The sequence below is a fragment of the Odontesthes bonariensis genome, chromosome 15 (assembly GCF_027942865.1).
Source record: "Odontesthes bonariensis isolate fOdoBon6 chromosome 15, fOdoBon6.hap1, whole genome shotgun sequence".
Classification (NCBI taxonomy): Eukaryota; Metazoa; Chordata; class Actinopteri; order Atheriniformes; family Atherinopsidae; genus Odontesthes; species Odontesthes bonariensis.
The window spans coordinates 8394675-8466763 of NC_134520.1; the positions used below are offsets into that span (position 1 = coordinate 8394675).

The 72089-nt window shown below is 41.1% G+C and overlaps 3 protein-coding genes across 5 annotated transcripts; 1 reads left to right on the top strand and 2 right to left on the bottom strand.

Annotated features, from left to right (window-relative positions):
* Positions 1 to 3771: 3771 nt before the first annotated feature.
* On the bottom strand, positions 3772 to 10571 carry lrrc8db (leucine rich repeat containing 8 VRAC subunit Db). The gene is made up of 2 exons (XM_075484917.1): positions 10490 to 10571; positions 3772 to 8580 (listed from the first exon to the last, which is right to left on the bottom strand). Exon 2 carries the CDS (start codon positions 8576 to 8578, stop codon positions 6023 to 6025), a length of 2556 nt encoding a protein of 851 aa, XP_075341032.1. The 5' UTR covers positions 8579 to 8580; positions 10490 to 10571; the 3' UTR covers positions 3772 to 6022.
* A 4667-nt stretch (positions 10572 to 15238) lies between these two features.
* On the bottom strand, positions 15239 to 31710 carry lrrc8c (leucine rich repeat containing 8 VRAC subunit C). The gene is made up of 3 exons (XM_075484918.1): positions 31601 to 31710; positions 22363 to 22505; positions 15239 to 17482 (listed from the first exon to the last, which is right to left on the bottom strand). Exons 2-3 carry the CDS (start codon positions 22498 to 22500, stop codon positions 15239 to 15241), a joined length of 2382 nt encoding a protein of 793 aa, XP_075341033.1. The 5' UTR covers positions 22501 to 22505; positions 31601 to 31710.
* Positions 31711 to 51350: 19640 nt separating this feature from the next.
* LOC142400200 (kynurenine--oxoglutarate transaminase 3-like) lies at positions 51351 to 65185 on the top strand. 3 transcript variants are annotated; one of them, XR_012772916.1, is made up of 15 exons: positions 51351 to 51456; positions 54315 to 54405; positions 54632 to 54693; positions 56698 to 56842; positions 57959 to 58108; positions 59456 to 59542; positions 60008 to 60130; positions 60899 to 61019; positions 61123 to 61199; positions 61274 to 61363; positions 61453 to 61639; positions 63587 to 63660; positions 63746 to 63832; positions 63933 to 64215; positions 64652 to 65185. XR_012772916.1 is itself a non-coding variant. In XM_075484919.1 (14 exons), the coding sequence occupies exons 2-14, from the start codon at positions 54337 to 54339 to the stop codon at positions 63987 to 63989; spliced, it is 1329 nt and encodes a 442-aa protein (XP_075341034.1). In that variant the 5' UTR covers positions 51351 to 51456; positions 54315 to 54336; the 3' UTR covers positions 63990 to 65185. The 3 variants fall into 3 exon arrangements, 2 of the variants coding, with proteins under 2 accessions (XP_075341034.1, XP_075341035.1); XM_075484919.1 differs by having other exon boundaries at positions 63933 to 65185; XM_075484920.1 differs by having other exon boundaries at positions 63937 to 65185.
* The last annotated feature ends 6904 nt before the right edge of the window (positions 65186 to 72089 follow it).

Sequence of the window (72089 nt, forward strand, 5' to 3'; positions counted from 1 at the left end):
TTGTTCTTTCAATGTAAAATCTATCAGAATGGGGATAAATAAAGTCTCATCTAATCTATACTTTACTATATTATATTATATTATATTATATTATATTATATTATATTATATTATTACTTTGTCATGTGGTGTAATCGTTCCCTTGTCTTGTCACATCATGTAGCCGTTTCATCCAAACCTTTCCTGTATTGTCCAATTTATATTTTTCAGTTGAATCCTTATGAGTATAAATTAAAGCAATACATTATTTATTCACATGGCACATTCTATACACAGGACAGGATAAAGCATTAAAAACCATTAAAAAATAAAGAATAAATTAAATAATTAAGTTGTATATTTATTAAAAAGCATTTTTCACTGCATGAGTATGTCCTGCCATCTATTTAAGATAGATTTTATCCCCAACCTTACTTTTTTTCAATAGTTTTTAGAACAAGTCTCAGTATCATTATACAGCTTAATTCAAACTCAGATATTTCAAGAATAACCCGATGCCTAAACCTTTAACAAGGGTTGCAAGCTATCATCAAATTTTAATACACAACTACCATCAAGTGCACAAAGAGCTTCATCATCTTTGTTGATGTTTCAACCGCAATCTTGCCAAAACTGAGCCTTTGGTGCCCTCTATCTTTAAGTCAAGGTAGCAATATGTTTTAAAATCAAATAGAAAGCCAATTTTGATCAAATGTAAACTATTCATGAATTGAATTAATTTGCAATCACTTGCAGTGAACTTAAGTGACTAATTCTACCATACAGTCGCTTATGAGCCTAAATAAGGGATCAGCGTTCAGAGATATGTTTTCATGTTTGTCCTCATGGTGATTTTGAAAGTGACACTTAGTAATTTGATTTGAAAATGTTACAAAAGCAACTCACAGCTACCATTTTTTTATATACCACAGTATCCACAGGTCACTTTCTTAGGAGTAAATCTGTTCCTTTGTTCTGCCTTTTTCTTGCACAGTTGTGGCATGTTGTGTCCACCTGGAGTATTGTTGACCTTCTGCAAGGCAGCTTGCTAGTTAAAGAAGTCCATTTTCAAGGCTGTTCTTGCTCATATCAAAACTCCATTATAGATTTTACCTCCAGGGGAACCTAGGGCTCACAAGGTCCTTGGCAATTTTACCTGAGGAAGAAGCTAAAAGGATTTGAATCTCCTAGGATGGTAAGGAGGGGGAGGGTGTAAGGACGAGAGAGAGAGGGTGGGATGCGCACCCTAGGACCCGAGCCCCGTAATCTCTCCCTGCCAAGCAGGGAGCAAAGCAGAGCAAAAATGGAGATTTGGTTCAGTGGCGGTGAACCCTGAACATCAGGGCCTGCAGTAGTGGTGGAGGAGCCAGGGAAACCTTGAAAAACAGGAGGTGGAAAAGAAGAGCTGAGAGCTTGTTGTCAAGAAATTGCCAGGGGAGCTAGCTTGAGCTCCCAGAAACACAGCTTCCAATACATTTAACATATATGAAAGAAGAACAGCTCTCTCCTCACACCATCCCTAACTATGTGTACTAACAAGACAGATGGAGGCCAAAGATGCAGACAGATCACATCAGGACATCTGTCACTTCATGGCAACAGCCTCCTTAATAAGTGACAAGGCTTCCTCACCCCGTGGGCACAGGATGGGGGGAGGCGGGGGTGGGGGTAGTGTCTCGCAGCATAGGCTGTGCAAAGCAGCCGTCAAAGTCATGCAGCAGCACCCCCTCCCTCCCCCCCTTTTTTTAGCTTTTTTTTTTAAAACAACTTGTCCCAATTACAACCAATCACATACGATCTATGCCCTTGATTATCATCACGGGTAGTAGACATCAAAGCTGCCTTATATGCGTGCTGACACGAGGCTGTGCAGTAATTAGTGGACTTTGGTGGAGAGAGTTTCATCACCAAATGTTTTCAAAATACTGAACGTCTTAATTTGCAAGTAGGGGAGAGGATGAGGAGGGGTGGGGGATTTTTCACGTCGAGAGAAAATAATGCCCCACAGAAATAATTAAAGCATAATCACAGCTCATCAGCTGTGCAAGTGCTCACAAAGTGCTGTCGCTATTCTGCCTCTTTCCCCGGGTCATCAGCGGAGTGGGAGGCCACATACGGATCCAAAAATTCCCAGCACAGCAGCGCTTGGACGAAATAAATGCTCATGTCTTATTAGCAGAAATACCAGGAGGAAACTGAATTGGCCATAACAATTAGAATTCAAATGAACTTCTCTTGCAGTTACACTTGTGCTTACAGCATGAGCGCTTATTGTCCTCAATAAACTCAGGCGGCACTTCCTCAAATCAGAAAGCTCATTTGCACAGCAGGTCGTTAAAGCAATAACTCGTTTCCTGAGCCCATGCATCAAAGCGTATGCTCCATACAAGACTGAGATGCACAGACTGAGGAGCCAGTCAACCTTTTAAATTGACATCATGTTAGCTCTGTCCCCAGGACACAGTGTAGCCTGATGGCTATTCTATGTTCTGGGATGACCACTTCTTACAGATATGGCTGGCGGTGCAGGACTTGTAAGAGGGACGGTGCACACTAAGTGTTTGTGACGAGCGCTGAGGCCATTACTTGATCCCAAGGGAGTAATAAAGGCTGGACTGTAGGCCATGCGTTTTCTTCATCCACCTGATGGCAGACGTATAACAACCCCGGTGTCAGGCCGGCTTAAAGTCATGCATCCTGTCTGTGCTGCTGTGCCCAGAGTTATCAAGAAACATGTTTACCCCTCCGAGTTCAGCGCTGAGGAGCCAAATGGCACGATGGTCGCCATAAAGCCTGCTATGATCACGTCAGCCCTCCTTACGAGGAATTTGTGAAAGTGGTTTTTTTGCACGTCTGCATGCTCGGAAAAATTTACGCATGACAAATACAACTGAGTCCCCTCTAGTGGTGAAATGGAGGCACAAATACAGAAACAGTTCAACACATGCAAAAATACTTTTAAAGTCATTGGCTAATTCCATGTCATCCAATTCATTAAAGAAATGTTGTTGTTTTTTAAATGTGTCATTAAGCTTAATACAAAATTAAACTGTAACATTGTTTTTCAGTGGCTATTATTCTTTCTTTCATTCACTGAAAATAAATCTATGGGACATTCTCTACACATTTGCACACTCTGCATTTTTATAAGTTTGCCTTTTGATTTCATTTAATGACAAGTTTATACATTCAGATATATCAGCAGAGGAGGACCTCAGCCAGTTGTTTCTGGATTGTAACTTAAGAGTAAAAAACTAATTGATCAATCTAGTATTGGGAACTGGGGTTGATTTATTTTTATAGGCTGGGTCAAGTTTCATGAAGCAATGCCAACACATACTTCATCTGAATGTTCCTTAAAAAATCTCCTCACTTTCCTCTACTTGTAGTATATTTTCCATAAAATAATTCACATCTTCTCCTAAGGTGCTTGATTGTCAAATGTATGTACATAGTGACAGAGCAGAACTGAATATTGACAACACACTCTATGAATTTAGACATAATCCAATCTGGGCTATTTATCATCTCTGTAACATATCTAAAGAACATGTGGCTCAAGCTGACTCGAATGCCCAAAATTCTTAAGTGTGTGAATGTCTAACATATGAGCATATATGCAGTCATGGTTGTGTGGCTGTAAGTCAAACATTTATGAAAGCAGTGAATGATGAGTTGTATGACTCCTTTTGAAATGTGCACAAAGTGGATAAAGGTAGACAGACACTTTCACATTTTCTAAAATCAGTTTATATAATGCTTTACACACAAAGTTGATGCAAAGTGCACAAAGAAAAAATATGTGAAAGTAATCATAGAACATTTTTATTATCATAATATCTCAAATGACTCAGATTTGTGACAGTTATATTAGTCTGCAGATATGGGGACTAATGCTCTGTAATATTGAACAATTATATTTATTCATTACCATTAATATAATGTACTGTATGGTATAGGATCCAAAACAGAGGTTTTCTGCCATTAAACAAGTACAATGACAATTAATTTCCACTAGAGGGAAACATAACATAACGCATTTGTTCATCTGACATCTCTCCTGCCACATCTTCAACTCCCTTTCATAATACATGCATGTTACAACATACTTTTTAGGTTTTAGTTGAAGGTTAATTTCTAGTTTAGCAGTCATTTTGATACCATGTCACTGAGAGAGTCTAGTACATTCTCAGATACTTGAAAGGCGGCCTACCGGCAGCATGCTAAACCTGCAGCTGTAATCTTGTTTGGAGTACATATGTGTATATATATATATATATATATATATTTATATATATATACACATAGATATATATATATACATAGACACACACACATGTGTGTTTGTGTGTGTATTATGACATACATACACTGAAAAAGTTCAGCTATTCAGGGGCCTGCTGAATCACATTTAAGGAGTTACTTATGTATTTGGCGTTAAGAAAATACTTGACTTTCTAGCTTAGAAAAAGATCAATTAAATTACATTTTACAATTTAAAACAACCTGTTATTTCAGATATCAAGGTTCAACTGTATAATTATATAGATTAACTAAAAAATTTATGTTTGACGCAAAAATAACTACAATCAAATTTGCTTTATTATTATTGTCTGCATTGACTAATAGAGATAACAAGTAAAGAGTATAATAATACTTTTATTCATATAGCACATTTTAAAAACAGGCTTACAAAGTGCTGTGCAGTCAAAAAACACGTACACAAACACAAAATACATAATAAATATATTGTTTACAAGATTAAAGCATTACTGGACATATAGTCAAAGACAAAGCTAATTAAATGTGTCTGTGTTTTCCTGAACACATTAAATGATTAAAAAATACTGGCATGCCTGAATACTCAATAGAAAAGAAGGGTTTATGGGAAATTATTGGTAAACAACATGAAAAATAAATGAAAAAGGAAGATATGGGTTTATTAAGGATACCTCCGCTGCTTGTGGTCATCCAGTAACACCTTTCTGAAGGGCAAGTTCACTGAAAAAATAAAAAAGGGAAAAAATGCTCACAGCATTTTATTCTATTTATTATATCACAGATTGTATCATTATAGTTTTATTGTAAAATTAGCAATTAAGTGCTTGATAAAATTGTTACAGTGCTGAGGTCTGTCAATTATCAGGGTAACACTGCTCGTGTAAAGATATGTTGCTTTTGAATTTGTAACAAGCAGAAACAGAAAACTACCCAAAGCACATTAAACAAATAAAAACTTCATACTAAACAAGTTTATCTTTATTTGTGATTGAAGTGTACTGACCATTAGGGATAGAATAACAAATAGGAAAGTTAAAACAGGCTATTTGTTTGTTCTGTTGGAAACTGCGATGAGAAGATTGATGCCAAGTTCAAGTATGCTAAATAAGAAGCTACGGTTAGCAGGTTAGCTGAGCTTTGCATACACATTGTAAGCAGGAGAAAAACACTTTGGTATTTTTACATAAACAAGACATAAGTGTTTCTTAAAAAAATATTTAAAAGTTTTGGCAGATTTTTATTTTGTCCATTGACAAAGCCATTCAAGTAATTTCCCCTGTATACAAGCTAATGCTATGCTAAGCTAAATGTTTTCCAATTGTAGCTTTATATTTAATGGTCAAACATATGTTTGTGAGTGAAATTACCAAATTAACAACCTACTCATTTAACTATCAATTCACTAATAAGTTCTATCTTAGTTAACCAGAATAAATCTAAATTAAATGTTAACAATAAAAATGTGCAGTTTCAAGATTATGAATTTCTCGATTCACTAAAGATGTGTGCATACAAACGATAAAGAAATCTCAGTGTGATTAGAGTTCTACAAACTCTCATGAACTAAAAAAAAAATGAGAACAAAATATGATATGACACAAGCGAGAATACTCTCTGTGGTTTACCCCAAGTTTCTCCTTAATAATACCAAGCATGTATATGCTGTGCTAAACTACAAGGTGTACTCAATCTGAACTACAATTTCTATTCATGATATGCTTTAAAAAAAAAAGACCCAAAATGAAATGGACATCATGCTGTGTTACAACCGTCCATCACTGAGACATTTACACCCATTTCCAAAAACACTAGCTTCCTGATTCATGCTTTCTTTGACTTCAATGGGTAGTGAGTCAAAGAGGTGATCCTCCACCACCAGGCAGCTCCTGCGAAGGAGTATGCACTGGCCAAGCTGAGACGGGAGACGATCCAGACAGTTTCCCTTCAACTCCAGGTGTGTGAGCTGTGAGAGGTTGCCAATTTTCTCAGGAATGGAAGAAATGCAGTTGTGTCCAAAACATAATGTCCTTAGCTTGGAGCACTTGAACAGTTGCTTGGGAACTATCTCGACTTTGTTACCTGTAATGGCAAAATGTTGGAGATTCTGCAGAAAGCCTACCTCCGGCGGTATTACCACTATGGAGTTATGGCTAACATCAAGGTATCTCAACTTGAGAAGGGTAAATAACGGTGAGGGCAGAGATTCCAGCTTGTTATGTGAGAGATAGAGCGACTCCAGGTTTTTGACATGACTGATAGACAGTGGAATGGTGATGATCTTATTATACCAAAGTTTGAGACAAGTTAGTCTTTTGAGGTGTTGAAAGCTGATAACTTCTTCAATGGTACGCATGTTGTTGGATTTTAGATCAAGTTCCTGAAGATTATTCAAACTGAAGATGGCATGGGGTATTCGCTCCAGCTCACAGTTATGAAGCTCGAGTTCGGCAAGATTGATCATTTTCTTCAAACTATTGAGCACTAAGAGCTTTGTACCATCATTATGAATAACCAGTCTGATCAAATGTGGAGACAGATCTGTGATGTTTGTCGGAATCTTTGTGAGGTTGCTTTTAAGATGTAAAATCTTTAAGTGCCTGAGATCTCGCAGAGACTCAAGTCCGATTAGTTTGTTGTTTTCAGAGTTCAGGTTACCGACCAAGTACAACTCGCGTAAACTTTTCAACAAGTATACCCAACTAGGAATCTCAGCAACATCTGTGAATTTGACATGAAGGCACCGAAGGTGATCACAGAGAAAAATGAAAGCAGTCTGCTCAACTTTGGCAGGACAGTGGTAGAAGTGCAGCTCCTGGAGATTGATCATTTGGGAGATCTTAGCTGTGATCCTGGCCTCTGGGATTAATTCCAATTTCAGGATTTCCAAGTCAGTGAGATCGAACACAGCATCTGGCACACCAGACAGCATGAAAAGATGAAGTTCCAGCTTATCTTGAGGATTGCGTGTTACGTGCTGCCGCAGCTTCTCAAATGTCCACTCGTGATTTAAACTGATCTCTCGAAGTTTGTTCTCACTCACCTCAGAGAGAAAAACCCCAAAACGCTTTGAATACAGTTGGTCATACTGATCAACCATGTGGAGGAGGAATGCAAAATCATTCTTAACATCAGGAATGTCACTGAAGCTGCTCTCCTCTCTGACTTTTTCAAAGGAATACTCCTTAAGTGGTCGCCGAAACAGCCAGAACAGTGTGTAAATGCAGATAATGCCATAAACGCATATGAGAGAAATATAACTGACAAGGAGTTTCTTTAACATAAAAGCCATGTTATGCGTACAATGGAATTTAGCATATCCAGTCAAATGCTTAATTTCAGGTTCACACACATGGTCAAAATCTATAGATGCCACGAATGTCATTGTATAGCACAGGATCAAAATAAATTTCACAGTTTTGATGACTGTCTGAATGGCATACAGTCTGTAAATCAAATCACTGTCTTCCACATGGGCACGGAATTTCCGAACTTTTTCAAACAGGGCCTTCGCCTGCTCGCCATCTTTCTTGTCCAGTATAGTCATAGACGGAACTTCACTTACAAGCTTTTCAGCAGAAAAGGCCATCCCCGATTTGGTCAACGCTGGAGCGGACTGGTTGGGACTGCCCTCCTCGCTGCTTGTGGACAGATGTTTCAGGAGAGAGGAAGCCCCAGCCAGTCTCTGCTTGTTCTCTTCTGAGTCCTCACATGCAGTCTCAGACAGTGCTTTGGTAGTCCAAGGTGATTCAAAACATTTTCCAAGTATGGAAACAAAATGTTCGATTTTGGAACTTGTCTTTGGGTATTTGAACCAGAAGTTGCTACTGACCATCAACACAATAGTGTGAATTAGAGCAAGATACGGGAAATACTTAGAATACCAAGGAAGAGCAACGTGGTAGCACATCTGGTTGACAAAAACATACTGCTGAAAATCCAGCTTAGTCCTGACGCCTGTAGGCTCGGGCTGCTCAAAAACAGGTGACTCTGTTGAGTGAATTGTAGGGATGATGCTGTCAGGAGGCTTTTTTGCCATCAGGGGAGCAGCTTGTTCCCCAATCGCGCTCTCTTTGTTCCATAAACCATCAGCTGGCTCGGGTGGTTGGGTTCCCAGGAAGCTGCCGGCTCCCTCCGTAGTTTGTTCCAAGATGGGAAGACAAACAACTTGGTCCTTAGTTAACTGCATGGTTCCAGAAAATATGGCCAACATCAGCATGACAATACCAAGATAATCCATGAAGACATCCCACCATGGTTTCAGGATTCTATAAGTTGGTTGGATGTCGTTCAGCGAGGCTACTTCTGTGAGGGTGAACATTCCTGCAGGAGAGAATAGTTCATCAGAATGACTGGAAGTAAAAAATAAGAAAATATTGGATGGATTTAATTTTTAAAATCAAACTTGCCTACTGAATTTTTGATACACCAACATGACGAACCCAGAAAAGGGCAAAATGTTACAACCACCTTGCTTTCTCATATTGGCAATAACGACTGAGATGCCTGCAGTTATTCCTAACTTAAAGGGATAGTTCACCTCTTTTGACATGAAGCTGTATGACATCCCATATTAGCAATATCATTTATTAAATATGACTTACCCCCCGCTGTGTCCTGTGAGCCGAGTTCCAGCATCGTTTTGGCGTTGATGAAGGTAGTCCGGCTAGCTGGCTGGGGCCACAAAAATAAAGCATTTTGCTTCTCAAAACACTATGCGTTCAAAAGAGTAATACATTTGCATCACAAAATCGTTCAACAGAAAAAGTCAAACCTCACAATCGCTTGGCGCTATTTTCTTTCCCTTCATATCAATGCGTGCAGCCACCTGCCGACAGCCGCACCCGTTACGGTGTTTGCTGCTCGGAAGCAGGGGACTGCTCAGTCTGCACTTTGGTCTGCATGGTTTACATAGTGATACGAAGGGAGAGAGAAGATAGCGCCAAGCGATTGTGAGGTCTGACTTTTTCTGTTGAACGATTTTGTGATGCAAATGTATTACTCTTTTGAACAGATATTTTGAGAAGCAAAACGCTTTATTTTTGTGGCCCCAGCCAACTAGCCGGACTACCTTCGTCAACGCCAAAACGAGGCTGGAACTCGGCTCACAGGACGCAGCGGGGGGTAAGTCAAATTTAATAAATGATATTGCTAATATGGGATGTCATACAACTTCATGTCAAAAGAGGCGAACTATCCCTTTAATGAAATGTTGTGGCAGTCCCATTCCATATTTACCAACAGGAACTTGCACTTTGATTGGAAAAAATGTTATAAACACTACAAAGATTTTAACAACACCTCAGTTTACCAAGAACCAAGTGTAAGAAAAGAAAAAACAGTTGCAATGGATTTAAGCACATAGATTACAGTGAAAATCTACACAGCATTTATAAATCAATTTTGAGATCAATGTAAGGAGTATGTGGTGACAAAAAAACAGCAGTTGTTAGTGTCTGGTCCTAATGCATTATAATCCATTGCTGTGGTTTGTTGGGTGGTCCAGTGTGGAGGTGTTGAGAAAATAAGTGTTCTACGCACAGTAATTTAATGTAATGGGGTTTAATATTGGAATTATTATTTTTTTTTAGGTTTTGCAGCCTGTTATCACAGAAACAGGTGTTTTACTTCATATTAGGGTTGTTTTGGATCTCTAAATTGTTTTTATTGTTCAGTTTCATGTATTTGAAATGACTTGGACACCATATTGACATTCTACGTCAGAATATTGCAACAGTACACCACAACAAATTCCTTGCATGTGTGAACCTACTTGGCAATAAAACTGTTTCTGATTCTGAGTAGGCTAAGTCAGAAATGTTTATACAGTATTTATAATATAAAAGAAACATTCGGTTGTAAAATGCCTCAGCCACTAACATTTTAGGGAACGCTGAAGGCATGAAGGTCAATTTTGACAAAGGGGCTGCAGAGCAGGTTGAGACCGGCTCCAGCAACAAGACGCATCCATGGACGCAGAACAAGAGGTGGAGCTAATGTCTGTCAAGCCCCAAACTCAACGCTCGCTTGTTTTCCCACCCGAAAACAAGCGAGCTGCTCACATTAAAACCAGGGCGTTTAATACCAGTACGATTAAACGGTCCACCCACCAGCACAAAATTGGCATCGCCATATAGCTTGCTAACATAACTGGGCCACAGCCTTTTGGCTACATTTTGTAAGCCGCGTAGAACTGAGAAGAGGACCTCCACTGAAACTGCAAGATACGCACCTTCAAAGGGCTTGATCCAGTTCGGTGGATGCCAGTGGTACCGAACAACGCGTCCTCTTACATGCCATGTTTTGCTGATGTCATGAGATCGTCTCTTCTTCGCGCCTCTTCAGTCGCAGGCCTGTCTGCGGGGCTCTAAGCAGCTTAGCTGACAACCCCCTCCTCGCTTCAGATGGTCGGGTCCTCTGCTTCTGAATTGCGACGCCGCCGCCGCGGCAGCACCAGCTGCTGGATGTGCACCCGGCTCGATGTTACTCCGGCACTCTTTTAGGCTGATGATCATCATCATCAGTGCGGACTGTCAGAGCCGTTCATTTGCACACTTGTAGCGTACAGGAGAGATCTGTCCTGATGTTACACATGGGCTGTTACTCTGCTTCAGCTGACAGCTACTGAAAAACCTTGCTCCATTTAAGAGTTATGAGCTGATGGAGTTAGGGACCGTAGTAAAAGTGCAAACAACCCATTTAAAGTGAAATAGTGAAATCACTGTTCAGTGGTTTTCTATTTAAAGCATTAAAAGACAACTGCACATGAAAAAAATAAGTATTAAATACAGCATTTAGAAAGGCAAGAACCCTGTTTGTCATCGGACATGTCAAATTTATCATATTTTCATCATTCAGGGATTTTGAAGAAGGGCGGTGTCGTGTGACATACTTAATGAGTAGTTAGTACCTTACCTGCAGTGGGCAGCGAGTAGATGGTCAGAACACTCTCCATTTGGAGAAGCAGGGAGGAATTGTCATGGGCAGAGGCGCACCTTGTCAACAGGCAAGGTAGGGCAACTGCTTGGAGCCCCGAGCCACTAGGGGGCCCCCGAGAGCTGAGGTGCATTCAATCAAAGATTGTCTAGTTACTTTATAAACTGTCTCAAACAGTGGCAAACGTTCGTGGTGAACATGTTTTCTTTGAGTTACGCTGAGCAAAACGTCTGTGTTGCAGCTGCCTAGCGTACCCTGCCGCTAATCACCTGCGACCACCACAAGTTTTTAATCAAACTTGTTGGATATCTTCCTCCTTGGCATTACTTCTGCAAAGATTTTAAGTGTTTGAGCTTTTCCAAGTTGTTCCAATAAAGTGAAATTTAATAATCATGCATTTTTACCGTCTTGTGGTGAATCAGAGCAGCGGAACTGTGAGTCACAAACAATCAACACGAGTACATTTCCTTGGGGTCAGGTCGAATAGTCTTTTTTTTTTTTTTTTTTTGATAAGGAAGGTTCCTAACTTGGTAAAATGTCTAGTATCTAAGATTCAGGCAGATGTTGGAATTCTCTAAATTCTAATGAAAACGGCTTATGTGCTCTTGAGAATTCCTTTATCTCCTTTAGAGATAAGGGAATTCCATCCCATAATTCCTTTCGGTGTCAACTTTCAAATCAATGCTCGATTACATTAATCTGCATGAATGTCTTCTCCTAAATCCCTAAGAAAATATTTCTTCTACCATCCTTCCTTAATCTCATGAAATTTTCCAACCAGGTCAGGATAAAGTGCTTAGGAAAAGATTATTTTGATAATACTACCATAACCGTGAAGTTTATTAAAGTATTTTTTTTCCAGCTAGAATAGTACATGAATAAAATCATGAATGAATGATTCTTTTACAAATCTGATGAGTAAATTCAGTTTCTATTTGAATACCATGTACAATGTATGTATAAAGCTATAAGAAATACATGCGCTGCGTTCACAAAAGAAAAATAAATCAAATAAATTCAGACATAATAGACATAACATTGCTTCCTCAATCTGTTAAAACAACAGCACTCATTAAATCACTGGTTAAATTAACGCAAATGATCTTCACAACTTCACTCAGACATGCCCTTAAGACTGGTGGAGAGAGCCACATAGCACATTCAATATTTGTCACCTGTAGTGTATTTTGCAGAAAATCAATAAGGTATATACAGAATTCTTTCTAGAGTCAGTTTACTCATAACATCACGTATCCCCATAAGAATTCATATAAGCGTGCCAGTACATGCAGTGCTTTTCAGTCAGTGTTACATGTTTTATGAATGACTGTGATTGATGTCTCACTTGTGGGGTTTTAATTCTTACATTCATTTTTTTGGGATGTCATAAAAGAAAATTAGATCAACCAAGCTTTGTTGTGTTAAACAAAACGGGGGTGTATGGGGGCAGTTATAATAATGTTGTATTTATGTTATATGTTATATTTTCTCAAATGAAAACCGTGATTCCATTGAAAGTCATTAAAAGCTGGGGTGGAACTGACTTGAGTAAATAAAACATGATCCCCAGAGCAAGTGAAAAGGGAAAAAAAAGTGTATACCTATCATTACAATGTGCATGCCAAAGATGAATATTTTCAGTTTTATACTATTAATAAAACAATTCAACAATTGTGATTTTTTTTAACATTTCTGTTATATTATTTGACATAATTGCACAATTGTGTCGTGTGAGTCTTTCAATCTGAATGAAACCATCATGCTGCTGCATCTGATATGCACACACATCTTTTTACAATAAAAGGCCCTGCTAAAAACAGATGCCAAATATAACTATAGTTATATTAAGATGAGATCTGACAGCAAAGAAAAAAAAAAGATGTGATCTGAGTTTGATATGGTGCATGTGTAGTAGAAGCTTATCAAGCTAGTATTGTTTTAGCCTGTTCGCTACTTTATTTACTAACTTCAGAGCACACGGTGCAATCTCTCACAAAAGTTCAACTTAACAAATCATACTAATACTATTGATAAAAAAATAAGTAAAGGCCTGTCCCTAATAAAGCCCTTGTAGTCTAAGCTTGGCTTTTTTTTTTTTTTTTAGGAAATCTGCTTGTGAGACAAAGAGCTGACGCTGCAGCTAATTATCATAAGCCCCTTTCACACTGCGACCCACTACCTTAGCGGGTCCAAATTGCACCTTCGACCCGCGTCGAGCAATGTGAACGCTTGGCGTGTCAGGGTGACCCGTGTCGCCTGAAGCCGAGTTCAGGGGGCGTTGCCTAGTGGCAGAGCGTCACACGAAACACATAAAATGCTGGGCGTGTACAATGACGTAGGCACAAGCCATGCGTCGGAGGTAGGGTGAAATACACCTGTCTGCATCAAATTTTTCAAACAAACGATGGCGGGACACCTTGAGAACTCATTTTTGCAATGCAGTTCATGGAGATGTTACTTTACGGTGCGTCTTGCTGCGTGGGAAACCGCGCTCTCCCATCTTTCTCGCCAGCCCTTCCAGCAGAGGTCCATCTTTCACCGTCCCCGAAATGTGGCGGAAAATAACGTCCTCTGCTCGGGGGCTGAGGAGCTCGCGGACCTCCTTGTCTCACCAGTTGGCCATATTAAAAAATGTCTCCAACTTGATGTAGGCTAAAACAGAGTAAAACTTGTCCTCACCTGTCGCTGTTGTTCTGAATCAGCTGTCCATTCTGTCTTTTAAACTCCTCACGTCACGCCCACGTCCGACCCGCGTCGATTGTGTTCACATCAAACTCGGCTCGGCAAAAAGACTAGGGTCCGACGCGGGTCGAAAGGCGAGTCGAGTTGACGCGGCAGCCCGGGTCGGCAGTGTGAACACAACAGCGGACACGCTAAATTCGCGAATTAAACGCGGGTTATTCGGCAGTGTGAAAGGGGCTACAGATAGAACAGTGGAATAGGAACATTTATTTAATGGCACAATCTTATGTACCCTGTGCTCACCCAATGACAGCTGGGATAGGCTCCAGCCTCCCTTAGGTGGGTATGGAAAATGGATGGATGGATGGATGGATGGATGGATGGATGGATGGATGGATGGATGGATGGATGAATGGATGGATGGATGAATGGATGGATGGATGAATGGATGGAAGGATGGTGTCACATCATTGGTTAAGAAGAACTAATCAAAACATGCCTTTTTTTGGTTTTTTTTAGATTTTTATCAAATGTGGATGTACTGGTTAGCGAGTCCTGTTTAGTCCTGTTTACTAAAGTAAGCCCTGCATGTTAACAAGAGGCTGCACATCTTAAGAGCCAAAGGAAGACATTAATATTACAGGAGTTAAAGTTTAATGCGCTTTCAATGCCAGCTTTTTACAGTACTGAATTGTTAAACCAAGTTATCACATATACTTGCATAAGATATATTCAGTTTTTCCCTGTTGCGGTTTCCGTGAATGAACAGTCTCTTGAGAGCAAAATAAAATATATACATAAATAATACATATTAAGGCTGCTGGCCTACACTTAGTGTAAGTGAGGTTTCAGGTTTCATTTATATTTGGTGAACAAACTATTTTATGTAGCAGTATCGGTAAATGCGATTGGAAGGAACTGTTTGACATCTAGGGAAAAAAATGCTGATTTTAAGTTGAGGAGATAAATATCACACCCATATCCTTCCAAGAAGCTAGAGCCTAGCATAAAGAATTCACTGAAAAAGAGTTAGAGACTTGGCCTGGCTCCATCCAGCGTTGAGCGATAAATGGTCAATATACAGGTATGAGAAAAATATGGATCTTCTCCTGGAACTTTTAGCATGACAGCACAAGAGCATATTTTCCCAAAATGCTTAACTATACCTTTACAAAAGATTTGTGGCTGGATGATACTGCATGTTCTTGTTACCACCACAGAATGTGAGACATTATAATAAAATTCTCCTTTCCTTACATTTAGGAAATTGGAAACAAACGAGCAAAAATTACTTGATATAAAACAAATGTTCTGAACTGACGAACAGAACAAACGGTAGGCACTGTGGTTATAGCAAGGCATTTCATTCAGCCTTCATTTGGTCCTTGACGTCTGAAGGCAGAGTTTCAAACAGTGTCTCCTCTACTATAAGGCCACTGCGCTTCAAAGCACGACAGCAACCGAGCTCCTGTGGCAGAAGCTCAAAGTGGTTGCCTTTCAGGTCCAGGTAGGTCAGTAGAGCTAGGTAGGAAATTTTTGGCGAGAGTATGGACAGCGAGTTCTTGCCCAGCTTTAACGTTTTGAGCTTTTTGCAAAAGAACAGTTCATCTGGGAGGTTTTCGATTTTGTTACAAGTGACGGAGAAATATTGCAGACTCTGAAGCACTCCGATTTCCGGAGGGATAAATCGGATGTCATTGTTGGAGAGATCCAGGTAGCGTAGCTTGTTGCACAAGAACAGGTGCGAGGGCAAAATCTCAATCTTGTTGTGGCTGAAGTAGAGGCGCTCCAGGCTGCTGAGCTTTTTGATATGCTCTGGGATGTACATGATGCTGTTGTACCACAGTTTGAGACAAATGAGCTTTCGAAGATGCTGGAAGCTAACAATCTCCTCTATAGAGCGCAAGTTATTCTCTTTCAGGTCGAGCTCTTGCAGACTTGTCAGGCTGAAGATTGAATGTGGAATACGTTCCAGATCACAATGCACTAGCTCCAACTCTATCAGATTGGTCATCTTTTTCAGGTTGTTGAGCATTACAAGTTTACTGCCATCATTGTGCAAGTACAGGCGATGCAGATGGCTGGATACATCAACAATCGACTGGGGTACCTTGGTCAAATTGCTCTTAAGGGAGAGAGTTTTCAGACATTTCATCTCGCGCAGAGACTCAAGAACTATATTCCTGGAGGCATCAGGACTTAATGACCCAGCAAGATAGAGTTCCTCTAAGTTGCGCAGACCGTACATCCAGTTAGGAAGTTCCCTGTTGTCATCAAACTTCACACGAAGCACTTTCAGGTTGTCTTTGAGAAAGGAGGTAGCAGTTGTGTGCAACTTTAAAGAACACTGGTAAAGAGACAGCTCCTGGAGATCTTCCAGCTGAGAGACTGAGGCAGGGAGGGTGACATTGTTGATGATCTCTAGCTTGAGTGACTGTAACTCCGTCAACTCAAAGACCGTGTCAGGTAAGCCAGGGAGCATGAAGAGCTGAAGTTCAAGTCTGTTGTTTGTGTTTGTCTGGAGTCTCTGCCGTAATTTCTCTGCAGTCCATTCGTGGTTGAGATTGAGCTGCTTCAGCTTATTCTCACTAACTTCAGAGAGAAAAACTGCAAATCGTTTGGAATACAGAGGGTCATACTGATCAATCATGTGCAACATGAAAGCAAAGTCATTTTTGACGTCAGGGATGTCATTGATGCCAGTTTCCTGACGCACATACTCAAAGGAATATTCTTTCAGTGAGCGGTAAAATAGCCAGTAGGAGGTGTAGAGGCTTGTTAATCCATAGACGGCCACCAAACACAAGTAACAGTAAGACAACTTGGAAAACAGATGGGCCATGGTGTGATTACATTCAAAGTCTTTGTAGCCCGTCATGTCCTGGATTTCAACTTCGCATCGTACTCTGTTCCGCACTTTATTCACTAGCGAGCTATTATAGGCAATGATCACGAGGAACTTTAACACCTTGAAGACGGTCTGGCGAACATACATAAGGTAGAGGATATCACCCTCTTCAACATGCAGTCTGAATTTTTTCACTTTTTCAAAAAGTGCTTTAGCTTGTTCTCCCTCTTTTTTATCCAGAACACTTGCTGATGGCTTGTCAACTACAATCTTTTCCGGGATAGACCGGAGGGACTGCGTTTTCTCCAGACTGCCTTCCCCAGGAGACACAACAAGGTTGGACCTGGACATAGCATTCTTTTTATGATCCTTCTCTTCTGGATTTTCTCCAGACACCTCAGACAAAGCTCGTGTGGTCCAGGGAGAGTCGAAGCACTTGCCAAGCATTGAGATGAAATGCTCTATTTTAGAGCTTGAGCCAGGGAATTTGAACCAGAAGTTGCTACATACCATGAAAACGAGAGTGTGTATGAGAACCAAATAGGGAAAGTACTTGGCATACCAGTGCAGAGCCTTCTCATAACACATCTGATTGATAAAACTGTATTGTTGAAGATCCAGATCAGTTTTCAGGCCAGTCATTTCTCTTAGCACAGATGATGTATTGGACTGCAATTGTGACTTAATTTCCACTTCACTGCTGTTCACTGAAGGCAACGATACTCTCTGAGGAAGGCATATGATTTTATCTTGCATTACCTACGACAAGATGGAAGAAAACAAAGAGATAAGCAGAGTTACTGAAAAGACACAACTACATAGACACTGTAATCAGTTTTTAGTTTCAGAGTAAAATGCAATAAAATCCAGTTTCATTGAACTGTCTTCAGTAAAAAAAGAGTTTTATAAACACAAAGGGTTAAACTGGCCTTACATAACTAATCTACAGACGGATGTTAAACCACTGAGCAAACCAACAGAAATTCTTTTAGTAAGGTTTTGAACAACCATGTGCTGACCGAACAGGTTAAGTGTAACTTGGCATTTATTCTATGGACAAGTCACAGGAAGACTGCTGGAAGCATGGAACACCATTCTTTTGAGATATGCTGTTTAATTTTGTGCATGAGAATTGTCTAACATGTTGGTCCAAATTCTGTCTGAGATGTTTGGGGCTGAGTTCTGATGACTGTGCCATAGCAAAGGAATAACGTTATTTTCACGCTCATCGAGTAAACAGTGACCCGTTGTGTCCGTAAGGATGATGGTACTGATATCTTTGAAGAGAGCACTCCCATTAGGATAGCAATGTTTCATAATATGATAAAGGTTCAACCTCAGAACAGCTTGGAACTGATTTACACTGTTGTTTCCCTCTAAGGGGAGAAGTGGACCCTAAGCTTAACAGAATCATTGGATCTTTTAACTCAGCTGGTCTTACTTTCAGGTCTGCTGGTCATACATGAGTTTGTCCACATGTCAAGAGTTTGGCCAGGGTTGACTTATTTGACCTATCGCTTTTTCTACAAATCTGTCGACCATAGCCCTGAAAAGAGATGCCATTGCCACGTCACCTGGGTTTGAGTTCGAAGCGTTGAGTTCAGCATCCAGCAGTTGCCCCCATGGTCTTTTTGGAACAAGAACTGATGGTATTATTTGAGAAGCTGGAGAGGGTGCCATGTAATACTTGAAACCTGACTGGATATAGGATTTTGTAAATCTATCATTTTATTTGAGGAATTATTTTAACAATGGGTTCAAATTCAAAAAATTCAAATTCAAAAATACTTTATTCATCCCAGAGGGAAATTAAATGTTGATGTAGCTCAATTAAATCAAGGAGTTATTATAGATGCTGATGGCTGTGGGCAGGAAAGATTTCCTGTAGCGGTCCGTTTTGCATCCAAACTGAAGAAGCCTTTGACTGAAGAGACTCTGTTTTCCGATAACAGTCTCATGGAGAGGATGTTCAGGGTTGTCCATAATTCTCTTGATTTTATGCAAAATCCTTCTTTGCATTATTGTCTCCAGAGGTTCCACAGTCATCCCCAGAACAGAACCAGCCTTCCTTATCAGGTTGTTGAGTCTTTTTAGGTCCCTGGTTCTGATGCTGCTGCCCCAACAGATGACGCAAGAGGAAATGACGCTCTCAACAACAGACTTGTAGAATATCTGCAACATCTTGTTGCAAACCTTGAAGGACCTTAGCTTCCTCAAGAAGTACAGTCTGCTCTGTCCTTTCTTGTAGATGGCTTCACTGTTGTGTCTCCAGTCCAGTCTGTTGTCCAGATGAACACCAAGGTATTTATATTCCTCAACCACCTCCACTTCTTCTCCCATGATGGAAACAGGGTTTGATCTGACCCTGTTTCTCCTGAAATCTACAATCATCTCCTTTGTTTTGTTAACATTCAAGATGAGATGATTGTTCCCACACCATGCCACAAAGCGGTCCATCAGCTCTCTGTACTCAGCTTCTTGTCCATCTCTGATACACCCGACCACTGCAGAGTCATCTGAATATTTCTGTAGATGACAGGAGTCTGACTTGTACTGGAAGTCTGAAGTGTACAGAGTGAAAAGGAATGGTGAGAGTACAGTCCCCTGTGGTGCTCCTGTGCTGCTGATCACCTGGTTAGACACACAATTCTTTAGTCTGACAAACTGTGGTCTGTTTGTCAGGTAGTCATTAATCCAGGTGATTGTTGAGGCCTCCACCTGAGTCTTCTGGAGTTTCAGACGAAGCAGATCAGCCTGAATTGTGTTAAATGCACTGGAGAAATCAAAGAACATGATCCTCACAGTGCTGCCTGCTTTGTCCAGATGACAGTGGGTTTGTTGAAGCAGGTGTATGATAGCGTCTTCAACTCCAACTCCATGGCGATAAGCAAACTGCAGGGGGTCCTGATATGTGCTGGTTTGCTTACACAGGTGGGTCAACAGGAGTCTCTCCAGGACCTTCATGATGTGGGATGTCAGGGCAACAGGTCTGTAGTCATTGATGACTGAAGGATGAGTTTTCTTTGGTACCGGAACCAGACAGGATGTTTTCCACAACAGTGGTACCTTCTCGTGGGTCAAGCTAAGGTTGAAAAGGTGAGTTCTATCCGTAGTGAATAGAGTGAATTTAGCAAATGAGACAAGAGACCAGACTTATATTCATTGGTGAAGCAAATCTGAAACAATCTTTTTAAATGCCAAAGCAAATGTAAAGTAGTCATCTTTCCATACACTGGTTTGAAACAAATAAACTAGGCTGTGTTGTGTCACCAGAGGATGGCAGCACAGGCTACATATAGGCTACTGCTAGTGGTTGAAATTCAGTAGAAGTAATTGTCTTAACCTGACGCAAACTTTGAGAAGAAAAAAAACAACTGCAGTGGACATCTAACAGAGGTAAATGGAGATTGCTCTTATTCAGGAAATACTGTCATCTCTGGGTATGTCTAAGATATTTAATCATATCTGGGAAGATCTGGGTCAGTCACATAAGTTTATTTTTTGTAGGCTCAGCTAGTCGCCTTTTTGACCTTTGCCAGGTCAGATAGGATTTCACATCAAATTCAAAACAGGCATAAACTACCTTTTTTGCACATTTTTCCTATTACAACAGTTTCCATTACCAGTACCTACAGTTACCTAGCCTAGCAAGCCAGACCCGTACAGCAAAAAGCTGTAGCAAATTCCATTTGCGGCCGCTAGGGGCGTCTAGATTTCTAGGCTAACAGTTACAGGCACCACCTCATTATCAAATCTTCATAATAAGAGGTTTATGTAAATTACAATAATAACTTCTCTATGTAACTGTTGACATACTGTTGTTGTCTGACTTCCTGTGTTGACACTAATTACTCTTTCTGTACAAGCATCACACACAGGTTCATACTCAGATTTGTGATACCTTTTTCATAGATTGAAATGCAGATTTTAAAAACATGTCAGTTTGACTGCTAACAAGAACAATCATCTTTTGCCTAAAAGTAAAAGATAAAACTAATGGAAATGTGATGCTTCCACATTCTATTCCAACAGCTGATAGAGTTGACTGACTGACAGCCTTTAAATGAAATCACTGTCACCTCACAGCAAGATGGTTTCAGGTTTGATTCCCAGGTTCTCCCCATGTATGCGTGGGCTACTCCGGCTTCCTCCCACCATCCAAAAACGTCAGGTTAATCGGTGACTCTAAATTGCTCCGAGCAGTGAGTGTGTGCGTGTATGGTTCTGTGTCTCGTTTGTCTCTGTGGGGCTCTGTGATGGGCTGGACTAGTGTTATTTCTGTTATATCTGTCATGTGCCCTCTTTTGTTTACAAAGCCTAAACGTTATTTTCCCATAGAAGGCTGTTAATGTACAAAATAAATGAAGAGAAATAGACTAATAATTAATCCCAGTTACATGATATTTCACTGTCAGTTAGAGTTTCAAAATGATGATGGACCTGTGTATATTTAGCATGAACTTTGACATGAAAATGTAATAATTTGATAAGCTTTGACTCAACTGCACTGTAAGGAAATACTGAAAATTAAGTCATTTTAGCTTGCCTCATTTTCATTGAGAGTTACCAGTTTTATTGTGCATATGAATTAATCTGTTAATCTCCTGCAACATGGTTACATGGTTTCTCAGTGTAACCTGGTCCCTTGAGTGCAGATACATTTTCTGAATGGTAGCCACAAGATAGCATGAGTAAACAACAAATGCCCATGATGTTTACTTGAGATGCATATAATGAAAGGCAGCTGCTTGACTGCAATGCTAACAACAGGAAAGGGGCCCTTTCAACCCCTGCTATCAGGTTTCATGGAAGAAATGCTGTATGGTCTGTTTAGCTCCATGAAGCTTAGACACTCAGCACATGTTAGTGTTAGATTCTTTCAAACAAACGTAGTACACAAACTCCAAATAGTTCTGAACAGTGGATATACTTTCTTAAAAATAATTACTACAACACAGTTGTGCTGCAAACATATCATTGTGCCTCAGCTAACTATGTTTCTCTTGCTAACTAAATTAAGTGATTATCATGTCAGGCAGTGTAATAACAAGTAATTACACATAAATGCATGTTGATACAGCTCTGACTTATAAAGTAAACGTGGATGCAGAATTAATTGTACACTCATTTTGGATACTCTTAGATAATGTCCAAACTATCACGTCAGAGTGGGAAACAATGGCTGTTCCCATTCTGATAGATATCCTGTTAACACTTTTTCTCAAAATGTTTTGGTGTTATCTCAAGGATTTCCACTAAGGAGGCTTACAGCAGCCAAACACTTTTCCCATTCATCACAGAGGGAGGAGTTAAGGGGTTAAGTCACAGCAGTTTGGAATCTTTGGTTTACTAAAAGGGGCAGGGTGGGGAAATGTTTCCACAGCTAAAATCCTGATGGGGTGAATGCTTCCTTTGCTACACCCAAGCCAGGTTGTAAAGGCAGAGAACTGGTGTTTTTGAGTTTGTGCAGAGCAGTAATGTTCCATCGGAGAACCTATAGGCTTTCACTGATGAATTCAATTATTCTAGCTTTAATGAAAAAACAAAAACTAGAGCAACTGCTTTTAATCTTACATTTCTCTTGAGACTCTTCTTTTCATTATTTCAATAATGAAACACGGTGAGGCACTTTTACTGACCTGTAGAGTGCATCCAAAGACACCAATCATGAGCATAATTACAGACAGATACTCAGTGAACACATCCCACCACGGCTTCAGGACTCTGAATGCTGGCTGCTGTTCAGTGAACTGTCGGAATTCCATCACAGGAATCATGATGCCTGTCAGGAGAGAAAAATCAACCATGTGTTAATTAGATTTTAAACATAAATTGGGGTTGAAACAATAACATTATTCAAAGTAATGCACAGATAATTCCAGTTTTAAATGCCTTGCAACTCAATTTAACCTCTAATCTTAAATTTGATACCTTTACAAACGGGTGGTATTACTATTAGCCTCAGCTAAACTTAGTGATGGATTTTCTTTGGCAAATATAAGGATGATAACATGCTAAAATAAGATGGTAAACTTGGTGATTATTAATTTTATTTCTTATTGTCCAGAATTTGACCTAAAGCAACATCAGATTTACAAACATAGATATCTGTAAGGAACGAAAAATAAATGCATTTCCAGGTTAAGAAGCTTTAAATTAGCAAGATAATAATTACATGTAAGAAGGCGTTTGCTGAGGTGAATCATGGTACAAACAAAGGGTTATTTCTGGCAACCTTTAGAAAAAAAGTTGCATAGGCTTATTGGGCTGTAAAAGGTAACAAAACCTCGAAAGAGTTTGGACTCCATCAGCTCTCAGTCAAACAGACTGAACAGATTGAGGAAACTCAAGAGCACCATTAGCTTCCCAAAGAGTGGTCGACCAACAAAGATCGCTCCGCAAGGGAAAATTTTAAGATCACGAATACACCCAAAGGGGACTTCCAAGCAACTACAAACCTCTCTCATTTTGATTAATGTTAATGTTCATGAATCCCCCATCAGGAAAACACTGAACAACAATGCATGGCAGGGCTGCAAGCAAAAAGCCTCCATTCTCCAAAAAGTTGCCAAATTGTTGCCCATCGATAGTGTGTTAAAGATCAAAATATTTGTGCAAGAAGAGACCCAAATAGTTGTTTAAATGACTAATTTTATGTTTGGGAAAAGGGTAAACACTGCCAGACTGAGAGCCTTATCTCACCTGCAGTAGTAGCATCATCGTGTGGGCCTGATTAGATTGATCTGGGTAGGACACCCATCTTTGATTAGGAAATTAATTCTCTATTATACGAGCAGATTTGAAAGAAATATGCTCGTATATGTATGAATCTCAACAACAATACAATAACCAGAAGCTAAAGAATAGCAGAAGAATAATAAACAAGGCTAAATGTTTTGGAATGGCCAAGTCAAAATTCTGCCCTTAATTCAATAGAAATATTGTTGAAGAACCTAAAATGAGCAGTTTATGTGAAGAAACCTATAAACATCCTATAAGCAACCTATAAGCATAGAACAACATTGAAGTTGTTCTATGCAGAAGACTGAGCTGAAATTAAAGTACTTTTGTGTAACTGGATATCTTTAGATATATAGAGATAGATCATTTATTCATGTCGCCAGGGAAATCGTTTTGTAGCAGCAGCAAATAACAGGGTAGTCAAAATGAAAAATATAAAATATATTTATCTACTTTTAGTATGTGGGAAAACCTGGTGATGATTTAGGTTATTTTTTAATTCTGAAGGGCTCCAAACCTCAGGTACTCAACTTTTCCCATTCTCATAAGGGCTCTTGGCCATGAATAAGTGAATAAATGAAGAATGTTTCCTCAAACTGATCGAGTGGAGCTTTGGAAAAACACAAATGCACATTGCTAATGTAATTATTTAAAACTTGGTGCACACAAAAGACTAAATAGATGACTAATTTTGCAGATCCTGTGACAAGCGTTTGGATGCTAATTTCTCAGTCCAAAAAGTTGACTTGTTTGCAAAATGGCTCCATGCCTGGGAATACAAAATCTGAGATGTCAGCACATAGCAGCAGGGTCTTTGTTACAGCAGAATAATAATTCTCCTTTGGGAGTAATACTTTTAATTCCATTTAATTTTATTTAAAGACTATTTTTTAAAAATCAAACAAGTAACTGTTGACTGGCATATCCTTGATAATGCTATCTGCTCCTTCTCTCTTTCTGGTCACCTTCTGTAAAGGGCTACGGGTGCAAGTATCCTGTTTCCAGTATCTGGTTGGCTGCAGTGTCCTTTAAACATAAAATATATGTGTTGAACACAAACATGGTGATCTTTAGAATAAAACAGTGCACAGAATAATACATTTGGTATGCCTCTACACTACTGAATAATCACTATTTTGTATGTCTAAAAGTCAAATGAATAATCTAAATGTTGTCAGGACATAAAGTAAAGGGTTTCATCTGCAGCTCCATGACACAAAATGCAGAGCTGTCATTATTGATCCTTTTTACGTAAAGTTATTGTGTTGCTTTTCAAAAGCCTGGTGGCTTTAGCAGAGGTCGTAGTTGTCCATGTTCAATTAAGATTCCTCAAGAATGTCATCATTGATTCCTTCACCTCAGTGTCATAACAACAAGAAGGGTTTAGAACAGCTGCAGAGATGTTTACACTGACTGCAAAGGGTGATGGAACATTCAGCCCAATGACAGAAATCATTAAATAAGTCCAACAGTTGAATCCAGGAACACCATTTTAGAAGCACCAGATTAGCCACATAGTGACATGATATACTGGGAAATTATTTTTAGCTAAATGTACTCCCTACGAGAGGAGGGGAGTTGTGGCAGACAGTAATATACACAGTATATCAGTATCAGATCATAACATTTTTAATTGCATTTTCCATCTAAAAAGAAACTTATTGTACATACATTATGAATTTCTACAATATTAGTAGTGGTAGAGCAATTAATGGTCCTACCACTAATAATATTGATTTAATTCCCAATTAATCTTATATTTATATTTTTAAATCTTATTTTATTTTTATCAAGCTGGCCAATGAATTAGTTGGGCCATTTTTTTTAATAACAGCCATCGGCTTAACAGGTAGACCATTTGAGCGCAGCTCAGTATTGTTGCTGTGCAAACATAGTCAGTGAAAGAACTATGAAACACCTAAAGGGCTGTTGGTTGCGGGTAGTTCTGTTAGCTGTTATAAAACCAGAAAATACTGTGTTGTATTTGATTGTTAAAGAGAGTCTTGTTCGAGTGAATTGTCACATACAATAAATATTCATCTATCCATCTATTTTTTTCCATTTAACCAAGGTCAGGTCATGGAGGCAACAGGTACAGGAGGGAAAGTCAGATAATTCCCCAACAGCTCATCTTTGGAGTTTCAGATCAGAGGCATTGCCAAGTCAGAAAAGCTAATGGAAAGAAGATCGACCAAACAATTAAAAGGTTTGCCTTTCCACTCAGCTCCCTCTTCACCACAATGGACCAGTGCAATGCCCTCATTACTGCTGACAAAGCCTAAGGCTACGGCTACACGGAAACGTTTTTCACTGTAACCGATACTTTTGCTTATCGTTTGGCTGTCGCGGCCACACGGAGCCGGCGTTCCCACTACCCCAAAACGATAGTTTTTGAGAACGGGTTCCAGAGTGGGAAGATCTGAGAACGGCGTCGTTTCGTTTCCATTGTTACAGCCAGAACGGATTCGTTTACATCTGCGTCACAGCCACATGGCCAACGCCAGTGACGTATACACATACGTCAGTGACCAGAACAAAAAGCGCCTTCTATTCAAAATCCGGAAGAAGAAGACAACATAACAAGGACAGACAGCGATCATCATGGACCCCACAACATTGATCGTAGCACTGCTGCAGACACTGCTAGATACAGCAGCGTTGTTGAAGGAACAACGCGAGCTTCGCGCTGGTAGAAGTAGGGGCGTACACGCATGCGCATTGCTTCTTCTATTGTTCTGGTGTAACCGGTGGGGGTGGCTTACAGCGCACCTAGAGGTGTTTCGTGTGTACTGCATCGTTTTCAGCAAGCGTCGCGTTTCCATGTGGACACAGAAGCTTTCCTGTGTGGTCGCAATAATTTTCGTACCCGTTTTCAAAAAATCCCTCGTTTCGTTTTCGTGTAGCCGTAGCGTAAATAAGTCCATTCCTCACTCTATCCTAGACTCATTTGTCAAGAAGTCCCCAGAAACTTAAATCCTCCTCTTGAGGTAAAGATTCATCCCCAACACAGAGGAACCACTCAACTGTTTTCCAGTTGAGAACCACTTCACTTCACTTCAGCCACTTCACACTTGACTGTGAAGCACTAAATGCTGAAAACCATGAGGCCATGAGGTGGCAAACTGTGGCTTCTATTGTCTGCACCCCAAAAAAGACTAGGAAATCAGACAGCAGCAGCCATAAGACACCAGTAAACCCCCACCTCTTGGCCTCCCCTGAAACCAATGTGCCTTGGAAGATCCTCCCTGGATCTAATGCTGCCCCCCACACACACACACATACACACACACACACATACACATTCAACACAGTTCCCAGGTTCATGGAGGTATTCAAATATCTCTATTATGTTCAGGTGGCAATTCAATGGAGAGTCAGCAAAAAATACTCATTTACATTTATATTGTTGCAGGTCAACAGGATCAGTTCAGAGGAGAGCAGGAGTAAGTCGCTCTCACTCTCTACTGGGGCGGCTGTAGCTCAGGAGGAAGAGCAGTCACCCACCAATCAGAAGGTTGGTGGTTTGACTCTGGCTTCCCTGGGCGACATGTCGAAGTGTCCTTGGGCAAGACACTGAACCCCACGTTGCCTACCTATGCATCCATCGGTGTATGAATGTATGTGTGAATGATTAGAAAGCACATAGTGTATACATAGACATAGACGTGCTGTGTGAGTATGTGACTGTGTCATGTAGTGTTAGAAGCGCTTTGAGTGGTCAGCTAGACTAGAAAAGCGCTATACAAGTACAGTCCATTTACCATTTACTGTGAATCATCAAGTGCACGACCTTTACTCATCAACATGTCCATGGTCTTGGGGTCCCTTCTAAAGTAGCACAGCATCTATGATATTGTGTAGTCTCTTTGACATAGCAGATGTAACTGTGACAATGGTGAGCAACGTTTTAGCATTCCTGTCCAGGAATGTCACAATTATTACTGACAACAAGTGCTGTGCGATATGGACAAAATTTTATATCCCGATATAGTATTTTTTCTAAAAATTATGTATGAAATATATGAAATGAATGGCAATTTCTCTTCTCTTTTTATCTATAAAACACATATTTTATATATAAAACGCAATAAAAAATCAAATGAAGAAATGCCTTTGGGATGCCTTTGGTCAACGATTCGTTCAGGCTCGTTTATTTTGTTTTTTTTCTTCATTTGTGGTTTCAAGGTGGTTTGTTGCATCTTCACGCTGTCTCTGTACTGTTCTTCATGTCGTGTCTTTAAGTAATAGAACAGATTAGACGTGCTCGACTCGCTATTAACGACTTGTTGGCGGCATGTTTTGCAAATTATCGTTGTCTGGTCGGTGTCTGACTTTTTTAAAATCCAAACCAAAACCACACTATGGCCCTCTTTCCGGCACCAATTACTCTCTGGGTTCAGTTTCCATTTTGTTTTCCATCGTTCTCTCTGCTAAACTCTCCGCCAAGCTCCCCGCCTCTGCAATGTTGTTGTTTGTATCCATGCATGCTTCCTTAGCACTGCAGTAAATGAGTCTTTGCGTGTGACGTAAAAATGATACTGCAAAATACTAACATTGCTGCACTTACATTTGGCCTTCATTCATTGTTCATACAACGTGTAATTAAAAAAAAAAAAACAATAGAGGGCTATATCGTACGGTAGACATTTTTATATCTCACTACGGCATATATAGTAATATCGCACAGCACTACTGTTGAGTTGTAAATGCATGTGATGTAGTTATCCCATATAAACTCTGTTTGTTGTATTGAATAAGAGTTGTAAGAAAAGTGTGCCTTGTTCATTTGTGTTAAGGTCGTAAAAATTCCTTGTTAGGAATGCGGCCTGAAACGTGACACCCCCTTTCCTCTCAGTTGAGAGTTGTTGTACACACCCACTTGCTGAATAAAATAGAGGAGGCGTGAGGAGATGGTCAGAATTGATCAGGACGAAGCTGTGAAGGCTGTCTCCTCGTCGGTTCTCCTCATGAGTTAAAAAGTCCTATAACGTCTCTCTCGCTTCTTTATAAATTTGTAGGTATTTGAACCTGACAACTACCGACAACTAAAGTTTGCGAGTTAAGTGAGTTATAATGACAAGGCTGATAATATAACAGAGACCTAAAACTGACAATTCAATTGATAATTGCAATTCTTACTAATCCTTACTAAATATCCTTTCTAAAGAAAAGGTTGATCTTAATACTGGGATGAACAAGCAGGCATACAGTCTCTTTTTGAATTATTATCAAAATGTATACATTTTACTGACTGTGCACCTCACGCTAAATGGTCTGGTGTGGGATGCTGCATCAGCCAATAAACATAAAAAGCCATCATATATCAACCATCGGCAACCCTGATTTCAAAAGATTGGCATTAAAAGCAGAAACACAAAAACATAGACAAGTCCATGATGATCAACATGAAGCTTTATAAAGGCATCTCCCTACTGCTCCACAGTGCAGATGTTGTAAACCTCTAAATAAGTACACAAAGTATATATTGAATAGCCCGAATTTCCTCCGCCCTGACTAGCGACAGCGTCACAAAGCAGCGTCATGTTAAAGCATCATGTACTTACTATCCTGCGTTTGGTTTACTACTCCTGCACACTAACAGAAACGTTTAAGCAGGATGGATACATTAACTCTTCATCATGTCTGGATCGGGAAACTGATTGTGACAGGATTTTTTTCCCCTGTAATTCTAAGCACCTGTAAATACTGTCTTTAGTGTTAAAGGAGTACTTCAACAATTTAACACTCCACTTCCATAAAGTTGCCACAAGACGCACATTAAGAAATCCTGATTTGTTTACATTCAAGTGAATCCTTTCCCATAATGCAACTCTTCAGCAACTTTTTCAAAGATTTCCCAAAGAAGTAGTGAGAGAAATGATTTTGGTACGAGTAACGAAAATCTGTTTCGTTGAGATAAGTGCTAAATTTGCATCGTTCATCTCACTTGTATAAAACTACCAGCTTGACGTCATGTCTCTGCAGACTTTCTGGATATCTATCATCTATTTATTTTCATGGCATATTTTGCAAGGAAATGTTGGAGACTACCAAACCCTGACATTGTCTTCCAGCAGTGTGTGTATTTATGGAGTTTTCTAAAGCCATTTCACAACTAATTTAAAGCTAATATACTTTTACATTTAGCAGGCTACCTTGAGAGTGTGTTATAAATACTTTTTACAGCGATCAGCCACAGCACTAAACCCACTGACAGGAAAAGTGAATAAAGCCTGGTTTATAGTCGGTAACGCAAGACGCAACGCAAGCCCCCCCTTGCGTGCTTGCGTGTGTCACCTCAATTTTCTAAACTTCACGCAAGACGCAAGCGCAAGCCACTGGCTGTGGTCGAAACCGCCTACTACTTGATCAATCTGACAGTATTTAGAGCGTTTACACACAGTGCACTTCACTCCTGCCTGAGCCGAAATCAGCCGGCCTGAAAAGCTGATTTCCCTTAAGCTATAGGCTAAACTCTGTAAATATATAACTTTAGCAACATTTGAAACATTTTCAGGCGAGAAAGTAGTCGTTTAGACCCCCAAGGTGTTGAAAATCTGACAAAATACCGGCTATTTACAAGAAGAAGAAGAAGAAGCATGAATCTATGGAAGAGAGACTTGCCAAACAGCTCCTGGCGGTGAATTTCCTTTCATCGTAGTAGGCTTGTCATTGAAAAAAAACGCTACTCCCCTACTGTCCTGGCAGTGAAGCACACGCAACCGCCGACAAAGTAAAATGAAGTATAAACATCTCGAGCCATTAACATACGCGCAAGGGCAGTTAAAAGAAGTATAACTCAGCCTTAACACTGCTCATCTTAGGACAATGCAATGTTCTACTGGGAAAACCTGCATCCTGCCATTCACATGGCATCTATGGGAAGCAAGGCCAAACCGCAAAGACCCCCAACCCACCGCTAATATCCGGGCACTTTAGGACACTCTCAGATATTCTTTCTCCACTTTGCACTAACTGATTGGAGCTCTTTTGGCAGGCAAACATAAAATTACGTTTTTTTATTATTATAGATCTACTGCTTTCATCTGTGTTTTGGTTTGAAAACCAATATTTATTAGTTTGAAGTGTGTCTTTGATAAACATTTGCCATCTTTACAAACCAAAGCATGTGAATAATTGCTGGAAAAGGTCAGCAAGTCCCAAATAGCTGGATACCGAAGTGATGTTAACTTTGCTTGTGTTGTTCGACAGGCACAAAGTCATAGAGAAGGAGATTTTCATGTAAAAATCAGTGCAAACATAAAACTAAAAACCAACAGTGGCCTACATGCTGAGTAATGACCCTTTAATGGCTGAAACACTATACTTTTGAATGATAATTAGATGTTTTTATGGGTTTTGGAGAAACTTCCAGCCCTGTACAGTCCTACTTACTGCTACGTCAATATTATTTCTACTACATAAACCTGCACTGGGGCTCTGTTGACGTTGAAAATGAACTGACATCATGAAAAAAACACAGTAGATAGACAGTCTAGGGGATAATAAGTCTTGTTTCAGGTAAGCTGGGGTGGGAAACACTGTCCTGCTGGATGAGTCAGCCATTGAATTGAGCTGACCAGGCCATATCCTCGTCTCTTCCTGACAGGAAACTTGTCTGAATCCCAGATATCCAAAAACAGACATGTTGGGAACACACCCAGCCCAGGCATACAAAAAGTCCTCTCTCGTTAAGGACATGGAAAAAAACTAGCCGCATTGCAGGAAGGATCTTTTTTCTTTTTTTCTTAGTAACTTTAGAAACAGAAGCTTCGTGGAAAGTGCTTACTGAGTAAGAGGAGAGCTGTGATTCACACTGAAATCAGCACAAACCATCAATAAGTCATTGCATGGGGAAGCTCGAACTCGACCTTAGAATATTTAAGTAGATTTGGCAGACCTCCCTGCCTTTACAGGCAGTTAAACGCTTTGCTCGCCACTTTCCTCAACGCTTTTGCTCATTATTCCAGCCTCTTCGGTACATGTCTCGGAGGTAAACTAACGGTAAAGAGGATGAACTAGTTTGTTAGGTTCGCCACCGAGTACAAACTGCGCGGTAGTCCTCCGTAAGACGGACATTTGAACATCATTCGGGTTGGGTCTTTAACAGTAACAACCTGGTGTTTTTAAATTTACCTGCTGTTGGGCGAAAGCTGAGCTCGAGAATCTGCGCGGTGAGGTCTCATGCGATGAAGTCTCGAGGCTGCGCGGTCCTTCTGCTGTCTCGGTACACTAACCTTCCTGGATCCTCCGCCGGACCATGCAGGCATGGACTGTTAGCCACAGGGGCGTGGACTTACCAAACCCCAGCAGATATGACTGCTGATTTGTGATATATGTAGTGTGGAGGTATTATTAGGAGTATTATTGTTGTTATGACAGTTATAGTACGGCTTATTATTCAAACGATTAGAAATGTAAGCTTCACAATGATACGTATTATTATCATAAAATTGGCCACTTTGCGTTGTCTGGTGTGCTGTATTTTTCTGTGAGCTGTTTTAAAATGAGCATTTTGCTTTACCTAACCACAGTCTTATTAGTTCATTACAGCAAAAAAAAAAAAAAAAAAAAACTGCATCCAGATACTGTACAAAATCCTTCAACCATCCCTCATTTCTTTATATTTTACCAGACTTTCTTCCGATGTCTTAAAGCTGTCTTGAGCAATAGCTCTCCAGGCTTTATGGATGTTTTCTAGAGTTTTCCTTTGGGAATTGGCTTCTTTTCCATTCATATTCAGTCCAGTGACCCTTTTCAGAGGAATGTGTTTTCTGCTTAAGTTTGAATCATTTAAGCATAAAAAGGTACCTAACTCAAGGGATGACCCAATGTTGTGTATGTACATAACAGACTAATTAACAAAGAAACTATTTGAAATTGTATCTAATTTGTTCCCATTTCTTGAATTGCATCAGAAAGAAAAAAACACAAAAAACAAAGATGACACAGTTTTATAGACATGAAATAGTATTTTTACACCAACAAGGTAATTCCCATCTATAATTTGGCATATTTCTGCATATCTCTCTTGAGATGTGGAAAAGTGGAGGACAAAAGAAGAGGTGACAGGCATAAAAACTATAGTAGATGTACAGTATCTGTGAGTGATGCTCTTAAACAACAGGGGGGAGGGGTGTCTAGCTAAGACCTGACAGGACTTGAGAAACACATCTGGACCTTCAGTTGACCCAGCTAATGTTCTCTAATGCCTCATCAGAAATAGTCTCCATTGAAGGGTAGCTGTCAAGAAGCCATTCTTAAGGAAGGGAAACAGGGAGAGTAAGTTTAGGTATAACAAATTAAACAAGATAACAGGTCTTTAGGAAGTTATGAATATTACCCAGCACCCGGACTTCAATATTACTGAGGCAGTGTGGGATCATCATGACAGAGAACAGAATAAAGCCAACATCCGAAGAAGAGCTTTGGAATGTCCTTCAAGAAGCACCAAACATAGTGTCCTGCAGTTCTATTTATGTTCTCACTTGTTTGTGTAAGCTGCCAGACCTATTTCCTGTTTTCCTGGCAGTATAGGCTATACGGAAGTGAGGGGTGGCTCAAGTCTTTTCCCTGGTCCTCTGGGAGCAATTACTGTACCATCTAAATGTAGCCAGCAGTAAAAGCTCTGGAAATGAGGACAATTTGCTCTTCCAGGTATGTTGTTATATGTCGGTTTCTAAATTGTTGTATTATGCTTTATTACCATTATCCATATATATTGCTGTACTACCACATATGCAACAACGAGGATGTGGCATTTTTTAATGCACTCGGATGTGGTGGATAAACTTACATTAATGTCGCTTATTTGAACGGCAATGTTACAATTCAGTAAATTTTTTAAATAAATATGTAGGTACATTATTTTATGTGCCTTTAAAAAAAGCAGAAAAAATGACTATAATCAGATTCAAGTTTCTCAAACACTTGGTGGTCACTTCCAAGTAGTCACAAAAAACGTTTCTTGCAATGTATAGTATTAAATATACCTACGCATTTTTAAAGAGACCATATTACATTCATTTACAAATTCTTGGTGTTAATTTTGGATTGTGCAAGACTAGGTTTACATGCTCTTATGTAAAAGAAAAACATCTTAATTTTCTTGTAGTGTACGATGCTGTGGTACCACTTTTCACCTTCTGTCTGATGTGCTTTGTTTTAGCTCCCGTCTCTTTAAGGTCACCTTCCAAACCTTTTTATGTGTGCCAAACTAGCCAGTAAGTATAGGCATTATACAAAAACATTACATTGTGATGTAAATAAGTTTTATGAGAAAAGACTTGAGTACAAGGTGGTTCATGGAATTCAGTAGCAGTCACTGTGTTTCCATAAAAGTAATAATAGAGAATTTGGCTTTTTTTTTCTACATTACATTACATTACATTACATTACACTTAGCTGACGCTTTTTATCCAAAGCGACTTACATCTATTTAGATACAGGGTATTGGTTACAGGCCCTGGAGCAATGTGGGGTTAGGTGCCTTGCTCAAGGGCACTTCAGCCATGAATAGAGGTGTAGGGAGAGGTAATGGCGGGGACTTGAAGTTGCAACCCTCTGATCTAATTTCTAATTGTTGTTCTTTGGCTTCCCCTACAGTTTTTGGATGTAACACCAAAAAAACTAATCTCCCTGTGAGCCCTACACATGTACAGCAATACATAAGAATTTGTTGTCATGTTGAAGAGACTACAAAGACGTCATCAAAAGCCCAAAAAAGCCATAAACGACTGCAAAGCAAAATGGTGTGGTGTGGTGTGGTGCGGGGCTGCAAACTAAAGTCGTGATGCTGAATCTCAGCCCCTGGGCGCTCAGGGGCAGTTGTAGCCTCAGGAATCTGCAAAGCAAAAGTCGATGTTCTTCAAAATTATTCAGAAGCAATTCAGTTCAATTAGATTGTATTTATATAGTGCCAAATTACGGCAAATGTCATCTCAAGGCACTTCAAAGATACATTCAAATTCAGATGTAATTCATACAGAGCCAATTAAAACAAGAGTAGCCTAGCTAAGGAAACCAACAGATTGCACCAAAACTTCTCTTGGGTCCAATCTCCTATCCTGAGCGTGCACGAAGCGACTGTGGAAAGAAATAACTCCCTTTTAACAGGAAGAAACCTCTGGCAGAACCAGACTCACGAACGATGGCCATCTTCCTCGATCAGCTGGGGTTTGAGAGGACAAAAAAGAGGGGACAAAAAACACCATAATACCAGACCAGGGATACCTCTGAGAGAGAAACACAAGTTAATGACAACAATTTTGTGATATGTACATGGAGAAAAAAGAGAACAGCGGGAGGAAAGGTGCATCATGAGAGGTCCCTCAACAATCTAGGCCTATAGCAGCTTAACTATAGGATGTTTCAGGGTCACCCCTACCAGTGTTCGAACTATGCCGAGATTTTCGGGGGGTCCCATTTTTTGTCGGGGGGGGGGGCGGGCGTTGCTTGCTTGCACATGACTCAGAGCGCCAATCTCGAAAACACATGAGAAGCCTATATACACAAACATACGCGGACAGCACAGCTTTATGCCAATTACACACACAGGCTCCACACCTCCACACACGCATTGTGTCTGCAATCATAACTCATCAGGGGAAATCACATTTTGCCAATATTTTAGAGACCCCCCAACATTTCCCAAATCATGTTTTCGGGGGTCTCGTGTCAGTTTCAGGGGGTCTCAGATCCCCCGAGTCCCCCCGTAGTTCGAACCCTGCCCCTAACTATAAGCTTTATCAAAAAGGAAAGTTTTAACCTTAATCTTAAAGGTAGAGAGGGTGTCTGCTACGTATACTGGCAGCTAGTTCCACAAGAGAGGGGCCTGATAACTGAAGGCTCTGCTTCCCATTCTACTTGGGAAAGGTTATGCGGTTATGCGGCCTCGCCCCATCATATTTATCTGAGCTTTTAACAGTCCGCAATCCTGGTAGAGCTCTGAGGTCAACAAATCAATTTTTGCTGGAAGTGCCCAGGTCAAAATGCAAACACTGGGGTGACTGAGCCTGTTCCGTCGCTGCCCCCAGGCTCTGGAATAAGTTCCCCGTGGAGCTGCGTCTTATTTCTGACCTGGGCCTCAAATCTAGGCTAAAAACCTACTTATTTAGGATTGCTTTTAATACCCAGTAGTATGATGGCACTTTTATCTTATTTTATCTTAATCGATTTTGTTATATTTGATTGCTTTCACTGTTCTTTTATTGTTTTTATTTGTTTTTACTTATTGTTCTCTTTATTTATTACCTGCTGTAAAGCACTTTGGTACACCGTAAGGATTGTCTTTAAAGGGCATTATAAATAAAGTACATTTACATTTACCTTTAGAAACTCTGGGAACCAGTTGTCATGATCATGTTTGGCTGTGGTGTTTGTTTGGTTACTGGGTCTTAGGTGGAGTTGAGCATGTTTTCCTGCCCGGAAGCCCGCAGCGCAGTCTGTTTCAGCTCCCATTTCCATCTGCGCTCGTCAAGGACGCCTTCATAAGGATCTGCAGGAGCAACCAGTCTTCACCAGATTGTTCTCACTGCTACAGTGGTAATCCAGCGGATTTCTGCACTTCTTTCCTAGTGAAACCCTCTGTGTAATTACCTTGTTCTCCAAGGTTCCTAGTGTCTGTTCCTCCGTTACTCATTGAACTCTGGATTTCCAAGCTAAAGGACTTAGCTCTTCACTGTGGATTCGGAGACATCTGCCTGCTCGCCTCACTGTTGACTCAGTACCTTCTTCACCACAGCCAGCACTTTCCCTTCCACTCTGGAAACCCTCTTGGATTTAGTAAGAAAAGACCCTCATCTTCTCTTGGATAAATTACTCTCTAGCTGACTCACGCTAACCGTCTCCCTCTCCTCTCAGGGTAACCCGTTCTCCTGGATCCTCTCACCGGCTCATCGCTCATCGCCTACCTTTTAACACACCTTGTCTTTACTCAAATCTCTCTGAGTCTGCATTGAGTCCAATTTGTGAGTCAGCCCGGCTTTCGCCGTGACACAAGTAGACCTGCAGTCTGAGAACGAAGAGCTCTGTTTGGAAAATATTGCACTATGAGACCTTTAAAGCTATAATGTGTAAAATTTCACGGACGATAAATGTCGCCATGTCGCCATTTTAAAACTACGGGATTTGTAGAAGGACATGTCATCAGCTTCGCATTTTCCGTTTCCAATGTGTCCGTGCTGTTCTACCCCACAACGGCCGCCGCCGGCCGGCATGAAAATACACGTCTTACTACGGGAAAATGATGTTGCTGAACTGTAACTACACACTTCACTAGTTCACAACAGCTTAATGAACAGATTGTTGTATTAAAATATATATGTATGTATTCAATTATTTCGAGATATTGTCATATTTTTGAGGGATTTCTCTTGGCCGCAGTTGAGACTGATATGAGAGCGGAGGTTCTGCGTTTGGGCGCAGCTTCACTAGCCGGCTAATTGTGCTATCTACTGTAGTTATGTTTGATATTGGTTCACAGTGTGCCAAGTATTACTTTGTAGCTACCAGCTTCGTTCATTATCACTCGATTACCTCAGCCACTCAATTCAAGAAAATCAAGATCAAGAAAATGACAGCTCCAAAAAGACCGCGGATGTTTACCTGGTAATTTGCACCGGTTCGCAATTGTCCGACTCGGATTTCAGTGACACTAACGTAAGTTGTAAATGTGATTTAGATAGATGTACAACCTAAATTTGAGACGTAGTGGCCAACCTTGTCACCTACAGCCGTTTTGATTAGCCATGCTAACTCCAGCTGATTTATCGTTAGTTATTTGCGAGCTTGCCGGTCAGTGTCCTTCAACAGAGCATACTACAGACTACACCTAAACTAATAGATAATAAAGCAAAGATGATGATGATCATTACCTTATCTGTTGGTTACCATTGAATATCCCAAAATAGTAGTAATAGCAGTAGTAATTTCCAAATCCAAGTCCTTCCTCATTTAGCGATGTAATCCAGTGACAGTGCTAGCAAGAGCAACTCGAAACGCTGAACTCCGGAGAGGAAATGTCGAACAAAACTGTAGAATTTTTGTTTAAAGTCTAACTCCTTGTTTGCTACTGGTAATCTAACTACCTGCCTGGTATAAGTAGCCTACACATATTTCCCGGTTTATGTAAGGCGCCTATCAACAAACATTTCAAGTGATGTTGTGCCTGATTATAATGCGAGAATTTCAAACTGGACCTGTCACCATCATTCGTCCACCAAGTGATAGCCCCAGCATTTAGGTTGCCAGAGTTAGACTACGATCAACTCGATCTTATAAATGTAATTGTGCAAACGTATTTGAAATACTTAATACATTTTGTGGAAAATTGTTTGTGGTAGTCTTGTCATGGTACTGTAGTGAAGTTCTGAAGTGGGCCCAAACTTTTTTTCTCTGAGGAAGGTTACCAAACAGCTGCCCCTATTTCTCTGCATTATAGCCTATCGTCTATAATAATAATAACAATAATAACTTAGTTTTATATAGCGCTTTTCAAGATACCCAAGGTCGCTTTACATTACATGTAGGCATGTGTGTAAATATGTGTTTGTGTGTGTGTGTGTGTGTGTGTGTGTGTGTGTGTGTATGGCAGGGGGTGAGGGGGGAAATTACACTGAATTTCAATAAAAACAAATTCATTACATTCACTTTACTCTCATTTTATTATTACTGAGGTCGTTCAGAATCACCTGAGATGTTGATATGTTATGCAAAATAATACTTAAATATGCCTACAGTACTATAACTAACCATTTCAAGTTAAAAAGAGGAGTGAATATTTGTTCAGTCTCAAAATATCCTTTTTGATACAGTTCAATGGTCGTCTATGAAATACATGAATGAATTATTCGGATCACATATCATTTGAAAGAGCCATTTCCAATCTTTAAATAGAAAGAAACTTACAATGAACACTTGTCATTAGTTTTCAAGTTATTCTTGGTTATTTGAAATGTTTCTCGAATTGCCCATTTCTTTCGGAATTCTCAGGAATCTGGAGCATTGTTGTAAAATTCTGTTGGGGTCTAGAGGGTTAACCAATCACGTTAGGTTTATTATTTATCTATTATCTGAGCAGAACAGTCACCAACCACGTCTTCCATGCTGAGCGTGAGTCTGCCCCCAGCTTGTGTGCGCGCACACTGGTGTGAACTCACGTGCACAACCTCGTCCAGGTTGGGGGAGGGACCTGAAAGTTGTATCAGTTCGAATTTTCTGACTTTAGACTCGGAATTTTGAAAACCTGCCGACGGCAGCTTTAATGGAAGCATGTATAAAGTGAAAAGAATTGGTCCAAGCACAGAACCCGGTGGAACTCCATGACTTACTCTGGTGTGCGAGGAAGATTCTTCGTTTACATGAACAAAGTGTAATCTATCAGATAGATATGACTTAAAGCTATGGTAGGTAATCCTAGAGAGCTAGCAAGAGAGCTAGCAAGATTCGAAAGTGTCCCCTCCTCTAAGCTCCACCCACCCTCCCCATTCCGTCAGTGCTTCATCCAAAGCCGGTAGAACCGCGTGCGCACACGGAGCAGGGAGCCGACAGAGGGGGACGTAGGCAGAAAGCAGAGGCATCTGATTGGTTTTTTGTAGGCGCTCCAATCGGATTGGTCAGCTTTTTCTCAGTCCTGCAGCTGCCACAGAGGTCTGATTATTTTCGTCCCTTTTTCTAAATACATCTTGTATAGATTTCTCTCAGGATACACGGACCATTTCACCCAGTATTACAAAATGTGTTTCTGAACAGGATTACCAACCGTGTCTTTAAACCAGCCATATGCAGTTCCTTTAATCCAAATAACATGTTCAAGCCTCTGGAATAGAATGCTGTGCTCGATCAATTCAAATGCAGCACTGAGATGCAACAGGAAAAGCACAGTCACAAGTCCGCTATCAGAGGCTAAGAGAAGATCATTGGTAACTTTCACCAGTGCTGTTTCTGTGCTATGATGCACTCTGAATTCTGACTGAAACTCTTCAAACAGATTATTTATGTGTAACAATTTTCTCAAGAAGTTTAGGCATGAAAGGAAGATTTGATTTAGGTTAATAATTAACTAACACTTCTGAATCAAGAGGTTTGATTACAGCCACCTTCAAAATCTGTGGTACATAGCCTGTCAGCAAAGACAGATTGATCAAATCCAATATAGACGATTAAGGGGAAAATCTCCCTGAACAGTCTGGTTGGAATTGGGTCTAAGATTCAATTTGATAGTTTAGAAGAGACTATTGTGGTTGTTGTTCACATAGTTTTAAGGTTCGCAAACTTCTCTGGTGTTGCTTTTCTTGTTTGTGTCTATTTTGAAGTTGTGGATGAGGTCATAGAAATGAGCATGCCTTTTTCTTGCAATGAAATATTTTGAAAAGTTCACTTAAAAATTGTTTGAGGATTGGATGGAATCATAGCTATTATCTTGTTGTAAGTATTTAGAGATTTTCTTTTTCTTCCCATAAGCATAATATGATCTCTTTGATGTTATATCTAAATCTGAGGAAAATTAGGACTGCTGTAGCCTCTAGCGCTCAAATGAATGAAGTGTTCTACAAAGTCCACTATTCTAAAATATGACAAAATAGTAATATGAAATAACGGAGAAAGAAAACACTCAACTACACAAAAGTACAAAATATCTCATTATGATTGGATTATGATCTCACAACCTTCCACCATAGCATAAAACTCTGGAAATCACTGAATCTTTGTACTCCACTTCTCCATGTGTTCACTATAAAGGAAGGGTGTTGGGCGGCTTTTTTAAACACTTTTAGCTTGTTACAACTGTTGATGACAAATCTTTCCATCTCCTCAATTCCAAAGCAACACGATTTAAACTGTAACTACTAAACAATGAAGAGACCAGACACTGGCTGATACAGTCCAGAGCCTCTTGTTGAGGGGGAATCTATCACAGAGTGGACAACTCTGATACTCCTGAGCCAGTATACACTGACAAGATATGAAAATACTGTATACATATGTAGTACCTTTACTGATTGGAGGCATACATTCAGCTGTCAGTTTGAGTATAAATTTAGCTAAAACTAATGAAACAGCCCCACAGTAATCCCAGTTTTGAGAATGAATCACAGAGGTGGCACCTTTATGGTCTTGTTGGAAGCTGTAGTTTGTGGTAAGTTGATTTGCCTTGTATTATACAGAGAGGTGTGTCCAACATTTTGTTCCATTAACATCTATGGTGGTATCTATTGTTGAAACATTTCCTTTTATTGAAGCCACTTGCACATAAATTAGGACAAGATTGAATTGTACATTCCTGTTGTCTGTTAGAAAATCCTAACATTCCTTTCAAAATAAGCAGATAAGTAACAATATGCTGTAATAACCCTCTAAGGGACAGGTTGACAGATCTTGGAGTGGAAAACCATGTCTCTCTTTGTTAAAAATAAATTATAATTCCAGGGCTAGACAGTTTACTTTGAGCTAATGTTGATTATCTCGTTTAAATCTCGTTTGTGTGTAACTTGTGACAAACACATGTGAATTTATTCACCTCTGTATTTGACTACACTCATTTTGCTTTTATAACAGCAGCACCTAAACTGCATGGAGCCCACAAGTTTGTTAAAAGCTTTTTTGGAATTTTGTCAGCATTACCTGACAAAATTCCAAAGAGTTTCTTGAGGTGTCAGGAATTTTTTTTCCTTTGTCATCTTGGTCCAAAGTTTCTTTTTTTTCTACATCTCAGTGATAGTGTGCTCATTTTTAGTCTGCCTGTTCATGCTTTTGGTTGTAGGTTGTACAGTGTTTAAGAGTGCCATGTGCTGAACCCACAGAAACTCGTGATTTGATTTTCATGTGATTTTACTGCCATGTTTTCCACATTTACAGAGTAAACTGGGACCGAAACAGCACCCTTTAGTCGATGTGGAGCCACCTAGCATTGCTAACCCTGGTAGTCCCGCCCCCATATTCGACCCCTCACAGTTTGCCTACCGGCCCAACCGCTCCACTGAGGAGGCCATCTCCTCTGTTCTCCACTTGAGCCTCGCTCACCTGGAGGAGAAGAACATTCATGTGCGGATGCTTTTTCTGTACTTCAGTTCAGCGTTCAATACCATCATCCCTCAGCGGCTGTTGGAAAATCTTGGACCAATGTGCAACTGGGGGCTGGACTTCCTCACTGACAGACCTCAGTCAGTGCGCGTCGGAAGGAACACCTCCAGTGTCATCACCCTCAGCATGGGTTCTCCTCAGGGCTGTGTTCTGAGGTGCCATTTATACTAATCTGTTTCTATATCGTTTCTATCGCGGATGCACTGTCCATTTACATTAAAATACTGGAATACGACTTCATAGGTGGAAGGATTCAAAGACGCCGGAGCCCACGTAAGCATTCGCATACGATGCTGATTTTAGCAGTTGTAAACGGGGAGAAACGAGGATCCGCAGTGCTGAGCTCTAGCTACTGCGGACGTACTCCTCCCTGATTCGCTGTTATCGTTGGTCATGTGACTTGAGTGCTGGGAAACTAAAAACAAACAGGCGTGCTTCACTTCAGTTACACACTTCCTTTCTATTCGTGTCATCGAGAAGAATATGGAAATCATGGACAACCACGATCAGCATGGGAGCCTGCTCCATGTCCTACTGCTGGTAGTACGCTGTGCACAACAATACGTGGCAAGGAGGCGCCAGATTGAACAAGCTTTTATGATGAGAACCCAGCCACTGCAGCAACGCAAGCCGTACATGGAGCGCCGCTTTTGGGTTAGACCGGGAAGAAGCAGCGCATGGTGGGACAATTTCGTGGACCAAGTTGTTGTCGCCGAAGAATAAATAATAAAGAATAAATAATAAAGCATAATAAATAATAAAGCAAGGGCGATCATGTGATGTGATGGCTGATTAGTCATGTGACTAGCGAATCAGCCGATCCCCGTTTGTGTGTAAATGTAAATAGTTTGCAAGACGCCGACACGAAGAAATGGTGAAATTAATTAATGTAAACAGAGCCTGAGACCCCTCCTGTTCACCCTGATGATGCACGACTGTGTCCCCAGCTCTGCCATAAACCACATTGGGAAGTTTGCGGACGACACAACAGTGATGGGCCTCATCAGGGACAATAGCCGCTTTCGGACTGTAGGAACCTTTGGCAGTTCTAATAACCTTTTAATCCGCGGGGCCGTTTTCTCCCGTGTTCGGACATACAGGAACTCGGGGCTATCTCCCTTAGTTCCTATAACTATTTAGCTCCTTCTCCGAGGTCGGGTCTTTTCATGGTTCTATAGAACGAATATGACGGAGGTGTGTGGTGGTCGGTAGCTACGCCCCTTGTCATGCTATCACGGCTGAGAATTGTTTCATCATACCACACAGACAGAACCTGCGGGTGTTTAATAAGTTAAACTTACACTTTGTCTCCTTTGTCTGCAGCGCTCTGCTCTCCTTTCTTCCTTCATGAAATGAAAAAGTATCATCTCCTGACTCTCTCTGTGTGCTTTTCAAGCCTCGATATTAGACGCCTGATGCGATCGTCCATGATTAATATCACCATCACGCAGACCATGAACATGGTGGCCTCCCCGCTCTCCATATTAGCTTCTTTGTGCTGTTTTTTCGTCTCTCCTTACTTTCTGTTTTGTTTTGTTTTTGAATGTAGCGCTAAACGGCTAACGGCTAACATGTCACTGACGCAGACGGCTGCGCGCGCCGCATCAGTCCCGACCTGGTCCCGACTCATGTGCGAATGCAGACTAAAACAGAAGGACAGTTATCAGAACGAAATTCGAGTAGGACAGTTCTGATAACTACGTTCCTATAACTACTCTGTCCAAAAGCGGCTAATAAAGACATGGCCTACTGAGAGGAGGGGGAGCAGCTGGTGGACGGGTGCAGGGAGAACAACCCGATCCTTAAAGCTGCAGTCTGCAAGATTTGTTGTTGTCATACGTAAAGTCCTACTTTTTGGCATTTTAAGAGTTTACATGATCTATCAGAACGCTTGAAGTTGAAAACGGTGACCTCCGTAGTCGCAAAATGCAAGAAATGCTTATTTTTTAACCGAAAAATCAAAAGTTATTCAACTTCCTGTCCCGCCCCTTCAAAACACATGAGAACTCGTGCACGTAGACGTGCACGCCAGATGCGCCTACACGACTCCTCATTCATCAACTCACCTGTCATTTGCGATCATGGAAGACACAGTAAGTAGACTAGCCCGTAATGAAGTTCAATAGTCCAGATAAATAAGCGTGGGGACGAGCCTACCTTGTATCGCGCGTGCACAATCGGTGATTGACAGGCAGCAGAGCCCAGCTCGTAAACCTGATTGGTTACCTTTTACCGGTCCAGTCTGCAATTTTGTAAACAAACCTGCTGGCTTTGGAGGGACCTAGCGGGACATATAGGGGACCTAGAGAACTCTTTTTTTTTTGTATTGGGGTATTTAATGTACTACTTTCAGAATCCTCGGACAGTTCCAGGCATTATGCTTGAAAAAGAGTTGCAGACTGCAGCTTTAATGTGGACAAGACCAAAGAGATCATCATTGACTTCAGGAAGAACCAGCCCAGCTACGCTCCTCTCCTCATCAACAACACAGCTGTGGAGGTGATCAACAGCACCAAGTTTTTTGGGGGTGCACATCACAGACACCCTCACCTGGTCTGTGAACACCGCATCACTGGTGAAGCTGGCACAGCAGCGTCTGCACTTCCTGCGACGAATGAGGAGATCCCAGCTGCCGTCCTCACCACCTTCTATAGGAGCACCATAGAGAGCATCCTAATCAGCTGCATCTCTGTGTGGTGTGGAGGCTGCAGGGCCTCTGACTGGAAGAACGTGAGGAGGGTGGTGAGGACAGCAGAGAAGATCTAGGGACTTCTCTTCCTCCCATTCAGGACACTGCATTAAAGCACTGTGTGAGCTGAGTGAGGAACATCATCCGTGATGCCTCACACCCCCACCATAGACTGTTTACTCTGGTCTTTTCCTCCGGGAAAAGGTTTGGAAGTATTCGGTGCAGGACTACCAGGTTCCGTAATAGTTTTTTTCCCCCATGCCACCAGACTGTTAAACAGGAAATGACAAATAATCACTACCTCACTGCACAGACACTTTTTTTATCCTGTCGGAGCCATGCATCGAAATTTCATTCTGTATACTTGTATATCTGAATGACAATAAACTATGTCTATGTCTATGTCCATGACTACGTCTGCTCCCACACCACCCAAATTGAATAAATCGATAAACACAAAAGATGCAAATCCAGAAAACCAAAAAGACGTCAACAAACTCTTCAGGAGGGGCATCACGGGATCAACTGGACAAGATGGCAGCACAGATTGAACCGGCTTAACACAGTGTTGCTAATTCTGTTTATTTATACCGTTGAGACAACTTAATTTTTAAATATTTTGGCCAATGTGAGTATTTGATTGAAGACAATGTCTAAATCGAGCAAAAAGTCGTTTTTTAACACTGGTCCCGAAACAAGGGGAAAGTCTAACATGGAGGCGCTAGCCGACGCGGTGCTGGAGAAGCAACGAAGCTACTTGGACGCGCACTTCGACCTACTTCAACAGATGGGGAAGGAAACGAAGGGAAAATTAGGTGCTGTCCAAGCTGATCTGATGACACTAACTGAAAGTATCAGCACCGTAAAGGCGGAGATGGGCAAGATATGGGGTGATGTGGTGAGCAATTGTGACATGCTAGCCACCTACGAGGCTACGCTGGAATTGATGCATTATAAGCTAGCTGACATGGAGGACCGGAGCAGAAGATGTAACGTCTGTATAACTGGGCTAACAGAAGTACTTGAAGGGTCTAACGCAATCCAATTTCTGACACACTCGCTCCCGAAGTGTTTCCCTTCCCTAGGCAATCTACAGGGCGAGTTAAAGGAAAACGTCGGAAAATTTCAATTTTCCTATTTTCCCTGACACCTGTCCCCCAAAATCGATTTCTCACACTGTTTTACATTATTCAACCCATAACCTTGCGCTCCCAGATTTTTTCACTTCTGGCCATGGGCGCAGCCATGTTCAGCCACATCCGGGCATATTTTACGTCAGAAATGCAATTCTACTTGCAGCGGAAATAAAATTCTACTTGTGTGGCGGGAGTGTGCTCTAACAAAGTGTAGAGTGTAACTTGGAAATACACAATGATTGAATACTACCTGTATATAGTATGTTCATGTTCATGTAACATGTATGTTCACATATATCTGTAGTGATAGTCTACAACTGCCTCGTCGGCGTGAAGGAAACCCTTGTAGGTCCCGTCCTGCGACTCATATTTATCCCTGATCGCCCACACCGCACAAGACGGAATCACTCTTCGGAAGCGCTTCCCAAGTCTCCCATGGAGAAAGTAGGTCACCTGCCGGTAGGCCTGGAAACGGTACACAAGGTTGGGTATGGGGTCCGGAAACGCCTCACGGCTCGTGGATACAACCGGTGAGTCGTTAGCATTTGGCGGCGGTGTCGCGGCTGCTGCGACAGCCACTTGTCCATCCTTATTTTTAGCCTTATCCGACCATCTTGGCTGATGGCTATAAGCTAACATAACTTGGATCGAGAGGCTGATCATGATCTGACTCGGACTCAGGCGAAACTTCGCATTCTATCTCCGGGTCCGAGTCAGACCAAGACAGTTCGTAAGTGTCTTCCATTGCTGTAGAAAAAATGTTTGCATTTCTGACGTCATGTTGAGTGAACATGGCGGCGCTAGGGAGGGAGAGCCAGAGCAGTATAACTTGAATTTCAAACATTCGCGAATGTTACTCTCTTGGGCTGACAAATGTAAACAAGGTGAGAAATCGATTTTGGGGAACACTGAAGGTCAAGGGTGCTGGGCAAGTTAAGACGTTCCAGCCCCCGGAACACGCCAAGGACTTCATCGTCTCCCTACCGGCAGTGCAGGCTGCAACAACGAGCGGGGATGGGGACCCGGAGCATATCGGAGCATGTAGGCGCTCGTCTGACGGCGAATAGCGGTTCTTTGGGACTTGTTGAACTGCGTAAAGTCGCTGTTTTGAACTAAATTCACAATGCTCTGCGTCGGTTGGGATCTCTGCCAGAATACTGGATTATTTCTGCAAGATATTTTTATTCATTTTGACTGTCACTGGACTCGTCTAGAGATGTGTTTCTGTTTATCTTTGTTTGGCTGGACAGTTTAACTTTCGAGCCTACTGCTTGATTTTTGGATCCCACACCACTTAATATACTTTGGACTTAAAAATTGACACAGCTGTTTTGTTGGTATGTGGTTTGACCTATCACGGTGGATCCGATGTGGATGTCGGATGTAACTGGGCAATGGCCAGTAAGATGTGCGTTTGTTAACCAAACAGTGTATGCTATATTGTTAGTCTATTTACGTTTTGTTTTCCTTCTTCTAATTTCCGATATCATTTTTGCCTTTGCTGATTTAGTTATAGTCTGTACACAACGGTTTAGTAAGTTCTAAGCACTGGGTTGAGGCTTACATTTAATCTTTTTGCAGCCCCATGCCCAAACAGGTCACGGATCAAATCAGGAATATATATTTCAATTACTGTTTAGTTATTGTAAGTTTCGTTTTTCTTTATTATTTTTCTTTATCATCTTGTTTTTGTTACTGGGGGAATTCATGGGGAATTGTTGTGTTTTCGTCTTTGTCTTTGTCACGTTATGGGAAACGCTTGCATGGTGACAGATTGTTTATTGGGAAAGGGACTTCATTTTATTTTGGTCTTGTTTACAAGTTTGGGGAATACGGTTGTTTGTCATTTGACGTTCCACTCAGTTTATCTTTGAGAGCTTTGAGAGCAGTGTAGCCCGATGAGTGATTTATCTATTCTTGTGTGGAACTGCGATGGGTTGAATGCGCCTCACAAGCGAACTAGTGTTTTGACTACGTTACATCGCCAGAAAATTAATCTGGCTTTCCTACAAGAGACATGTGAACTCTCATTAACAGGTTTGACCTCATGTTAATCCTCATGGATGATGGAAGACGAAGACAGACAGCCACAGGATTGATTATTTTAGAGATCGTTAAAGGGCCCACAAAATGGGGAGCCAACTTCTTGGAGTCCACTTTGAGAGGAAGATCCCGTGTCGACAGCCAGATGCGTTGTTCTGGGGTATACCGGGGTGCCAGATTGCGATGTCGATTGGCCGATCGTTGGTAACAGTCGGAAGAGTGCAGGAGTGTGGAGCGGGCCTGCATCCAAGTGTGCCGACACCGTTGGATGTCCGTCTGAACAGAGGGGACACTGGCTTCACGTTCTTGTTCTGGAATGAGCAGTGGTTGGTAGCCCCGGGAGCATTGGAAGGGTGAAAGACCAGTGGCTGAACTGGGCAGAGTATTATGAGCATACTCAATCCACAGGAGCTGCTCAGACTAGGAGGAGGGATTGCGAGAAGCAAGGCAGCCCAGAGCTGTCTCCATCTCTTGATTCATGCGTTCTGCTTGACCATTGAATTGTGGATGGAAACCAGATGACAGCAGCCCCCAGCATCCTGCAAAACTCGGACCAAAAGTGAGAAGTGCATTGTGGTCCCCGGTCAGAGACCACATCAGATGGGAGACCATGTAGCCAGAACACATGTTGCAACAAAACTTCAGCCATTTACTTGGCAGTGGGTAATTTGGGTAATGGAATGAGAATGGCAGCTTTGGAAAACGATCAATAACAGTGAGTATAACTGTGTTACCGTTAGAAGGTTGTAGGCCGGTGACAAAGTCCAAAGAAACGTGAGACCAGGGACGGCGAGGAACTGGCAGAGGATGAAGGAGACCTGAAGGAGCTTGGTGAGAGCTCTTATGTTGAGAGCAGACATAGCAAGCAGCAACAAACTCCCTGGTGTCCCTTTCCATGGAAGACCACCAGAAGCGCTGTCGAAGAAGGGCTAAAGTGCGTCTCACCCCAGGATGCCAAGCCAGACGAGATGATTGCCCCCACTGGAGGACTTCAGAACAGAGACTGTCTGGAACAAACAATCGGTTCTCTGGACAAGCACTAGGAGCAGAGTGTTCCATGTGGGAGCGTTTTACCTTATCCTCCACTTTCCAGGTTACCGTCCCGATGATGCATGCAGAGGAGAGAATACCTTCAGGCTGGGATGGGGAATCCTCTGACTGGAACTGACGGGGCATCAGGCTTGATCTTTTTAGAACCTGGTCTGTATGAGAGGGAGAAGTCAAAATGGTTGAAGAAGAGAGTCTACCTCGCTTGACGAGAGTTTAGTCTATTGGCCGATTGGATGTATTCAAGGTTTTTGTGGTCAGTCCAAACCACAAATGTTTGCTCCACCCCCTCCAACAAGTGTCTCCATTCCTCCAGTGCAAGCTTGACTGCCAACAGCTCCCGGTTCCCAATGTCATAATTTCTCTCCGCTGGAGCCAGTTTCCGGGAGAATAAAGCACATGGGTGAACCTTCTGGTCCTCAGCCGACCGCTGAGAAAGAACTGCCCCGACACTGGTGTCCGAGGCATCCACCTCAAATAGACTGGTGAGCAGGATCTGGAAAGATGAGAATAGGAGCAGAGGTGAAGTGTGACTTCAACTCACCAAAAGCCGCTTCAGCCATGGAGGACCACCGGAAGGGCTCACTGAGAGAAGTGAGAGCGGTGAGGAGAGCTGTCACTGAACTGTAGTTTCGAATGAACCTTCGGTAGAAGTTGGCAAATCCCAGGAAGCGTCCGGGTCCACCCGGATGTTGCCAGCATTGATGAAGAAACCCAGAAAGGATACCTCTGAAGCGTTAAATTCACACTTCTCTGCCTTAACAAAGAGCTGGTTCTCCAAGAGCCTCTGGAAGACTTGACGTACATGCACCACATGCTCCTCCCTGGACTTAGAAAAAATGAGAATGTCATCCAGATAAACGAAAACCGACACATTGAGCAGATTCCGCAGAACATCATTGATTAATCCCTGGAAGACTGCAGGAGCATTAGTGAGACCAAACGGCATGACCAAATAATGACCACTAGGAGTATTAAAGGCCGTCTTCCACTCATCGCCCTCCCTGATTCTCACCAAATGATAAGCGTTGCGGAGGTTGACTTTGGAGAAAATGGTAGTCCCTTGTAGCAGTTCAAAAGCAGAGGAGATTAATGGAAGAGGATACCTGTTTTTGATGGTAATGTCATTAAGTCCCCTGAAGTCAATGCAAGGTCGTAGGGTCTTGTCCTATTTAGCCACAAAAAAAAAACCTTGCTCCAGCGGGAGACGATGATGGTCGTATGATCCCTGCTGCCAGGGAGTCATTGATGTACTTTTCCATAGCCTTTGTCTCAGGAACTGATAAGGAGAAGAGTCGGGGGGGGGGGGGGGGGGGGGGGGGGCGGTTGTACCTGGGAGGAGGGCAATGGCACAATCGTAAGGGCGATGCGGCGGCAAAGCGGTGGCCCGGGCCTTGTTAAAAACCTCCTTCAAATCCTGGTAATCCATAGGAACTCCTGACAGGTCTGGAAACTCAGAGGGGACAGTCAAACCAGAGGCAGATGACAGGGCAGACTTCAAACAAACAGCATGACAATGAGTACTCCACTGCAGTATAGTTCCCGAAGACCAATCAATGTGTGGATTATGTCTCCTAAGCCAAGGAAACCCCAAAATGACAGGTTGTTGTGGATTGATCAGGTGAAAAGAAAGAGTCTCAGTGTGATTACCTGAAATGGTCATTTGAAGGGGAGTAGATCGATGTGTAACCCGGAAGAGGAGACAACCATCCAAGGCTGAGGCGTCGATAAGCTTCTCCAGATCCACCTGACCAAGACCCAGCTGGGAGGCAAGAGTCGTGTCCAACAGGCTCTCATCCGCACCAGAGTCAATGAGGGCTGGACAATAAAACCAGTGAAGCACTAGGCAAGAAGAGGAGCTAACCTCGAACTTGCAAATTTGAGATGTTCAACATCCTGTCTCAGAGTGATGCAGGATGTTCCTAATTTTGGACTACTGTAATTCTTTATTATTGGGCTGTCCAAAAATGTTTTCTTAAAAGCCTTCAGCTGATCCAAAATGCTGCAGCCAGAGTTCTGATGAGAAGTAACAGGTGAGATCACATTTCTCCAGTTTTTGCTTCTCTTCATTGGCTCCATGTTAAATTCAGAATAGAATTTAAAAATTCTTTATTGTTAGATATAGAAATGTTGACTGGGAAGTGGGACCAAAAAGTTATTTCTAGACATTAGTAAGAGGGAAAACTTACTTCAACATAGCAAATTTTTCTGGGTTGACTATGCTGTTTGTGCTTGTTTAGATTCCATTTAATAAAACCCATAAACAAACAGAAGATACCTCAGATAGGAAAATATGACAGTGGAGAAAGACGCTGTTTCAAACCTAGAGAAATTTGGGTTAACTGTTTCTCCACATATAACACCCTGTTAAATGTAAACAGGTTCTGTCTTACATTTTAATTGCTTTCCTGAAAACAAGAGTGCACTGCTGAAAACACATGAAAAGAGCGTCACTCCTTGAACGGTGCTGCCTTCACGGTGGCTACGTAGAGAATCAATATTGAAGTCCCGTTAGATAAATCTTTCGTCGTAGCAACATGAAAAATGCTCAGAGCTCTCTCACCTCACATGTCGCAAGTGACAAGACAATAAGTCAATTTGTCACATAGGCTATACGTGATTTTTTTTTTAACTTATCACCACAATGATTTAATGTTAAAGTAAAAACGTTTCAAGATATCTAAAACACACACAACATGGCAAACTTATCTGAGAGGAATAACAGAGACGTGCTCTGTTATGTCCTGAAAATCCATCATTGTTTTGCTCTGAGTATTTATTGTGACACTAAAACTGTACATTACCTGCTTCTTTGTAACTCGTGTTTGTAGTAGAAGTAGCCAAATTTCCAATTTTTACAAATGCAGCATCATATTCTGAAACCTGAGACGATATATCGCTTCTGGTGAATTCACGGTGGATCTATTTGAACTGTTGTTCCAGCAAGTAATAAGTCGTGGTTGCTGACCTGGTAGCCTAACTTCTATCAGTGCATGGTACGTGTGTTTCAAAGAAAGGGCGTCAGCAGTGGCTGTCATCATGGTCTAACATAGCGAGAGAAAGGTGACTGGACAGTCACCCCTAGTTGTCAAATATTTACCACTGTCAGCTAACTGTAGCTAGCTAGCATTGAGACTGGCACTATTCGGCTGTAGCTAACGATAGCGCGTGGGTTAATAACAACACAGTATAAGGGTAAAAAAATAAATGAGAGGTTATAATCTAAGAAATACATGCTTGTAAACAATAGAGGCTTCCCGGTGTAACTTTGCAGTAATTGTGTCAAATAGCGTTTCATGGGTCCAGCACTGTGGAAGTTTTTCTGTGCCATCAGAGAATTTTTAAAGCATCAAAATCAGACTCTGGATTTGAAAAACCAACAGTGGAAAAAAAAAAAAATCAGTGGAAAAAAATTCAACTTCCAAAAATTCAGTGGAAAAAGAACCAAACTAATTGATACTAATTGTACTCTTTGTAATACACATCCAGAATCACTTATTCGTCTTTTTTGGTTTTGTGAGTTTTCAAGAGACTTGTGGCGAAAGATTTGTCGTTTTATAATTTACCATATTTGTGAAACTTGTGAGTTACGTTTGCAAGATGTTTTATTTGGTTTTACCAATTTTAGTAAGGCGCTGGATGAGGAATATTTTCTTTGTAATTTAATTATTCTTCTGGCAAAATTCCATATACATAAGTGTAAAGTACTTAAAATGAGGCCTTCTTTTGTTCATTTTCGAAGGGACGTGGACATTTATCTCAAAAACATTTATGCCTCACAGAACAAAAAAGCAATCAAAACTGTGAATTTATGTAAAAAATTTAATATTGTTTTATAGATGTGTGTCTGCTTTGTTTGTGTCTGCATTATCTAACCCCTGGCGTATAGTTATTGTATCTGTCTTTGTTTCTGTACTTGTCTGTTTTATAATTATAATAAAAAAAATAAAATAAGAATAAAAAAAATAAAGTAAAAAAAAAAAAAAAGAACCAAACTCAACATCCGGGTAAACAGGGAGAAGCAATCGATCCCTGTCTCAATTCATCAGATCAGCTCAATAGATATTGAGTAATATCTATTACTCAATTTTATTCACACAAATGGCAAATAAAGTAAACTCACTCACCGAAGCACCATCACCCGCGTTGGTGGACATGGCTGATCTGTCCAATGGAGCGTAACTTGATTGGCTGCCGTTGGATGAATTGAGACAGGGGTCCATTGCTTCTCCCTGTTTACCCGGATGTTGAGTCCGGTTCTTTTTCCACTGAATTTTTGGAAGTTGAATTTTTTTTCCACTGAATTTTTGGAAGTTAAATTTTTTTCCACTGAATTTTTGGAAGTTGAATTTTTTTCCACTGAATTTTTTTTTTACACTGTTGGTTTTTCAAATTCAAAGTCTGATTTTGATGCTGTAAAAATTCGATATTAGAAAATTCGTATTCAAACTCTGATGGCACAGAAAAACTTCCATACAGCACCTTTTAACCCGACCGAGTTGTCTGATAAGTGAAAAGAAGTCACGACATAACATTGTGCTAAGTGTCTGACATCGGCCAATTACAACCCTGCCAGACTGGTGTAAGGCACGCAGTAGCCACCTACTGTTGGATCTTAAATTAACTTATGAATTGCAGAAAAATAAGAGTGCAGTGTGGCATTTGATTTGATTTGACCTACCAAGTACAACACATCCTTGTTTAAGTACAGTGAAACAAATGGTTGTGTTTTTTTCCTCTAATTTTTCCTATACACTGTTTCCCAAAAAGCATTCTGACATTTTCAGTATTTTATGACTAAGGCTACGGCTACACGAAAACGTTTTTCACTGTAACCGATACTTTTGCTTATCGTTTCGCTGTCGCGGCCACACAGAGCCGGCGTTCCCACTACCCCAAAACGATAGTTTTGGAGAACGGGTTCCAGAGTGGGAAGATCTGAGAACGGCGTCGTTTCGTTTCCATTGTTACAGCGAAAACGAATTTGTTTACATCTGCGTCACAGCCACATGGCCAACCCCAGTGACGTATACACATACGTCAGTGACCAGAACAAAAAGCGGCTTTATTCAAAATCCGGAAGAAGAAGACAACACAACAAGGACAGACAGTGATCATCATGGACCCCACAACATTGATAGTAGCACTGCTGCAGACACTCCTAACTACAGCGGCGTTGTTGAAGGAATAACGTGAGCTTCGCGCTGGTAGAAGTAGGGGCGTACACGCATGCGCATTGCTTCTTCTATTGTTCTGGTGTAACCGGTGGGGGTGGCTTACAGCGCACCTAGAGGTGTGGCGTGTGTACTGCATCGTTTTCAGCAAGCGTCGCGTTTCCATCTGGACAGAGAAGCTCCCCTGTGTGGTCGAAATCGTTTTCGTACCCGTTTTCAAAAAAACCCTTGTTTCGTTTTCGTGTAGCCGTAGCCTAAGAATAAATGCAATTGGAACAGAGTTGGAAGACTTTTTATGTGTGAGAATACAGAAGACAGAAGTCTTTAGGTAATTTACAGATGAAAAGGAGCCAACGGCTGTACTTGGTTTCCCCAAATGTAAACAAACATGGCGTATAGACCTGAGAACAGGGGTAATAGCTGTTAGCAGGACATCATTTAGCTGTTAAATGACCTCATTTATATCTTTAATGAGGGCCTGCAAAAGAAGTATACGATGAGAAATGTCTGTTTTCTGGAACCACACAACAGCTGTAAACAGATGTGGAGGCAGCAGCAACTGAGCAAACAGCCAGCGAGACAGAAGCAAACACATGCACACAAAAATACAGCTTATTTTTGAGGAGCAAGGGTTATTTGTTTCACTGTTTTTGGGCTGAACCTCTCTCTGTTTCGTTCAGCGTGAGCGTTGCGCTGCAGGCCATGAACTGTCTCCGGTTTGCGTGTCGTTCAGTTCACATAACCTGCAGAAGAAGCTTTTCTACGAAACAAGTAAGTCCACTTTAAAAGCAGTTAAATGTAACCATCATGGCTAATGTTTTAGTTTGGGTTTCGTTAGGATTTAACATGGCTAGATTTAAACTGTTGATGATTTACTTTGATCACAGCTGCACCTTGTGCAGTGACATTTTTTTTTAAGTAGCTCCCTGTGCAAAAAATGTTAAGCATAAAGTTTGTTAACATTTGATGAGGCGTCTTACATTTTGTTGGATTGCAGCATATGATGATGTCACGGCACACACACGCCAAAAGACTTGAAGGACTTGACAAGAATGTTTGGTAAGTGACAGTGATTTGAAGCTGTTTTTTTGCTCAAAACTGCAGGACTGTTGTTGCGTGTCAAAGCGACGCTGCTGTTGCAGAGCGGCACGTAACTGGGGCTTACGGTGCAAGAGCTCATTATGCCTTTCGGAAACGGTTCCTGATCTTTTTCCCTGCTTGTATCAACAAAAAAGCTGCTACCTCTCCCTGCTGAGAACCCGAAGGCAAATGAGAGCACATCAAAACAAAAACCTACAAAAATGTATTTGCACCCCTTAACAGAACAGTGGCAGTTTGTTTTTCTGAGCATCTAATGGCCACATTTAGCTTCATATCTCTATTCAGGGATGAGATATCAAGGTGTGACATTTGTGACACTGTGTTGAAGGCTTTTATTTGTACTGTTATGAGGTGCCAAAGTCTCCCGACAGGTACATAGAGCTAGTTTTATAGAGTGGAAGTATTTCATGTCCTCAAAGCTGGAAATGTACACGTCCAACACTCATGAATCCTTTGATAAGTGTGCGTTTAAAAGGATGTAACAAGACAAATTTCCTCTTAAAGGATCTTCATATGCCAGGTAAAGTGCTACTAAAATGGCATACTGTGTGTAACAGCAGTGTTTGATGTACTTCATTGTCACACATGCAGATGGGGATTAGATAATCTACGAACTGTGTTGATATGTGGTACATGTCTAAATTTGACAAATTGTGTCAAATGTGCAAGATATGTAGATTTGACAACCTCTGTGAAGACCCTCTGGTCTGCTTTATGGTACTTAATTTCAATAGGATGTTACAGCCGTTTACACAAAATGTTTAATTTTTCCCTTTCATCATTATGTCGTATCATCAAGCATATTATTGGTAGAAATGGAGAAAGTGTTGCTCCACTTTAGAGTGTTTGAAATAAGACTATAGGATAGCATTTGATAGATAAGCTGAAAAATAGCTGAACATTAGGTGAGTGTCCCAGAAACACTTGCAAAAACCTGTCTAATTCTTGATAAGATAGAAAGTGTGCTAATAAATTTACCGGCCCTCTGGTAAAATGACCTCAACACTGTTTGAGTTGGTGAAATGAGTTCAGTTTGGTTCCCTCATGCTGGCATGGCACAGTTGTTGTTGTGTGTGATCATGGCTTGTAGTTACCACTATACCATTCTCTGTACATTATGTGACTTTAGTCCCTTTGGCTTATTTATGTTAGCATTTTAGTGATGTTTGGAAAATGGAGCGAAATGTTTTGGCATGAACAAGCATGAATTACATTTTTAGTGATTTTGCTAGTTGAAGTTCCTTTCTTTGTAATGTGTCACGGTTAAGGGCCAGATCTTGTATATATTTAGAAAGGCCCCAGCTGGGATTCGAACCAGGAACCCTCTTGCTGTGAGGTGACAACGCAAATCACCACACCACTGTGCAGCGAGCGTTATTTTTCCCCCTTTGAAAATGATTGTTCCAATACAGCAAGTGAACACAACAAGGTTTAGGAGGAAGCAACACATCCAAGTCTCTTTATACATCGATTGTCCAAAGTGTCCAACATGAAGTAGGAAGTAGGGGAATCCAAATGTCTTCATGGGGTGGGACAGATGCTACTGATTTTATGTTGAGGGAAAAACAAAGACGAGCTCTGTACTTTTTTCAAGAAGTAACCTTTTAAATTCCCCGAAGATCCTTTTTAATATTTAGTTATACTGAATAGTTGCCATGTGAATTTGACCCAAACAGTTGAGCAATTGTCCAAAGTTCTTATAATTTGAAACAAAAAAAATATTTTACAGGCAAATGCTGGAAACACAAGGTGGATAGAAATAACTCCTAAACTGATCACAATAGTGGGGTTGAGCTTTCTTCCTTGGTGCACTCAGTCCCTGCACAGCACTCAGATCAGATCCTGTTGATTCTGTAAAGTCTAGTTATGAAAATCTTTTGTCCGTTTAGATAGTTCTCCCTTTGGTCTGAACCATCCTGTGATCTCTGTCCTGTTCAGTAACGATTTATTCCTTCCCCACAGGGTGGCTTTTACGTCTGTGGCAGCTGACCCCTCTATTGTGAACCTGGGCCAAGGCTTTCCAGACATCCCTCCACCTTCTTATGTCAAGGAGGCACTAGCAAAGGCTGCGTCAGTGGACCGCATGAACCAGTACACCAGAGGTTTTGTAAGTATGAGTCTGCAAGTCAAATTACCTTTTTCTAAACAAACAACATAAAGGTTATAGCCACTAAAAGCTATTTACTTTTAGTTCGGAGGCAGAATTTCCTTGTATCTGTTTTTTTTTTTTTAAAGATAAACTTTATTTTAACTTTTTAGATAAAAACGCAAAACAACATTCCACCTATAGCCCCTCTGGGCAAGTTCATCACCTGTTAGCCATTAAAAAACAGAAAGGCTATATATATGTACACATACAGTACAGACATCTGTAATATATGCCCTGTTTTCCTGGCTGTCCCATTGAAGTAACTTCAGAGGCTGCTTTCAGCTGCACCTGTTGTTCAGTCTGAACGTGACTGTTGTGTCCTGTAAAAATAACCTGTGGAGTTACTAATTCTGGAGTTTGAAATAAAGCCGCTGGGTTTAACTCAGGATGGATCATATAAAGTTCAGCAAAAATAAACTTTAATACGTTACTGTTACACCTTTCTATTCTTGTCACATTTTTCCTTTGGAGGGCAACATGAAACGTGTTGTAAAAGTCATGAAATAGTGTTGTAATTACATTTAAAATAATCAAATCTAATCAGCTTAATGTCACGATGTGAAATGACTGGAGCTTTTAGAACAATATTCCTCAATTACAGATGTGTTCTGTTAAAGGAACATAGTGAAAGGTGGTTTGTTTGAAAATAGTTCAAACTATCACCAGTGGGGGGCAGTGTTTTACCAGAAATGTGTGGTATATTCTTTTTTCTTCAACAGTGACAAATGAGAAAACTGCGGCCCGTCTGAAAGGTTATTGCCCCCTTTACATAGAAAACAGGACACGTGATAAATACTTTATAAGCAGTGGAGTATAAAATCAGACAGTATTCAAATGTAACATCCAAATTTATTGACGTTTTAGTGTTTGGTTGATTATTCAGTCAATGTGTATTGGGCTAAAACTACCAGCTAGAATCTCTATCTAGTAAAACTGCAAGCTGTATGTTCTGAGATAGTAAATGAAAATAAAAACATTTTATAACACACTGAAATGCATGCTGTAACCACTAATTCACCATTAACTGCTAATAATGTCCTTTTTTAAAAACTGTTTCCTGTGCTGACCGATCAGGGTCATCCGTCTTTGGTGAAGGCCCTGTGTCAGGTGTATGGGAAGGTGTGCGGACGTCCGATTGACCCCCTCAAAGAAATCCTGGTCACAGTGGGTGCTTACGGTTCCTTATTCGGCACCATGCAAGGCCTGGTGGAGGAAGGAGATGAGGTGGGAACATTTCTCTCACTGTTTTCACCTTTTCATAAATATTTGTGTTTAGTGCCCTAAAAGTGTTTATCCAGCCCTCATTTTTTTATATGTCCTTCCAAGCAGACAGACTTTGTTGCAATCTTTTAAAGCGATCTTGAGCAATAGTTCTTCAGGCTTTCTGAAGGTCATTCAAAGTTTTTCTTTGGATGCTTTTGATACTAATTTTCAGTCCAGTCCTTGTACCTAACCATTTTCAGAGAAATGTTTTCTGTTTGTTGAGCCACTTAACACTGACCTATGACTCAATATAACAGAAAGCAAAGAACCCATTTAGAATTGTATCGCTAGGCAGCTTGTTACTGGCAACCTGTCGCAAAGGCACATCATCACCAACAAGCTGATTCCCAAAGAGCTATTAGCTGAAAACTTGGTACATCATATAAAAATTGTTAGATAAGTGGCAGTACCTTGAATCAACACTAAAACATGGGCACTCATTAAACTTATCGTAGAGATGCACGTTACAATGCAACACCTACAGGTTGTTTAAAATCTTAGTGTCTTCCCTGCAGTAAAGAAGTGTCAGAGGCTTTCAGCTTGAAGTAGGGAAGTAGGAGGAAGCAGGGGAACAGGGCTGGTCTTGGAAAAAAATTCCAAGTCCACTCTATCCAAGATGTACCCAAGACCTCCAAAATGTGGTCCCGAGACCAAGACTGGCCTCGAGTTCTGCAACACAAGTGGCAGGTCTACAACTCTATCTACAGTGACAATAAATGAAAATGTCCTTGAGAAATAGAAAAAAATTCCTGTCATGACCTGACATAGAACCTGTGAGATATGGATATTCAGATCATCCATCTACTGTTCACCGATGCCTCATCGAAACGGGAGGAAAAGGCTAAGGTATGCCAAATTGAAAATCAGTGGCAATGAGTTTCAATGAGTGATGAATCCTGCCCAGAGCCCGGACATTAACATTACTGAGGCAGTGTGGGGTCATCTTGACAGAGAAATGAAAAAAGGCAGCCACCATCCAAAGAAGAGCTTTGGAATGTTCTTCAGAAGCCTGGAGAAAAATCCCCGAAGACTATTTTGAGAAATTACAAGGAAGCTTGTTTTAGAGGGTTCAGGCTGTGCTAAAGAATAAAGGTGGCTGTAATAAATATTGACTGTCAAGCCAGTTAGAATTCTGCAAACTGCTTTTGGCTTATAAACTGTAAACATTTCAATAAATCAGTGTATCTGTTTCCTGTTTTTCTGGCAAGTGAGGAGTGACTCAAGACGTTTGTACCCTACTGTACTTTCATAACCATACTTATCATACTGTTAAGTATTGTTGTTTTGTGCAATGTCCACTTCCCCCAGGTCATCATAATTGAACCCTTCTTTGACTGTTATGTGCCGATGGTGCGGATGGCAGGAGGAAAGCCTGTGATGATACCATTACGACCTGTAAGTTTGACTTGGTGTTTAATTTCAATTGAAAGCTCTGACCATTGAATAACACATGAGATGCAACTTAAAACCTCGCACAAAGCTACTGGCCTTTATACTGTATAAATTGCCTTTTATATATCCACTGGATTTTGGCCAAGGCTTAGATAAGTTGATTTCTTTCTTGTGATGCTTAATCCTCAAAATTTGCATTGGAAAAAAAGAAATCAGAAGAGGACTGTAGGAATATAATTTAACAGGAATTTCTTATTTAGATTTGTTTTTTTCCTCTGAACATTGTGGAATAAGGTTTTGACCACCTCGATCTTTTCTTTTTTTTTTCTAATTAGCACGTCTTTTTGAGATTGAATCCAGTGCTGTTTAAGACTTCCAAGAACCGATACTTAAAAATAAATACTGTCATCATGATGCTGTTTGATGTTAAGAGCCATAATGCACTTAATGCCCTGTCAAAAATTGTAGAAGTCTGGAAAGAAAACAGTCACAAGTGCTGACTGGTATCTTGACCCAGACGAACTTTCCAGTAAATTCAACTCCAAGACGAAGGCCATCATCGTCAACACTCCCAACAATCCTATTGGGAAGGTGAGCACACAACTGAATCATCATTTCATACAAAAATGCATCATAACAGAGTAAAGAATGCACACTGCTGCCAGCACGTACCTTTGCGGTTGAAAGTGACCAAACCAACTAGCTCAGTGCCGTATCAGTGTGTGCTTTCAAACAGCTAAAGCTGCGTTTCCACTATGCAGTCCGGTACGGGTCGGGTCGGTACGGGTCGCTTATCTCAGTGTTTCCATTACCACGAAAACATACCGGTCCCATGGAACCCGTTACCATGTCTGTAACCCTTCTGCTTGGGGTACCTAGCTCACATGGCCGGTTCCAGGCTCTGCTCTCCGTTGTTGGTGAGGAGGCTGTGCAGCGGGTGCTCGATGGCGCTGTGCGAAATGAAAAAGTTTTCCAGCTGATTGCTGCAAAAATGGCAGAGAGTGGTTTAAACCGGACCGCGAGCCAGTGTGGCATTAAGCTGAAGAAGCTTGGAGGTGGTTCCAAATTATGGATGTTATTTGCTGTTATTTGCTATTTACGCTTCGGCACGCACTCCACCCACCCCTGAGGGTCCCCTTTGTACAGTGGGAACGCAAGCTGATCCCAAGACGACCCGACCCGTACCTTACCGTTCCGAACCAACCCGTACCGGACTGCATAGTGGAAACGAGGCTATAGTGGTGTCACAGAATCGGACGCAACACAACGTTGTCACTGTCTGGAATGCTGCATTTCCACACTGTCCGAAGTCTTCTGAGAAGATGGGCGTGTTCTGTAGTTCCTTTGCTTTTCCTGCAGATTTTCACCAGAGACGAGCTGCAGATAATTGCGGACCTCTGTATTAAACATGACACACTGTGCTTCAGCGATGAGGTCTACGAGTGGCTCATCTACAAAGGACACCAGCATGTCAAAATTGGTATTTCTCAGTTTAACATGCTTTTTGGCAAAAAAAAATTAAGAGCCAGTTGTAATCATCCACCTGCTACGTAATCTAATAGAAAAGGTTTCTCTGTCTGCAGCCACTCTGCCTGGGATGTGGGATAGAACAATAACTATCAGCAGTGCAGGGAAAACATTTAGTGTTACAGGATGGAAGGTAAGAAAATGTACAATTTTTAATATTCTGTAACGCTTTCTTTCACATTTCACACGCTTTTTTTTTACTTCTAGCTCGGTTGGTCTATTGGACCTGAGCACTTGATAAAGCATCTTCAGACTGTCATGCAGAACACTCTGTACACCTGTCCAACCCCATTGCAGGTACGCCAACCACAGTTCTTTTTCACAAGGAATGGAGTTTCTAAGATAAATGTCAAAGATTATTGATTTTCTGCTTTGTTTGTGCTCAGGAGGCAGTAGCACAAGGTTTACTCCTGAACTATGAGATGATGGGTCAGCCTGAGTGTTATTTCTCCTCACTGGCAGAAGAACTTGAGGGAAAGAGGGACCGCTTGGCCGCCATCCTGCAGGAGGTTGGGATGACTCCCGTCATCCCAGAGGGAGGCTACTTCATGCTCGTGGACGTCACATCTCTCAGTGAGTTGCTGCACCTTTAAACACAAGTGTATGTTTTACCTGGTGTTGCTGTCAAATGTTATGTTTTTCAGTTCTGCACTCTGTTATAACCGACAATGAGTCGTTCATATTGTGCGATCTCAAAAAGGAAGAAATGACATGTTAAGGTTATTCTAAGTGTGAGTTCACACTTTTCTAAAACATTTTAGCTAAACAGTTTTGCATCCTCTCAACTGGACTGACTTACTTATGTTACTGCACTGATACCAGTTTGATGGGACTGATACTTTAGTTTGAGCTTCTCTCCTCTGCGGGGCAGAAACCAAAGGGGGGCCTTGGGGAATATTTCACTGGACACTGGAGTTTGGCATTAAGAATCTAAAGGTTGAGAATGATAGCCTTGTTTAGCTATACTGCCTTTGTTTTTCAAGCATGAAATCATTTTGCTTGTGTTGCACACCTGTTGTAAACATGGCTGTGCTCAAGCAGTGTTGTGATAGAAGGAATTGTGGCTACAGAACTAAATAAAAGTGTCAGTAGTCAGTAACTCAAAGCAATGAGGAGCTCTCTGAGCTTTAAAGCATTAGCAGCCTGACGGTTTCTGTGGGGGCGGTGCGTGGCCCCCTGCAGCACTATAAAGAAAATTAGCCCCAGAGCATGCATACCTACGGTAAACATGTTAGAAAATCATCAGTGCTTTGTTCACTGAGGGATAGCGGAGACCGTTAGAAAATAAAAATCACACCAAACACCATTTTTTATATATCCGCGTCACATGGTTTATCTGCACAGACACGCCTCATAAGGAGATCAGAGACGGGTTCTGAGTCTGTTAATTCCACTGGCTAAAGTGAACATAAACAGGAATATGGCGCTATTATTCTGCACCATATCCATCAAAAACCACACATCTTCTGAAAGTCTGTCCCTGAACTGGTATTTTCCAGATCAACAGAAAATGAACAGTGTTCTAGGCACGTCGGCAGCACACTATCACAAGATCTGACAGCACAAATACGTCTTCGCACCTGTGGTTACTCTGGCACATTCCTGTTTATTTCTATCCATCCACACAACACTTAAACTACAATCCGGAAGAACCATTCCATACTATAAGGGCAGCTTGAAATGTGTCATCATGTTTGTTTATAGAATTGTTGGAATAGAAAAGAAAGTGTTATTTTTGACAAACTATGTTAAAACAGAGCTAGTCTTGCTCTGTCCGCGCTGCTTAGCTAACAATAGCATCAGCAGCTACAAGTTATCTCCACTTAACACTGTTTCATGCCTGGTCCTCGTTCAGCATTTATCCTGGAACTAACATTTTCCTCTTAAGAGGGACTCGGGAAATATCAAACTTACATCCACTTCACCTGATAGTGTCAGATTGTCTCTCTTTCTTATGTCTCTGTCTGCATGTTTTTAGTTTGTCTCTTTTTCGTGCTACTCCTTTTCTAATTTTCAAGTTTTATTCCTTTTATCTTCAAAGTAAGCTGCAGATTTTTTTCCATTAAATATAGGGTTTTCACAACTTGCCATTTAAAAAAAAAAAAATAAAACATTTAATTATATATTTTTTTATTCATTAAAGAAGAATGAAAAACATGATGTCACAGTTCTGGTTTAGAAATGTTTCTGTATAGATTTGATTGTGATCTTTCAAGGAATATTTGTCGTCAGTTTTTTTTGGTGTACTTAAAACTGATCACAAGTGGGAATTTTGCTGAGTTAAGAACTCAGGACTCGAGTTAGTGAAACTGTCACAGGAAGCCTGTGTGCTGGTAGTTCCAGGACTTTGGACCGGCTCAGAGACACAGCGGATCCCAGGATGAGTGGGACATCACTCTCTGCACTTATAGCATCATTTGTGGATTAATATTTATTTGTGTCATTATATGAACACAAATAAATGTTAATCTGTTCAGAGATCAGAAATGAATATCCACCCCCGCTCTGTGTTCATCGCAGATCAGGACCTGTCACATATGGCTGATGACGAAGCCTATGACTACAAGTTTGTGAAGTGGATGATTAAAGAAAAGGTAAGAATACCTCATCATGAACCTCATGTTGCCGTAGTTGTTATTGCCTTTTCTTATCTAAACAATGATAATGCGTTTCTAACAGAAACTGGCAGCCATTCCGGTTACAGCATTTGTTGGAGAAGAGTCCAAGAAACAGTTTGAGAAATACATCCGCCTTTGTTTCATTAAGGTAGGTGGACAAAAACACTTGTATTGTAAAGATTATTGTTGGCTGATGTGCAGTTAAATTTTCTCTGTGGAGACACACATGCTGTCCTTCTTTTCAACAGCAAGACAGCACTCTGGAAGCAGCCGGGAGCATCTTGAAAAACTGGAGGAAAGTTTAACTGGATGTGCCGTCTGAACGCTCCGTGGTCAAGCTGTAGAAGCACAGTTGGACTGCACACTAACTGGAAATGAGTGATTATTTTGTTTTAAAGTTTCTCATAAAATGCATTTCCGTAGTTTGATCCGTGTCCTGTAGGAAGAAGAGGATCCCTCAGTAAAGGAAGGTGTGAAGGATTCAGGAGTCAGATGCAGACTGGGTGATGTTTATTCATCACCACACGCAGGGTAACAGCCCCTTTATTCATTGCTGTTGTCATTCATTGCAGAGCTGTAACGTTAGACACACAGGAATAAGCTGTGCAGTCTGCTCCTTCAGTGACTTTTGCTTAAAAAAGTAAGAAATAAAACACAGCAAAGATCACATACAGGTCTTGGATTTCTTCAGCTGGAGGGATTCGTTGAAAGCCAGCTGTGTCGAGGTGTTTTTAAAAATTTTATGTTGTCTGGATCCTCTGTGGCTCAGAGATTAAGTCAAACAAATGATTAATTTTGCGTTTTGGTTCAAAACAGAAGTCTCCTGTCGGTGCTGGAAATCCTCGAAATGTTTTCAGGGATTGAGAAGGGCTTGAACTTTGGAGACAGCGCTTGAAACTGTAATTTCACTGCTTTCATAAGAAATCCCTGTCAGAATATAGAGCCTGATTGTTTTGCATCCCTTTAGGCCACGTCACCAAACAGCAGCACAGACACAGCGCAGAGCAGGCAACCAGTTCAGGAGCAACAGCTGACATTTTGGCTCTTTTTGTCCAAGGAGATGAAGGACACATGCACCGACTCAAGCTGTTGATTGCTGGATTTTTTTCCAGCAATTTCTTTTTACTCGGTGTGTTATCTATTCTGTGTGTTTGAGGGTTCAAGATGATCGTGAGGCAGAAAATAGATGAGCAGTGAGGACACTGGTGTGAATTCAAGTTGTTTTGAGTTTTTCAAAAAGACTCAAGGAGCTGATGGACAGTTTTCCTCAAAGACAAATGGTTTCATAACAGTAACATTTACAATAAAGAGTTTTTTGACATTGAAGCAGTGTCTCAGTTATAGACATTAGACAGGTTATACTACTACCAAAAACATTACTTTGTTTCTTTGTGGTACGCTAACATCCAATTCCATGTGATGAGGAAGTGAAATGATCATTTCGAGTTGTCTCCTCTGTTGAAGAAAAAAACAATGATTAAAGTAAATGACACAAAGATGACACAGCTGGTCATTTTCTTTATTTACCACTCATAGCCTCCAGGCTGACATGCCTCTTGAATGCCGCCTGGAGGTCTGCGTCAACGCCTGTGGAGTGGCAGTTCCCATTTTTAAGAAAAGTGTGCCAACTCCAGGGGCATCACACTACTTAGCCTCCCTGGAAAAGCTTACTCGACCGATTGTTGTACCTCGGATTCAGGAGGAGAAGTGTGGTTTTCATCCAGCAGCAGACCAGATGTAGACCCTCGCACAGTTACCGAGGGGGTCATGGACGTTTGAGCATCCAGTCTATATGTGTTTTGACTTGGGAAAAGGCTTACAACCGTGTTTCGTTTTCTACAAACTAACCAATACTGTAATGTACACAGACTTTTCATAAAGGTTTTGAGGGTTTTCACTTGGTGACATGAATTTTTGTATTGGATAAAAATGTTATACCCTTTTTATGTCACTTATTGTCATAACAGTTGGAATTTTATGAGAAAATGTTAAATAGTGGATTACTGAATATTTGCACAAGTTTGAGAACATAATCTTTATTTTTCTCTTGAAAAATCACTCCCTCCCTCACAATATATAAGTACAGTGATTCTGTTCCCTTTTTTCTGTCTGTTACAGCAGGGGGAACACATTCTGATGGCTGGGAAATTCACTATCAGATACAGTTCCCCCTGTGTTTAGATGGACTTGAGGTTTACTCATCTATAAAAATCATACAGCCTACTTGTTACCTCTCCAGTTATTAATCCTGACATTTTCATCCTCCTATGTCCTGATTTGTCCATTATAGCAGGGGAACACATCCTGATGACTGGGGAATTTCACTATCAGATACTGTACCCCTGGGTAAGGAAGGCAGGTTCACACAGCTTTGAGATTCATACTGCTCACTTGTTACCTCTTAACCAATAAATCCTGCAATTTTCATCCTTCTTCGTCATAATTTGCTCATGATAGGAAAGGGGAACACAACCTGACAACTGGGAAAAGGGTGGAATGTTCTCTTCAGGTTGGGGGATTAGTCCCTGCCTCAGGCGGAGGAGTTTAAATATGAGGAGATCTTGGAAAAAAAAGGAGCTGAGCCAGACGGCGGAGCTTTCATTTTACTGGTCCATCTTTGTCTCAACCCACACCTATGGCCACGAGATCTGGGTAGTGACTAAAAGAACGAGATCACGGATGCAGGCGGCTGAAAAGGGTTTCCTTTGGAGGGTGGCTGGGCTCAGCCTTAGAGATAGGGTGTGGAGCTCCACCATCCAGAGGGAGCTCGGAGTAGAGCCACTGCTCCTCCACATTGAAAAAGGAGTCAGCTGAGGTGGTTTGGACATTGGTTAGGATGGTTGCTTCCCTTTGGAGGTTTTCCAGCCCACTGGGAGGAGGTCCCAGGGCAGACGGAGGACTTGCTGGAGGGATTATATATCCCTTCTGGCCTGGGAACACCTCATTGCTAGCAGGTAGCTTATGTTAGCTAAAATAGCTTATACAATGTGCTACGAAGACTAAAACTGTTCATCCTTAATCATTTTAGAAGAAATGTAGAGCGTTATACGTGGTTGTCCCATAATATCCTATAAATACCAAATACTTTTCACCCATTGGGATGTAAAGTTTGCTAACATCCTGAAGTATCAGCAAAGTGCCTTTGGTATTTCCATTATGAGCTTTTATTTCGTTCTTGTTTGGAGCTGTGAAATCTAACCGTAAAATAGTTCAACTGAAAAGATAAAAGTAATAGGTAACTTAAGTTAAGTTTAATGTGAAAAACGGATTAAATAGCTGAAAAGCAACCACAGAAAGCTGGAAAAAAATGTTGTGGCAGGATGTTGTGGCTATAAGCCTAAGGGTAATGGCCAAATTATTTTAAAAGCAATTGCTGAACCCCAGTTGTTTTTAAAAATGAAATGCATACTTTTATAATTGAAATCCACCCATCCATCCATTTTCTATACCTGCAAACCAGTTCACGGTCACGGGTGGGGCTGGGTGATGGCTCCCAGCTGTCATTGGGTCAGAGGCGGGGTACAATCTGAACGGGTCGTCCGGCTGTCCATCCACTGGACCACCCAAAGACAAAACAAACCGTGCACGCTCAGACTCACTCCTAGGGTAAATTTAGAATCACTAGTTAACCTAATATGCATGTGGGAGGAAGCCGGAGTAACCAGAGAGAACCCACAAATACACAGGAAGAATATGCACTCTCCACACAGAAAGGCCCCGGCTGGGATTCAAACCAGGAACCCTCTTAGTGTGAGGCGCTAACCACCACACCACTGTGCAGCCCCTATTTTTGAAAATCATTCTATAAATATAACTGGATTTAAACATGAACATTTGTGGAACATGAAGGGGGTAATCATGGAGGGAGTTTTCTGGCAGGGCCGAGGGCTACATCTGACAAGCGTGTGGAGAACTTATGCTTCTAGCCACTAGAGGGAGACAAAGTACATCGGACTGAGAAAAAAGTGATTTTCTGTCTCATACAATGTCTAAGAGTAATGTTTCCATTTTGTAGCAGCAATGCATGAGAAACAGAGCAGAACATAACAAACGGGCGCCAGCTAATTTAGTGTTTGCAGCTCGTTTTGGAATGTTGTCAATGTGACTGCTCCCTGGGTAGGATGAGAATATGAAAGCATTAAACATGTTCACCTCAACTGTGGAAGAGTCGGCCACAAAAAAACTAAACAAAACCGCACTAAACTGAAAAATTCACACTACGAAGATTGACATGAAAAGAAATCAGACTTAATGTGAGCCACCTTGTTAGAGGTACAACTGAACTTATTGCTGGACTCACTATGACACTACGACCCTCATGTTTCAGAGCAGGAACTAGCTGCTGGAAATTCTGTGAAACATTAACAAAACATGTGCAGCTTTAATAGTAAGTGGAGAAGCCCCACCTTTCCCAGCCCACTTGATTGAGCAAACACTGTACATGCATTATCATGAAACTTTTAGAGGTATTTTATGACCCATGGGTTATGTTTGAAATAGCAGTACAATACAGCATGACAAGAATGTGTGTATGCTTGCTTGAGATGTTGAGTTTTTAACACGAGCTATGAATATTTGCAGTAATAGCTAAGGCATCTTTCCCTTAAAAGGAGTGTTGTTGCATGATGGTACTTGGACAAATGATGGCATTGCACGCCTAAAGCATATTTCTGTGTGCTCTGTAAAATTGCAGCAATGAATACATAAGTTAAAGCTATTTCCAGCTGTCATAGTCAACAGCGGTACGCTTGCGCTTAATCTGGAGGAAGCATTATCTGATGAAATGCTTTTAATTGTAGCCTCAGAGTTAATAGTTAGCGTTCCAAGCTACTTGGCATGAAATTGTGCTGTTGGTAGGGATGAAGGTGCTCTGTTCTGCTCGAGAAACAGGAGGGGGGCGGTGAGGAGGGGCGTCCTTTTCCGACCCTCTAGATTAACATCATCACTACAAAACTGTGTGAACCTTTCATTGCATGCAGGCGGATGATGTCATGGAAACTAGAGGCCAGGTTTATACATAACCAGACGCAAAAAATACCTGCCGGTGGACAAAAGATCCCTCTTTTTGCATAGAGCTTTTTGCTACTGAGTCGTTTCTCCTTTCCCTCGATTCTGTCCACAGCCTCATGGTTCTGAATGTCAAGATCAAGCTTGATGAGTAATACGATCCTTTTATCTGCTGAACTTTTGCCACCTGTGATCGAATTTTTCACGACATACCAAAGTGGTTAACTGTGATTTGAGCGTGGTGAAAGAAAACATTAACCCGGTTAAAGGTGTTCAAACCTTTGCCGCAGATTGTGTTTGTCAGGTTTGTCATTCAATGGAGGCAGCTGCTTTCCTATTTTTTCTTTCTGCTCATTATTGTTATGATGTCAATTTACCATTTTACTCATATAATTCATTCTTCTCATTTCTCCACCTCGGCTAAGTGTTTGTCTTGCAGAGCATTTGCATTAACTCATACATCACATGACATATTAAGTGAACTTTCCATCCAGCTGCATAAACATGTGATGCTCCACACTAGTGATGCAGTGTGAGAACTGGTGCTGGGAACACAACTGCAGTGGAAAAACCTGAATAGGATTATAGTGCAGGCTGCTGTTATCAGACATATTTAATGTGCATTTATCAGATCCCCATGGATTAGGTGTCTGTCGGCATAAGGGGGTGGTAATTTATGTTAATTTGGATTATTATTTTGCCAATAATCTAATGTCATGATCCCTGTTATGAAGGAGGATTTAGGTTACTGAGGCCCTTAAAATAAGACCAGATGTTTGTGTTACTTTATGCTACCTCTAGGGGGCCATGTTGATCATATTTTGAAGTTAAAGATGGATCAGTGCACCTTCTTCCCTGCCCTGATAAGTATTTGTTGTAGCCAGTGCATTTTCACCTCTTTCCGTCATTTAATCTATTCATACGATGGGGACTTTGTACTCATATGAATGAAACTCACATCCTGAAACTTTTATTGATGAGGGACTGATTTTTGGTTGAAATCTCACCACTGGTACCTGTAAAAAGCCTATCAAGGGCCACACATGAGATCTTTTTTTTTGTTTGTTTTTAAAGAAAGAATCCGCAGTGTTATCTCTATCGTATGAAGCTATAGTTCCATCTCCTGAAAGGCTTGCTCCCCTCCAGTTTTATACTAAAAACAGTCTTTCGCCCGAGCCAAGATAATCATCACTGTAATATGATCAGGAGCCATCAAAGGCTAATTTCACAAGCTGAAATCAATTTGCAGACTCAGCGGAGTGCTCCTTGAATACTTCCACTGTCCTGAGTCCAGGAAACTAAAGCCATTGTTTAGAGTGAGGTTAAGAACAATTTCCTACAGAAATCCGTGTCACAGCAGAATTCCCACAGAAAATTAAAATGGCTCGAGGGAGTACAGATGGATGAAAATAAAGTGCTAATCTTCCAGGCCGTAATCATTCAAACATTTCTATTAGAATAATACTTCAGCATTTCCCAGCACATTATGTCCATTGTGACTGAGACATAAATATCTGTGAGAATTTAAAGGGTGCACCACTGCACCCCCCTCATCCCCAAATGATGTCCTCTCGCACAGGCCATATGGCAGTGTGCGCCCCGCTCTTACTGCCAGCCCCTGCTCTCTGCACACAGGCTAACAGCTTGGTGGACACATAATTAATTTGCCTCAGCGTCTGCCATTTATTTTCCAACCTACATTTTGTTAATTGGACAAAGGAGGTTCAAATCATGGGAATGTTCCTGGGTATGTTAAGGCTACTAATTGCATGGAATTTACAAGATAGCACTGGCTTGTGGGAGTACAGAGTCAGGGGTGATACTGGGGAGGAGTGCAGGGAGTTCTTATTTCGGCGCTCTGCACAGGAACAGGGACCAAAAATGTGAATTATCATTTGGAAATGCTGATGAAAGAAATGCAACATCCAATCAGTGTTGCAAGTCTTTGGACTTGCATGCCGCACAGAGACTATACTGTCGTAACGTGTAATTTCTGTTGTCCTGTGTTGTTTATGGCTTAATGTGAGCTGACACCGCCCCCTCCCTCCTCTTCTCTGTTGCGTCTTTCTGCTGCTTCTTTTAATCCACTAAGCAATAACCGTGTGCAAGCAAAGTTGAATCGGACTTGGAATATGAATTTTATCAAGTTAATTGACTAGTAAATGCAAATGTTATTAGGAGGCGACTGTGCAGCATGAATCTTTTCAATGCCAGAGTTTTTTTTGTGTGTGTGTGTTTTGTAAACATCAAAAGATGATGATGAAAGTTGTTATCTAAATATCAGAGAGACAGAAAATGCTTATCAAGAGAAACCGTTAATTAGAGATCGTGAATATAAACTAGGTCTTCCGTTGTATTGTGTTTAATGCAGTTCTTCAATCCTGAATAATGATAATGAAAGACTGAGACGGCTAATAATTAGCTGAGAAAGATTAGAAGCATTTAGGTAACATTTTTATTGCATTAAAGGATACAATACTCAGTGTATCAGCAGCTTTTTCATGGCATGGAACTTTTTTTTAAGTCGACATCTTTCTGTGGGGGCATTTGTTTTTTTAAATTTATGGGTTTTTAATTGCTGAGGCGTTCTTTAGGGTCTGATCCAGCCAGCCAACGCCTGCAGCAGCTGTGGGAAAGGGGTGTTCGTATGTCGCCCCTGGAGCTGAGCAAAGCAAGGCATGCTGTTGTTAATCACCTGCCTTAGCCCCTCCCAAAAGCCCACTACCTTCTCACAACCATTCTCCCCTAGCCCCCTTCTCCAGTTCTTGCTCTCACTCTTTCCCTGCACTAATTTGCAGGCACAGATTAATCAGAGCACAGGGGCCTTGATGAAATTTTGCTGTTATTGTTCCCGGTTTTAGCAAAATCTTTTATCGTCTTCATCATTCACTTACAGGAGGCAGAAGGTGATGCTGGGGGTGGGGGTGCTGTGTCGATTATGCAAATGATGTTGCACACTTTTGCAGATTACTTAATTTCGGGAGCCATTGTTTGTGAGAATTTAATTATTAAATATTATCATGCTCATTCCTTCAATTTTCTGAAGCTTTGTTTCAATTTGATCTCTGCTGCAGCTGCTCATCCCTCCTCTCTGAGCCAGAATCAAAGCATTCTGGAACACCAAAGCCAAACAAACTCCCCTCGTTTTAATGATTTTGAAGTTAGTACCTCGCTCTAATCTGTGGGTTTTAAAGTACGACTGAAAAAAAGGCCCGCTGCATTGAATGGAATTGAAATGAAGTTTATTTAAAAACTCACTTTCAATTATGTGGCACCTAATGATATTTTAATCTTTTTTCTTTAATTTTGGCGATCTGGCTTTTCAAAGACTTCGTCTGGCAGCAGCACAGATGGCCGGAATAAAGAATACAGATTGGTGTTAGATCCCAGTGATGATA

Excerpts from the sequence above, each read along its gene's own strand:
- lrrc8db (XM_075484917.1), bottom strand. The coding sequence starts at position 8,578 with ATGTTCACCCTCACAGAAGTAGCCTCGCTGAACGACATCCAACCAACT.
- lrrc8c (XM_075484918.1), bottom strand. The coding sequence starts at position 22,500 with ATGATTCCTGTGATGGAATTCCGACAGTTCACTGAACAGCAGCCAGCA. Across the intron at positions 17,483-22,362 it reads TCTTTGGATGCACTCTACAG|GTAATGCAAGATAAAATCAT; the intron begins GTCAGTAAAAGT and ends ATCTTGTCGTAG.
- LOC142400200 (XM_075484919.1), top strand. The coding sequence starts at position 54,337 with ATGAACTGTCTCCGGTTTGCGTGTCGTTCAGTTCACATAACCTGCAGA. Across the intron at positions 54,694-56,697 it reads GGACTTGACAAGAATGTTTG|GGTGGCTTTTACGTCTGTGG; the intron begins GTAAGTGACAGT and ends CCTTCCCCACAG. Across the intron at positions 58,109-59,455 it reads TGGTGGAGGAAGGAGATGAG|GTCATCATAATTGAACCCTT; the intron begins GTGGGAACATTT and ends CACTTCCCCCAG.